Below are 58,669 nucleotides of genomic sequence, written 5' to 3' on the forward strand. Positions count from 1 at the left end.
GATGGGGGGGAAATAATGAGAGTGATGGGGGGGGGGAATAATGAGTGATGGGGGGGGGGGAATAATGAGTGATGGGGGGAATAATGAGTGATGGGGGGGGAATAATGAGTGAATGGGGGGGGGAATAATGAGTGAGGGGGGGGAATAATGAGTGATGGGGGGGGGAATAATGAGTGATGGGGGGGGGGAATAATGAGTGATGGGGGGGGGGAATAATGAGTGATGGGGGGGGAATAATGAGTGATGGGGGGGGGAATAATGAGTGATGGGGGGGAATAATGAGTGATGGGGGGGGGAATAATGAGTGATGGGGGGGGGGAATAATGAGTGATGGGGGGGGGGAATAATGAGTGATGGGGGGGGGAATAATGAGTGATGGGGGGGGGGAATAATGAGTGATGGGGGGGGGGGAATAATGAGTGATGGGGGGGGGGAATAATGAGTGATGGGGGGGGAAATAATGAGTGATGGGGGGGGAATAATGAGTGATGGGGGGGGGAAATAATGAGTGATGGGGGGGGAAATAATGAGTGATGGGGGGGGGAAATAATGAGTGATGGGGGGGGGAAATAATGAGTGATGGGGGGGGGAATAATGAGAGTGATGGGGGGGGGAATAATGAGAGTGATGGGGGGAATAATGAGAGTGATGGGGGGGGAATAATGAGCGTGACAAGGGAGGGCGGGTGGAAGGCCTCTTTCACACGACCGTTTTTTTTTCCGTTTTGCGGGCCGTTTTTTGCGGTCCGTATACGGTCCGTATACGGAACCATTCATTTCAATGGTTCCGCAAAAAAAACGGAATGTACTCCGTGTGCATTCCGTTTCCGTATTTCCGTTTTTCCGTTCCGTTTAAAGATAGAACATGTCCTATATTTGGCCGCAAATCACGTTCCGTGGCTCCATTAAAGTCTATGGGTCCGCAAAAAAAACGGAATGCATACGGAAATGCATCCGTATGCCTTCCGTATCCGTTCCGTTTTTTGCGGAACCATCTATTGAAAAAGTTATGCCCAGCCCAATTTTTTATATGAAATTACTGTATACTGTATTTGCCATACGGAAAAACGGAACGGAACAACGGAACGGAAACGGAACCACAACGGAAGCAAAAAACGGAACAACGGATCCGTGAAAAACGGACCGCAAAACACTGAAATGGACATACTGTCGTGTGAAAGAGGCCGAATAATGAGAGTGACAAGGGAGAGGGGGGATAATGAGAGTGACAAGGGAAGGGGGGGGGGGGAAAGAGTGACAAGAGAGGGAGGGGGGGGGGGGAAGAGAGTGACAATGGAGTCCCCAGAGCCAGACTGCAGCCAGAGTCCAGATCATCTAATTGTCCTGGCGGTAAGTAGACAATGCAATATGTTTATTATTTAATTGTTTAGTTATTAATACTACATTGGAAACGAATTTTCTCAGCTGGACACCGGCCGACACTGCGCATGCGCTGGGAGCCTCACCAGCGGTTAGGGTAGGGAAAAAGCACTGGCCCGTACGTAATTTTTCCCTTCCCTAACCGCTGGTGAGGCTCCCGATGCATGCGCAGTGTCGGCCGGTGTTCAGCTGAGAACATCCATCCGATCACTGCGCCTGCGCATTGGCCCATAGTTTTTCCCTACCCTAACCGCCGGCGAGGCTCCTGGCGCATGCGCACTCTGCTGTGAAATTTCCCTAACCTGTCGTTGTGCGCCTGCGCGGCACACCTCCTCACGTCATGTCCGGTGCGACCGGAAGTGACGAGGGTAGGGAAATCTCACGAACTAGGGAAGTATAACATTACACCGGCCTTTGGGGTGTGAGGGCTGGTAACTACTTGGTTGGATAGTCAGCCAGCCTATGCCATGATGCCAGCAACAAGCAGTGTTTTTTTTTTTTTGGGGGGGGGGGCGCCACAAGGTTATCTCGCACAGGGCGCCTGAACACCTAAGGCCGGCCCTGCTCTCGCCTGAAGGTAACTCTGCAGTAGCAGTGCAGTCACCACAAGGCCTGGGGGGCAGTAGAGAGCAGCAGGACTGTGGACTCTCGCCTGAAGGCAGCAGTGCAGCAGAGAGCTCACAGGTCATGGCTCAGCAGGACTGTCGGGGCTCTGTAGAGCAGGATCATACTGCCAGTGACTGCATTGATATGACTGCATGTGATGTTACTGATGATGTTTCTGCAGAGGGGAGCACTTCACAGTCTGTGTGGGATTTGGGGTCATCTCTAGACTCGGGTCCACCATTGGGTCAGCCTTCAGAGGCTTGTGACCCGCAGAGTATTAAGGATGATGGTGGGGAGGGGGCTGTACAGTCTGATGCACAGCACTTCCCCCCTTTAGTTACACCAGAAGTGTCAGACCCCCATAGTGCAGGCGGTCAGCAGCCACCACAGCGCCCCCAAGTACAGCAGGAGGGTGGAACTGGTGGTGTCTCCTCTGGTAATGCCTGGAGTCGTGGGTCACCATCCTTCACATCTAATGTGAACTATACAGGTCAGGCTTTTAAAAGGAGGAAAGTGGTCAGGTTCAGACATAGAGGGGCCAAGGAGGAGTTGCCTGACAGGAGGTTTGTGGTCCGTGAACTTCTGTGCCACCAAATGGGTTTCCTGCCATCTAACATCCTGGCAGTGATAAACCTTCCTGACAGGCAGGGGTATGACGTTAGTTTTAAACTCATGTCTGACCTGGACCGCTTCTGGGCTCATTTCTCCCGGGTGAGAGATGCTGATGGCTGGAATAAGTTCAGCCTCATCCCCATCTCTAGACCAGACACAGCAAGCGTCACCATAATATTCTGGAACGAGTCGGTGCCATACCAGGATATTGTTGTATGGCTAAAAAGACACTGTGACCTAATGTCAGATCTCACCAAGACCAGGGACGAGGATGGCATATGGACTGGGGGGTGGAAGGTCCTGGTAAAGTTACGGCAGGTTAACAACATTACCCAACATCTGCCCAACTCATTCTTTATCGGCCGGGAGAAAGGGGTATGCTTCTATGCGGGTCAGCCTAGAAAATGTTTTAAATGCGGAAAGGCCGGTCATATTGCGAGTGTGTGCACCCTGGTAAAATGTAACTTATGCGGGGAGATCGGCCATGTCAGCGCCACCTGCCAGAACATCCGGTGCAACCTCTGTGGTAGGATCGGTCACTCCCACAGGGACTGTCCAGACGCCTGGCATAATGTTTGTAAGGACTTCCCTGATGAGGACTTGCTGGAAGGGGCAGATGACCTAGAGGAGGAGATGTTGTTGTCAGGGTCAGCAGTGACACCGCCCGAGCCTCAGCACAATATGGGTGACAATATAGGTGACATAGTGCCTGACCAGTCCCAGCCAGGAGCCACTGAGGGGAACGGGGAGGTCACTGAGCAGGTTGTGGGCACGTCGTCTTCTGCCCCAGCATCAATAAATCCACAGAAAAGACGGAAGAAGGACAAAACCAGCCGTAAGCCTGAGGGGGAATGGACCACTGTCCAAAAACCTTCCAAAAAGAAAGTAGACCCCGGGTCAGGTGTCATGACCATAACAAATAGGTACGGTGTCCTATCAGAGTCAGACGCTGAGGAAGAGATGGAGAGAGAGTTAAAGAGAGTGGTAGATGAATTTAATGAGGACCAAGAGGGCGACCCCCCCCCACAAAAAGGAAACCCCCGCGAGCTAAACGTCTGTCCGAATCAGACATGGAGACAGGTGGTCGGCAGGTGGGCTCAGACTCAGATCTATGATGATGGGGGTAATATCTCTGCTACTTGTGCTTGCTTGCTTTGATGGCTGACTTCAACCTTAAAGTGTTCTCCAGTAATGTGAACAGTGTCAGAGTGAGGAGGACCAGGCATGCGGTTTATGAACATCTAAGGTCTCTTGATGCTGATATATTCTTCCTACAAGAGACACGTTTAAATACGTTAGGACTCTTACGGGAAGCCGAGCGTGAATGGCGGTCTGGTCCATCCTTTTGGTCACTGGCTGTAGAACCAAGTGCCGGGGTCTCTATCCTCTTTAACACCAATGATGTAACTATACATAGGTTGACAGAGGTATTGATGGGAAGGTGCCTAATTCTGGAAGTTACTATTCGGGGTAGGAGGCTCCGTCTCATCAATATCTATGGTTCGCAGACAGTGACTGAAAGGATTAACCTTTATAATGAAGTGAAGCCATATCTCTTCACATCTATCCCTATCATCATGGCTGGAGATTTTAATGCCGCCAGGGCATCTAGTGACAGGACCTCTAATAGGCCTCTTACCAGAGACTCCAAGGTTCTAAACAGAATCATTCAACAGGCCGGGTTGTCAGATGTGTTTGTGCAGGGTGGTCGGAAACCAAAATTTACTTATTTTTGTGGTGAAAGAAGAAGTCGGATAGATTTAGCTCTGGTGAGTCCTACAGAGACCATTGGTGAGAAAGATGAGAAGATCGTCCCTTATTCAGACCATCTGGCCTTATATTTCTGTTTGGGTGTCACAAAGTGTTCTGGGACAGGTAGAGGGTTATGGAGACTTAATTCCAGTCTATTAGAAGACCCTTCGGTTCAGAGTCATGTTCACTCTCTTATACAGAGTCAGCTAGAGAGAGTGGACTTTTATGGCAATATGGCCGACTGGTGGGAGGATGTCAAGGATGAGATCAGATCCCTCTTAAAGAGACTGTCAGTTATAAAGGGGAAGAGTAAGTATGGCCAGTATCTCAAGCTGCGGAAAGAATTGGAGTCACTCTATTCGGCGGGAGGGGGTGACCAACAAAGGATTGACCGGCTGAAATCTGAGATGAGGCAGTATCAGTACAGCAGGTATACCTCCCTGGTTCTTGAACGGGATTATGGGACCTTAGGGTCTCCTGATCCCTTTGAGAATTGCCGGGAGCGAGTGGCAAATAAATCTGTCACCGGTCTCACTGACCCCCAGGGTGTTTTGCAAGAATCTCGGGAGGGTATCCTGGGGGTGGTGAGATCTTACTATGCTGACTTGTTTCAGAGGAAGGTTTTGGATAGTGACAAGATGACCCAATTCTTGGAGGCAACTCCGCTCCCTGATACTAATGATTTGGACTTTTCTCCTTTGACAGCAGATTTGACGGTGGCGGAGGTTAAAGAGGCCATTGATAAGTTACATCTGAAGAAGGCACCAGGTCCAGATGGGATAACAGCAGAATTCTATAAGACATTCAGAGACCTCTTGGCCCCAATCCTCGTGGATGTATATACAAATTGTCTAGAAAGTCACCTGATGCCTCCATCCATGAGAGTGTCCTCGCTGATTCTGCTGTCCAAAGGTAAAGAGCCGAGTGACATCAAGAACTGGAGGCCGATTGCCCTCTTGAATGTCGACAGAAAGATTCTGGCAAAAATTCTGTTTTCTAGATTAGTTTGTCTGTCCTCAGCACTGTTGTCAGGCTGTCAGTTTGGCACAGTAAAAGGGCGGAACATCTCTGGAGCAGTCCTCTCGATAAGGGAGATGTTTGAGAGATGTAAAGCTCTGAGGTGTGGGAGATATGTCGTGAGTCTTGACCAGGCTAAAGCCTTTGACAGAGTAGATCATGAGTATCTATGGGCCACTTTGTCAAAGTACGGTATTCCGGGGCAATTCATCGATTGGCTGAAGACTTTGTATTGCGAGGCTGAGAGCTTTCCTCTGGTCAATGGTTGGCAGGGTGATACCTTCAGGGTTGAGGCAGGGGTGAGACAAGGTTGCCCACTGAGTCCACTGCTGTATGTATTTGCCCTAGACCCATTCCTGAGGTCACTGCAGGAGTGTAGTTTTCAGGGGGTGCCGGTCCCCCATTGCCTGCCCCTGAGTGTTGTTGCCTATGCGGATGATGTGACTGTAGTGATATCTGAGCCTCGTGAGGTGGAGATGTTGTCTGCAGCCATCAGAAGTTACTCGGAGGCCTCAGGGTCTCTGGTCAACCTTGAGAAGAGTCAAGCTCTTTGGATATCAGACAGTGATCCAGATTTTGATCTGCCACAATTTGTGAGAGCCTCCACCTATATTAAAATCCTAGGGGTCAAATTTGGGAGGGATGATAACGGCAAACTAAATTGGGAAGAGAAGTTGGAAGCCGGAAATGCAAAGGTTCAGCGATGGAAGAACTGGAGGCTGACCTATAGAGAAAGGGTTAAAATGTTGAAGACTTACCTGGTCCCTGTCTTCTTGTATGTCTCTGTCGTTTTTCCTTTGCCGGAATCTTTCTCCGCTAGGCTCTTTAGCCTGTTCTTCCAACTGTTGTGGGGGAACAGGTTGAACCTGATAAAAAGAGGGATCACCTACCTACAGAGGAGAGAGGGTGGGTTGGATATGCTGAATCCAAGGGTGTTCTTTGACTCCATGTTTCTAAAAGTTAATTTTGGTTGCCTGGACTCAGAGAACAGCTCCCTGTGGGTGAACAGTGTCAGGGACTGGATATTGCCTTTTGCAGAATCTTGGGTGCGAGGCGGCAGTCTCAAGAGGGGTCGATGGACGAGTGACTACCTCCCCCAGTACCTGGACTATGGGCTGAAGTGTGTGAGAAGGTGGAAGATAGAGAAGTCCTACATTGAGGGTAAGCCAAGGAAAGATCTATATGTGAGGATCTGTAGGGCTTTCTTTTGTTCTCCACTAGTCTTGAGGGATTGTGTGACTAGCACTTTACAAGAAAGTCTGAAGCTCCTCAATGGGAAACGTCTCCCCGCCAAATTCTTTGACATAGCTTGGTTGTCATTACATGGAAAGCTATTTGTTAGGGGTAACCTAAAATTTTTAAGTGTTTCAGATAGGAACTGTCCTCTCGGTTGTCAGCAGGAGGAGACGATGGAGCACTTCATATCTGACTGCAGGGGTGGGAGGAGAATATGGGAAGAGGTGTCACAAAAGCTAAACATCCCATTACTGCAGTCCCTGACTTATCCTGACATCATCTATGCTGTTCCATCCAGAAATAGTAATGTAGACAGGGGGACAATGTACCTGATCATTTCTGTCATAAAATACTACCATTGGCACATGAGAACCCGCGTGTCTATACACAATGAGCCATTCCACCACACCACAGCCGTAAACCAAATAATGTCTGAGCTCCAGTGGGTTAAGTCATTAGAGATAAGGAGTAACCCGAATAATAGGAAATTATGGAGGAATGTGTCTTTGGTTTAAAACAGAAAATATGTTATTTTGTGTTTGTTTTGTTTTTTTGTTCCCCCCCCCCTCTTCTTTTTCCTCCCCAGCAAATGTGGACTTTATCAGTTTAATATAATTCTATAGGCATTCTAGCTGAGTAGTCATTGTGTGTACAATGCCTGTTATTTTTTGGGTTTTGTATTGTAAGAATGTATTTTTGTTTGTTTGTTTTCACAATAAAAATTGCCTCCTATGTACAAGAATATAACTACTATAATACTGCTCCTATGTACAAGAATATAACTACTATAATACTGCTCCTATGTACAAGAATATAACTACTATAATACTGCCTCCTATGTACAAGAATATAACTACTATAATACTGCTCCTATGTACAAGAATATAACTACTATAATACTGCTCCTATGTACAAGAATATAACTACTATAATACTGTCTCCTATGTACAAGAATATAACTGCTATAATACTGCCTCCTATGTACAAGAATATAACTACTATAATACTGCTCCTATGTACAAGAATATAACTACTATAATACTGCTCCTATGTACAAGAATATAACTACTATAATACTGCTCCTATGTACAAGAATATAACTACTATAATACTGCCTCCTATGTACAAGAATATAACTACTATAATACTGCTCCTATGTACAAGAATATAACTACTATAATACTGCTCCTATGTACAAGAATATAACTACTATAATACTGCTCCTATGTACAAGAATATAACTACTATAATACTGCTCCTATGTACAAGAATATAACTACTATAATACTGCTCCTATGTACAAGAATATAACTACTATAATACTGCTCCTATGTACAAGAATATAACTACTATAATACTGCTCCTATGTACAAGAATATAACTACTATAATACTGCTCCTATGTACAAGAATATAACTACTATAATACTGCCTCCTATGTACAAGAATATAACTACTATAATACTGCTCCTATGTACAAGAATATAACTACTATAATACTGCCTCCTATGTACAAGAATATAACTACTATAATACTGCTCCTATGTACAAGAATATAACTACTATAATACTGCCTCCTATGTACAAGAATATAACTACTATAATACTGCTCCTATGTACAAGAATATAACTACTATAATACTGCTCCTATGTACAAGAATATAACTACTATAATACTGCTCCTATGTACAAGAATATAACTACTATGATACTGCTCCTATGTACAAGAATATAACTACTATAATACTGCTCCTATGTACAAGAATATAACTACTATAATACAGCTCCTATGCACAAGAATATAACTACTATAATACTGCTCCTATGTACAAGAATATAACTACTATAACACTGCTCCTATGTACAAGAATATAACTACTATAATACTGCTCCTATGTACAAGAATATAACTAATATAATACTACCTCCTATGTACAAGAATATAACTACTATAATACTGCTCCTATGTACAAGAATATAACTACTAAAATACTGTTCCTATGTGCAAGAATATAACTACTATAATACTGTATCCTACGTACAAGAATATAACTACTATAATACTGCCTCCTATGTACAAGAATATAACTACTATAATACTGCCTCCTATGTACAAGAATATAACTACTATAATACTGCCTCCTATGTACAAGAATATAACTACTATAATACTGCTCCTATGTACAAGAATATAACTACTATAATACTGCCCCTATGTACAAGAATATAACTGCTATAATACTGCTCCTATGTACAAGAATATAGCTACTATAATACTGCTCCTATGTGCAAGAATATAACTACTATAATACTGCTCCTATGTACAAGAATATATCTACTATAATACTGCTCCTATGTACAAGAATATAACTACTATAATACTGCTCCTATGTACAAGAATATAACTACTATAATACTGCCCCTATGTACAAGAATATAACTGCTATAATACTGCTCCTATGTACAAGAATATAACTGCTATAATACTGCTCCTATGTACTATGCAATGATACTTAATGAGTTATATAATTTTCCCGTTTCCCTCTTGTATTCCATTCTGTGACAATATTGCGGTTATGTATCTGGAGACTGAGGATTTGGCGCTGTCCTGTGTACCCCCTTCTGTCTTGTTATGAGCCCACGTCTTGGTGTGACGTCAGCGCCCCATCTGGCTCCCTTTGCTCTTACATTATTGTCTTGGTTTTTGGCAGAATGTAAATCCCTGAACTTCTCCCAACAAATGGAATCCTATTCCTGGGGCTGATAATGACAGCTCCTAGGAGATTGTAGAAATGGGCGCTGATTTTGTTCCCCAGAAACAGCGCCACTCTTGTCAATGGTTATGTCTGGTATTGCAAGTCATACCTCTATATTCCCAAATATGCAATACTACTGTATATTAAAGGGGTTGTGTCATGAAAATATAATACACTTTTCAAGCCAGCGCCTGGATCTTAATACTTTTGTAATTGCATGTAATTAAAAATGTATTATAGCCACTGAGGTATTCAATAAAATGTATCTGTATAGCGCCATCTGCTGTTTGTTCTTTTCCTTATTTCTTTGTCCGGCTCACTGAGATGGTCGCACATGCTCAGTTCCATTGTTCAACATGAGATCCACTGGTGACTTAGAACCTACATATATTGAGTATAGAAGTACCCTTCACAGGGCCGTCAAGAGTTAAAGGGACCACATACCTGTCATCAGGAGCATTGAGGGGCCACATAGCTGTTATCAGGAGCTTAAATGGAGGGGCCACATAGCTGTCATCAGGAGCTTAAGTGGAGGGGCCACATAGCTGTCATCAGGAGCTTAAGTGGAGGGGCCACATAGCTGTCATCAGGAGCCTAAATGGAGGGGCCACATAGCTGTCATCAGGAGCTTAAGTGGAGGGGCCACATAGCTGTCATCAGGAGCTTAAATGGAGGGGCCACATAGCTGTCATCAGGAGCTTAAGTGGAGGGGCCACATAGCTGTCATCAGGAGCTTAAGTGGAGGGGCCACATAGCTGTCATCAGGAGCCTAAATGGAGGGGCCACATAGCTGTCATCAGGAGCTTAAATGGAGGGGCCACATAGCTGTCATCAGGAGCTTAAGTGGAGGGGCCACATAGCTGTCATCAGGAGCTTAAGTGGAGGGGCCACATAGCTGTCATCAGGAGCCTAAATGGAGGGGCCACATAGCTGTCATCAGGAGCTTAAATGGAGGGGCCACATAGCTGTCATCAGGAGCCTAAATGGAGGGGCTACATAGCTATCATCAGGAGTTAAAATTGAAGGGCCACATAGCTGTCATCAGGAGTTAAAATTGAGGGGCCACATAGCTGTCATCAGGAGTTAAAATTGAGGGGCCACATAGCTGTCATCAGGAGCTTAAATGGAGGGGCCACATAGCTGTCATCAGGAGCCTAAAAGGAGGGGCCACATAGCTGTCATCAGGAGTTAAAATTGAGGGGCCACATAGCTGTCATCAGGAGCTTAAATTGAGGGGCCACATAGCTGTCATCAGGAGCTTAAATGGAGGGGCCACATTCCTAAGGTCCACAGCATTGAAGATATGTAAAGTCATGATCATGGGAAGGGTGCAGACATTTTTAAGGCTTTTCTGTTTTGTTTTGTTTTTTTCACATTTAACATTATATGAGATGGCTGATACCAGGGAAAAAAGCTGCACGATCAGAAATGATAGTTGACGTGAGCTGCATTACCAGCAGTGGCCACCAGGAGGCGCGCGGGGGCGCGGCAGTGACAGCCGGGGTTGGTTTGTTGTGTTGGGTTTCCAAATCTCCAGGGAATCGGAGAGATGAAGGAGTAGCGGCCATCGCCTCCCGCCGCCGTGCGCTCAGACATGCGGGATTCCGCTGCGGCTTCAGGGGCTGCACAGGCGACTGCTCTGGACCTTGACATGGACGGATAAAGCCGCTGCGCCCTCCACATCCAGCCATGAAGGACGGAGGAGAGTCCAAGGACCAGCAGCTGACGGTATGTACTTACCGTATACCCTGTACACACTGTACATATACACACAGTATGAATGTATGATCATACACACACTACTATACATATATGTACACTGGTATACACCATACATACAGGACATATACACACACACAGTATGAATGTATGATCATACACACACTACTATACATATATGTACACTGGTATACACCATACATACAGGACATATACACACACACAGTATGAATGTATGATCATACACACACTTCTATACATATATGTACACTGGTATACACCATACATACAGGACGTACACACACTACTATACATACATGTACACTGGTATACACCATACATACAGGACATATACACACTACTATACTTATATGTACACTGGTATACACCATACATACAGGACATATACACACTACTATACATATATGTACACTGGTATACACCATACATACAGGACATATACACACTACTATCCATATATGTACACTGGTATACACCATACATACAGGACATATACACACACTACTATACATATATGTACACTGGTATACACCATACATACAGGACATATACACACTCCTATACATATATGTACACTGGTATACACCATACATACAGGACATATACACACTCCTATACATATATGTACACTGGTATACACCATACATACAGGACATATACACACTACTATCCATATATGTACACTGGTATACACCATACATACAGGACATATACACACTACTATACATATATGTACACTGGTATACACCATACATACAGGACATATACACACTACTATCCATATATGTACACTGGTATACACCATACATACAGGACATATACACACTATTATACATATATGTACACTGGTATACACCATACATACAGGACATATACACACTCCTATACATATATGTACACTGGTATACACCATACATACAGGACATATACACACTCCTATACATATATGTACACTGGTATACACCATACATACAGGACATATACACACTACTATCCATATATGTACACTGGTATACACCATACATACAGGACATATACACACTCCTATACATATATATACACTAGTATACACCATACATACAGGACATATACACACTACTATCCATATATGTACACTGGTATACACCATATATACAGGACATATACACACTACTATACATATATGTACTCTGGTATACACCATACATACAGGACATATACACACTACTATCCATATATGTACACTGGTATACACCATACATACAGGACATATACACACTCCTATACATATATGTACACTAGTATACACCATACATACAGGACATATACACACTCCTATACATATATGTACACTGGTATACACCATACATACAGGACATATACACACACACAGTATGAATGTATGATCATACACACACTTCTATACATATATGTACACTGGTATACACCATACATACAGGACGTACACACACTCCTATACATACATGTACACTGGTATACACCATACATACAGGACATATACACACTACTATACATATATGTACACTGGTATACACCATACATACAGGACATATACACACTACTATACATATATGTACACTGGTATACACCATACATACAGGACATATACACACTACTATCCATATATGTACACTGGTATACACCATATATACAGGACATATACACACACTACTATACATATATGTACTCTGGTATACACCATACATACAGGACATATACACACTCCTATACATATATGTACACTGGTATACACCATACATACAGGACATATACACACACTACTATACATATATGTACACTGGTATACACCATACATACAGGACATATACACACTCCTATACATATATGTACACTGGTATACACCATACATACAGGACATATACACACTCCTATACATATATGTACACTAGTATACACCATACATACAGGACATATACACACTCCTATACATATATGTACACTGGTATACACCATACATACAGGACATATACACACACACAGTATGAATGTATGATCATACACACACTTCTATACATATATGTACACTGGTATACACCATACATACAGGACGTACACACACTCCTATACATACATGTACACTGGTATACACCATACATACAGGACATATACACACTACTATACTTATATGTACACTGGTATACACCATACATACAGGACATATACACACTACTATACATATATGTACACTGGTATACACCATACATACAGGACATATACACACTACTATCCATATATGTACACTGGTATACACCATACATACAGGACATATACACACACTACTATACATATATGTACACTGGTATACACCATACATACAGGACATATACACACTCCTATACATATATGTACACTGGTATACACCATACATACAGGACATATACACACTCCTATACATATATGTACACTGGTATACACCATACATACAGGACATATACACACTACTATCCATATATGTACACTGGTATACACCATACATACAGGACATATACACACTCCTATACATATATATACACTAGTATACACCATACATACAGGACATATACACACTACTATCCATATATGTACACTGGTATACACCATATATACAGGACATATACACACTACTATACATATATGTACTCTGGTATACACCATACATACAGGACATATACACACTACTATCCATATATGTACACTGGTATACACCATACATACAGGACATATACACACTCCTATACATATATGTACACTAGTATACACCATACATACAGGACATATACACACTCCTATACATATATGTACACTGGTATACACCATACATACAGGACATATACACACACACAGTATGAATGTATGATCATACACACACTTCTATACATATATGTACACTGGTATACACCATACATACAGGACGTACACACACTCCTATACATACATGTACACTGGTATACACCATACATACAGGACATATACACACTACTATACATATATGTACACTGGTATACACCATACATACAGGACATATACACACTACTATACATATATGTACACTGGTATACACCATACATACAGGACATATACACACTACTATCCATATATGTACACTGGTATACACCATATATACAGGACATATACACACACTACTATACATATATGTACTCTGGTATACACCATACATACAGGACATATACACACTCCTATACATATATGTACACTGGTATACACCATACATACAGGACATATACACACACTACTATACATATATGTACACTGGTATACACCATACATACAGGACATATACACACTCCTATACATATATGTACACTGGTATACACCATACATACAGGACATATACACACTCCTATACATATATGTACACTAGTATACACCATACATACAGGACATATACACACTCCTATACATATATGTACACTGGTATACACCATACATACAGGACATATACACACACACAGTATGAATGTATGATCATACACACACTTCTATACATATATGTACACTGGTATACACCATACATACAGGACGTACACACACTCCTATACATACATGTACACTGGTATACACCATACATACAGGACATATACACACTACTATACTTATATGTACACTGGTATACACCATACATACAGGACATATACACACTACTATACATATATGTACACTGGTATACACCATACATACAGGACATATACACACTACTATCCATATATGTACACTGGTATACACCATACATACAGGACATATACACACACTACTATACATATATGTACACTGGTATACACCATACATACAGGACATATACACACTCCTATACATATATGTACACTGGTATACACCATACATACAGGACATATACACACTCCTATACATATATGTACACTGGTATACACCATACATACAGGACATATACACACTACTATCCATATATGTACACTGGTATACACCATACATACAGGACATATACACACTCCTATACATATATATACACTAGTATACACCATACATACAGGACATATACACACTACTATCCATATATGTACACTGGTATACACCATATATACAGGACATATACACACTACTATACATATATGTACTCTGGTATACACCATACATACAGGACATATACACACTACTATCCATATATGTACACTGGTATACACCATACATACAGGACATATACACACTCCTATACATATATGTACACTAGTATACACCATACATACAGGACATATACACACTCCTATACATATATGTACACTGGTATACACCATACATACAGGACATATACACACACACAGTATGAATGTATGATCATACACACACTTCTATACATATATGTACACTGGTATACACCATACATACAGGACGTACACACACTCCTATACATACATGTACACTGGTATACACCATACATACAGGACATATACACACTACTATACATATATGTACACTGGTATACACCATACATACAGGACATATACACACTACTATACATATATGTACACTGGTATACACCATACATACAGGACATATACACACTACTATCCATATATGTACACTGGTATACACCATACATACAGGACATATACACACTACTATACATATATGTACACTGGTATACACCATACATACAGGACATATACACACTCCTATACATATATGTACACTGGTATACACCATACATACAGGACACACACACACTCCTATACATATATGTACACTGGTATACACCATACATACAGGACATATACACACTACTATACATATATGTACACTGGTATACACCATACATACAGGACACACACACACTCCTATACATATATGTACACTGGTATACACCATACATACAGGACATATACACACTACTATCCATATATGTACACTGGTATACACCATACATACAGGACATATACATACACTCCTATACATATATGTACACTGGTATACACCATATATACAGGACATATACACACTACTATACATATATGTACACTGGTATACACCATACATACAGGACACACACACACACTCCTATACATATATATACACTGGTATACACCATACATACAGGACATATACATGCACTCCTGTACATATATGTACACTGGTATACACCATACATACAGGACATATACACACTACTATCCATATATGTACACTGGTATACACCATACATACAGGACATATACATACACTCCTATACATATATGTACACTGGTATACACCATATATACAGGACATATACACACTACTATACATATATGTACACTGGTATACACCATACATACAGGACACACACACACACTCCTATACATATATATACACTGGTATACACCATACATACAGGACATATACACACTACTATACATATATGTACACTGGTATACACCATACATACAGGACATATACACACTACTATCCATATATGTACACTGGTATACACCATACATACAGGACATATACACACTACTATACATATATGTACACTGGTATACACCATACATACAGGACATATACACACTCCTATACATATATGTACACTGGTATACACCATACATACAGGACACACACACACTCCTATACATATATGTACTCTGGTATACACCATACATACAGGACATATACACACTACTATACATATATGTACACTGGTATACACCATACATACAGGACACACACACACTCCTATACATATATGTACACTGGTATACACCATACATACAGGACATATACACACTACTATCCATATATGTACACTGGTATACACCATACATACAGGACATATACATACACTCCTATACATATATGTACACTGGTATACACCATATATACAGGACATATACACACTACTATACATATATGTACACTGGTATACACCATACATACAGGACACACACACACACTCCTATACATATATATACACTGGTATACACCATACATACAGGACACACACACACACTCCTATACATATATATACACTGGTATACACCATACATACAGGACACACACACACACTCCTATACATATATATACACTGGTATACACCATACATACAGGACATATACATGCACTCCTGTACATATATGTATGTAGAGTATAAAGGTACTTTCACACTTGCAGCAGAGGATTCCGGGAGGCAGTTCCGTCGCTGGAACTACCTGCCGGATACAGCAATCTGGACGCAAACGGATGCATTTGTGAGACGGTTGTCATCTGGAAAAACGGATACGTTCCCCCCCCCCCCCCCACAGATTTAAAGGTCTGCGCATGGCGGATGGAAAGAACGGATCCGTTTTGCCGAAACACTTGGGCCCGGATCTGGCATTAATGCATTTCAAAGGAAATTAATGCCGGCAGGTGTTCAGTATTTTTGGCTGGAGAGATAACTGCAGCATGCTGCGGTATTTTCTCCGTCCCAAAAAATGTAAGAGGGACTGAACTGATGCATCCTGATGCATCCTGAACGGATCGCTCTCCATTCAGAATGCATGGGGATAAAACTGGTCAGTTTTTTTCCGGTATTGAGCCCCTAGGACGGAACTCGGCGCCGGAAAAGAAAAACGCTACCCTTATAGAATTGTATTATGGTCATGTTTAGTGATTGGGTCATAATGGGGGTTGTAGTGTTCTATGTATAGAGTATAATAGAATTGTATTATGGTCATGTTGGGGGTTGTAGTGTTACATATATATATGGTATATAACAGAATTGTATTATGGTCACATTGGGGGTTGTAGTGTTCTGTGTATAGAATATAATAGAATTGTATTATGGTCATGTTGGGGGTTGTAGTGTTACATATATATATGGTATATAACAGAATTGTATTATGGTCACATTGGGGGTTGTAGTGTTCTGTGTATAGAATATAATAGAATTGTATTATGGTCATGTTGGGGGTTGTAGTGTTACATATATATATGGTATATAACAGAATTGTATTATGGTCACATTGGGGGTTGTAGTGTTCTGTGTATAGAATATAATAGAATTGTATTATGGTCATGTTGGGGGTTGTAGTGTTACATATATATATATGGTATATAACAGAATTGTATTATGGTCACATTGGGGGTTGTAGTGTTCTGTGTATAGAATATAATAGAATTGTATTATGGTCATGTTGGGGGTTGTAGCGTTCTATTTGTGGAGTATAACTGAATTGTATCATGGTCATGTTGTGGGTTGTAGTCTTCTGTGTATGGAGTATTCCAGTTGTATTATGGTCACGTTGGGGGTTGTAGTCTTCTGTGTATGGAGTATAACAGAACTGAGTTATGCTGTTGCCATTAATACTTGTCCTTTACAGGTCGCTCTCCGCATCCGTCCGATCAATGAGATGGAGCTGGTAGAAGGAGCCACCATCATCGCCCACAAGGTGGATGAACAGGTACGGTCTTTCTGATTCTGGATTATTCCTGGGTATATTGGGCGTAGTACGGCAGAGATACTAAAGCATTCAAGATTGCGATCAACGTCAAATGCTGAGGAACAATACTTATACCGGGGTAATTCCTGAAAGCAGCCGCCGCCCGGTGCACACCGCCAACAGACCAGTGCACCCCTCCAGTACTGTATTGATTTGGGGGCCATGGACTGTAACATGGATGCTGGAACCTGCACCAGTCACAGGCAGGCCCACAGACAGCACCCCATATCTCAGCTTCCTGAATCCTAATAGGTGTGACATGAGAAACCGGTTTCTTTGCAGTCATGCTGACCCAGTTTGCAGTATGGAATTGCACTATAGATGCATCCAACCACTGGACTTCTAGTCCTGATACAATACACTATGGGGGATAGAACCATGGCCGCCACGTAGAATAAATGTTTCATCGTCTTATTGAATTAAAGCCTAGATCTGATTTCCCTGCACAATGATGAGGGTGTGAGTAGATGCGTGCGGATCAGCCCTTCCTGCTGTCACCACGGGCATGCTCTAGTGCCCCCGCCACCCCTCCATAACATATGGCAGGTATAAGACCCTTGAGGTGTGAGACTCCAGACAAAGGATTACAGCAGAGCCCATGTAACAACCAGATGGCTTCTTGAGACATCTTAGAACTACAGCTCCTCGTGATCTGCTAAGGAGATAGCATCCTAAGTCTGGGCATGGAAACCCTGCACGTAAAGTGCACGGAATATAGCATGTGTATGGCGTATGGCTGCGCATACAGTGCGGATCATTAGGTTTGGCTTTTAACCCTTTTATTTCTGTAGGGTATTAGTTAGGGCCAGGGAATTAATAAAACAATTTTTTTATTAGTTAGTGTTGCCGGGCAATTAATAAAAAATAAAAAAACTCAAAAAACTAATTGCATCCTGATTAACCTGCGTAACCTTCGCCGTGTTGGTTATCTTGGTTCAGTTACGCCCAGCTCCGCTCTAATCCGCTCACTTCTACGCCATCACAAGGGAACCTCACAGGGTAAGTGGTTTGAACCACGCAAGCCCTGTGCGTGGTCAGAACGTTCCCCAGGAATTCGGCGGGGGGCACGCCTTTTAGTTCTGCTTCTAGTGCAGCGCCCCAGGATGAGCAGCAGAGCCTTATGGATGCTCTCGGATGTTCACCAAGTGATCGTTCAGGGGAGGCTGCTCGCCGTGCATGCTTGGTCTTCACATCACTCCCCGCAGTCGCCCGCCGGGGCACTCAGCAAGCCACGGACTGCGGTGGAGCTTCTCTGAGGTGGTGGAACGCTCCGTGCGTCAGGTCGGGTGCTTGTCCGGGAGCGTCGTCGTCAGCATTACCTGGGCAAGCCACATGGCAGGAGTACTGCTTGGGCTGAGTAGTACCCATGCCCGTCATACCAGCTTGGCGTGACCAACCCTGAAGCTCTATCATAAGAGTTCAGCTCTTAAATGTTCTTTTTATTGGAAACAACGTAATACAAATAGAGGCGCGACTAATAAAGGAGGATTACAGAGTTATTATGTATCATATACAATAGACGCACAGCAGAGTAAACAGCCAGTTCAGGGGAACAATCGTGAAATGCCTCGTGCTGGGCTGTCATCAAGTGCAGGTATTATGGCCTAAAGAGCATCTGTCAGCAGTTTTGTCCCTATGACACTGGCAGACCTGTTGAATGTGCGTTTGGCAGCTGAAGTCATCTGTGTTGGTCCCATGTTCATATCTGCCCGCATTGCAGAGAAAAATTATGTTTTAATATATGCAAATGAGCCTCTAGGAGCAACGGGGGCGTTACCATTACACTTAGAGGCTCTGCTCTCTCTGCAACTGCTGCGCCCTCTGCACTTTGATTGACAGGGCCGGAGATGTAAACTTGATAACTCCTGTTCCTGTCAATCAAAGTGCAGAGGGCGTAGCAGTTGCAGAGAGAGCAGAGCCTCTAGGTGTAACAGCAACGCCCCAGTTGCTCCTAAATATTCATTTGCATATATTAAATCATCATTTTTCTCAGCAATGCGGGCACATATGAACATGGGACCAACACAGATGTCTTCGGCTGCCAAGTGCACATTCAACAGGTCAGCTAGTTTCATAGGTACAAAACTGCTGACAGATGCTCTTTAACAAAAACATACAAAGGCTAGAGATGACAGGGGTGAGTGAGAGGAAGGGTGTTGCACTTGAGAAGTAAGAGATGGAAGAAAGCGGGTGAAAGGTTGGAGTACATGAAGCGGGTGGTAAGCTAGGTCAAGATGTAAGTCGAGCTTGCTAGGATTGTTATATGTGAATCAAGTTTTATGATAAACTTGCCATTAGATTAGAGAAAGCTGCTAGTTCTTCTACTGTGACACCGCTGGTCTATTTTGGGGAATAATAGGACAATTAGTGGACCCTCTACAATGGTGGAACGAGTAGTTTTGATCCTGCTAAGAAGGAGGAAAAGAAAATGTTATTGTCGGGAGTTATTGAAGCCGAGGACAGGTATATTAAGGAAGATGGTTGTTAGGGGTATTGGATCATGGATGGAGCACATAGGGGGTCGTTTACACCACCATAGAGTCCACCTAAGTTATGTAAAGGCTGGCACCTCTAGATAATTTAGGCAGATGAACGTCCAGTGCAGGGGAGACAGAGACCGGCGTCTAAATCACCGGTCTTCATAAATGTCCCCCATAGTTTTAATCAAAGATAAAACTTGGTCCCAGAAAGGTCTAAGTTGAGGGCACGACCACCATATGTGTAGATATGTTCCTCTTTCTCGGTGACATCTCCAACAAGTATCTGGGGTACCATAGATGGGTTTTTACTGGATTGTACTAGTGGGGGATTGTCTTATATGCGTTCACTTGGGCTCTACCACAGTGGGACCGGCCATGTGACTGTAAATCGATCTGTTTCACTTCAAAGAGTCTGTTAGAGTCAAATTAAGAAAATTGCGGGTCAATTTCCGCTGCATTTTGTTTCAGCAGCACGCGGAAGTTGAAAATACACTGTCATATACTGTAGATTTTCCGGTTTGTAGATTGGTGTTGGATGAAGGTTAGGGTTAGATGTGGACCCTTTGTGTCTCTATCGGGTTGGTGTTGGATGCAGACCCTTGATGTGACCTGTGTGTGTTCCTCACCTTTTTCTGCCACAAAGGGGCATAGACGTGTCAGTCAGTGCCCCCTGTTGCCTCTTAAAGAGTTGTCCTCTATAAGTAGTGACAGCTGACAGAGGTGCAGATTATAGTGTTAAGTCAGAGGGTCTTCGTTGGCTGCAATCTCTTCTTGGTGGGTGATGTTTGATCAAGGTGTGATGAAGGCTGAAGTCAGCGCTTGTGGAGCTTGGATAGGTCTGTGCACAGCAGAGACCGAGGGAGCTGAATATCAGAAGTGGAATCAGAAAATGACAGGATAATATATTTCCATCACTTTCAATATTAAATCCATCCATGCTCTGAGCTACTAAGTCCATGCTCTATGCTGCTAGGTCCATGGTCTGAGCTGCTTGGTCCATGCTCTGAGCTGCTTGGTCCATGCTCTGAGCAGCTTGGTCCATGCTCTGAGCTACTAGGTCCATGCTCTGAGCTACTAGGTCCATGCTCTGAGCTGCTTGGTCCGTGCCCTGAGCTGCTTGGTCCATGCTCTGAGCTGCTTGGTCCATGTTCTGAGCTACTAGGTCCATGCTCTGAGCTGCTAAGTCTATTCTCTGAGCTGCTAGGTCCATGGTCTGAGCTGCTAGGTCCATGGTCTGAGCTGCTAGGTCCATGGTCTGAGCTGCTAGGTCCATGGTCTGAGCTGCTAGGTCCATGGTCTGAGCTGCTTGGTCCATGCTCTGAGCTGCTTGGTCCATGTCCTGAGCTGCTTGGTCCATGCTCTGAGCTGCTTGGTCTATGCTCTGAGCTGCTAGGTCCATGCTCTGAGCTGCTTGGTCTATGCTCTGAGCTGCTTGGTCTATGCTCTGAGCTGCTAGGTCCATGGTCTGAGCTGCTAGGTCCATGGTCTGAGCTGCTAGGTCCATGCTCTGAGCTGCTTGGTCCATGTCCTGAGCTGCTTGGTCCATGCTCTGAGCTGCTTGGTCTATGCTCTGAGCTGCTAGGTCCATGCTCTGAGCTGCTTGGTCTATGCTCTGAGCTGCTTGGTCTATGCTCTGAGCTGCTAGGTCCATGGTCTGAGCTGCTAGGTCCATGGTCTGAGCTGCTAGGTCCATGGTCTGAGCTGCTAGGTCCATGGTCTGAGCTGCTAGGTCCATGGTCTGAGCTGCTAGGTCCATGGTCTGAGCTGCTAGGTCCATGGTCTGAGCTGCTAGGTCCATGGTCTGAGCTGCTTGGTCCATGGTCTGAGCTGCTAGGTCCATGGTCTGAGCTGCTAGGTCCATGGTCTGAGCTGCTTGGTCCATGCTCTGAGCTGCTTGGTCTATGCTCTGAGCTGCTAGGTCCATGCTCTGAGCTGCTTGGTCTATGCTCTGAGCTGCTTGGTCTATGCTCTGAGCTGCTAGGTCCATGCTCTGAGCTGCTAAGTCTATTCTCTGAGCTGCTAGGTCCATGGTCTGAGCTGCTAGGTCCATGGTCTGAGCTGCTAGGTCCATGGTCTGAGCTGCTAGGTCCATGGTCTGAGCTGCTAGGTCCATGGTCTGAGCTGCTTGGTCCATGGTCTGAGCTGCTAGGTCCATGGTCTGAGCTGCTTGGTCCATGCTCTGAGCTGCTTGGTCCATGTCCTGAGCTGCTAGGTCCATGCTCTGAGCTGCTTGGTCTATGCTCTGAGCTGCTTGGTCTATGCTCTGAGCTGCTAGGTCCATGGTCTGAGCTGCTAGGTCCATGGTCTGAGCTGCTAGGTCCATGGTCTGAGCTGCTTGGTCCATGCTCTGAGCTGCTTGGTCCATGTCCTGAGCTGCTTGGTCCATGCTCTGAGCTTCGTTGTCCATGCCCTAAGCTGCTAGGTCCATGCTCTGAGCTGCTTGGTCCATGCTCTGAGGTTCTATGTCCATGCTCTGAGCTGCTTGGTCTATGCTCTGAGCTGCTTGGTCTATGCTCTGAGCTTCTAGGTCCATGCTCTGAGCTGCTAGGTCCATGCTCTGAGCTGCTAGGTCCATGCTGCTAAGTCCACCCTAATAGGCCCATATTCCATGCTAATAAACTTATTCTCCACTTTAATAAGTTCATACTCTGGGCTAATAAGTACATACTTTGAAGTTTGAACTAATACATCAGTACTTGGAGCTAATAAGTCAGTGCCAGAATCTTATGAATTATTAACCAAAACAAAGAAGTCATTATCTAAAGCTAATAATTCCATATCCAGAGCCAATAAGTCAGTGCCTACAACCAATAAGCCATATCTAGAAATAATAGATGAGTGTATTAAGCTAATAAGCCATGGACATAGAGCTAATAAGTCCATACCCAGAGCTAATAGCTACATATTTGGAGATAATTAAGCTGTTCATAGCTGGAGCTGTTAAGTCAGTGGCCACAGCTAGTAAGTCCTTACCTAAAACTAATAATTCAGTGCCTACAGCCAGTGAATCCATAGCTAGCAGTAATAGATCACTGTATCGGGTTAATAAGCGATTGATCTAAAGATAGTAAGTCGATAACACTATACTGGGAGCTAATAATATGTTAGTTCCTTGAGCTGTCCACAGCTAATATGTCTATACTAGTAGTAAGTCAGTGCCTAGTACTAATAAATGAGGCCTCTGAGGTAATCATTTAGAACTCTGAGATACAGTAACTCTGATTCAGACCTTATTCCTGACCCTGGCATCTGCCTACCAGTAGTCTACCTTCCTACCTCTGTGGTTGCACTTTTAACATGATTTGGCCAGAATACCAGTTATAATAGAGAAAATCTCCTAAAATTCCTCTCTGTATCTTCTCCGTGAACAACTGGGACTGGCTGAGTTAAATAGTTGCCTTTGTTCCAGGTTGCGCTGAGGTAACACCATCTGGTCATGGAGTGAAGGTGGCCATTGTATGACCTGTGCTCAGATGAACCAGGTTTGAGTCTGGCACAGAATCCCGTCTGTACAACCTGGCGTCATTTCTGAAATAATCCCTTATCCGATTTAGAAGAATTGAGAGACAATGCTTTCCTAATGCCATCTGCCCACTCATCTGCTGACATGGGGCTTTTCTCAGAATATTTGATGTTTTTGGTCTGAAGAACATTTGTCAAGGAGCAAACTGTAGAATATTGGGGATACGAAAAGATGGACTATCTTCTATGGAGGTCCACCTCAACTGTTAAGGGATCCTTATTGATAGATGAGGAGCAAGAAATTCTGCTGGAGAAAGGAGAAAAGGGACTAAAGGGGACAGTGTGAAGACCGTAACCTTTCCATTTACTGAGATGACCTGCTGCTAGTGGTGGCCATGATTAGTTAGGACGGTATTAAAGAAGACTAATTCTTAGAGAGGGTGAAACTCAGGGGCATTTGTCACTGCAATTTGGGCAAACTGGTGAGACAAGTTGACTACTGTGTATGGAGTTGTCCCAACTCTCCCCTGATAAAGGATTAGGCATGTTGGTTTTCAGAATCCCTGATTGTTTGTTCCTATGGGAGATAAGAGTGCGATGGAAGAGTTGGGAGGACTAGCTGTTGCTTGGCCAGACAGCTAGTTAAAGGCAACTCCTCCTCCCAATATTTAAGCTCCGTAGGCCACCTATACCTCCTATTGTGACCCCATGATGTCCTCCAACAGATCTGCTGATCAAGGTAAACCTATCCTGATTTCAAAAATAAAAATCTGTGCCAGGGGGGGAAGGCATGGTTGGCCCATCATTTGAGGCCCATAATAGTGGCTTCAACACACCAGTAAGTATAGTATATGCAGTGATCATCATAAGGGTTCCCTTAATGCAGTTGTTCAGTGTTCTAAAACTATTTAATGACTTCTTGCAGATGGTGGTCCTTATGGATCCAATGGAAGACCCAGATGACATTCTGAGAGCCAATCGTTCCAGGGAGAAGTCCTACATGTTTGACGTGGCGTTTGACTACTCGGCAACCCAGGTAGGGTGCTTACGTTTCTATAATGGAGGTCCAGGAGATATGTCCATGTAGCAAATTTGCTTCTAAGTATCACCAGTATAGTGAGAAACAAGTGATAGGGGTCTATTGCCATCCAGTAGGCATCTTCCAAATGAGGATCATCCAAATCGCTAAGCTGTTTTTTGAAGTCCCTTTGGTCGATTTTCAATTTTGTCTTTGTGACTTCAGAACTGAATATCTTTAGCCCTGCCAGGACATTATGGTGAACATGGAACATAGGAGGTCCCACATCTATCTTCAAAATGGGCGATACATCATGGGGCCAATTTTTGCCACTTAGGACTGTTATGACCACCGGGCCAACTCCATCTGATGGCAATGTCTGAGCACACCCCTCGCTCTTCACACAGTACTGTTGATGGTGAGGAGAGATTTTCCCGAGAGATGTGCTGGGTGCTACCTCAGAGGGAAATTGGAACACGAGGGAATTGGGACCTGAGTGTGACCTCCAGGTGACACAATAGACCCAGTGGATGCTGGGAGTCCAGAGGCTGATCAGGCAGAAGCGTAGTCAGGGTACGAAGGCAGCAATCAGGCAAAGTCCATAAAACGTAGTCCAAAGTCTGGTACACAGAATGACAAGAATCAGCAGAACACCATAGCTCAAACAGAAAACTAGACTAGCTACGAACCTAATTGCTCAGACACCTCCCTGCTGAAGGAGGTGCCTTTAAATACACATTGCAGACCAGCCATAGTCTGGGGAAGACACAGGACATGCGCATGCTGCCTCACAAAAGGAGGAGAGCACGCCTGCGCATGCCCTAACAAACAGTAGAGGACTCTGAGCCGGAGCGCAACTGGAACTTGAAGGAGGATGGCCGAGACTACATAGCTGCACCTGTGCCAGCAAGGATAAGGAAGCATCGGCACAGGGAGTATACAACAGTTAATCTACCCGCTGCTTTCACCTATGACATTTTCTTCCCGTTGCTCGCCCCTTATTGCTAAAAATGCAGTTCCTCTGGAGAGTCCTGCGCATGTTCCCACCACCCAATAGCAGAGAGGTGGGACCTACCAGGGTAAGGCTGGGCCCTATCTATCTCTCTCTCCAGTGGTCCCAAAGCAGCCTTGTAGTCTGCCTCTATTCTTGCGTCTAAATGTGTTAGTGGTAATGATGGTGAATCTCTCAGAAGGCCTTCTGCGTCCACATCCACTGCAGCAGGTCACTTCTAGACTCTTCAGTTGACATTGCAAATGATTGCGAAGGCACCAAACCTTCCTTTGCTGCATACTGTAATGTGTCTATAGAGAGCATGGTGCTCAGGTGGCATCTATAGAGACTAGGCACATTAGATGTTTCTTTCAGGAATGATTCCTCGGATGCTGAGTCCCTGGTGTCTTCACAGCGACTAATTATTTTTAACTGTTTCATGGCTTGTATTGAACTAGTATGTCTGCCAAGCCTATAATATCTACATGCATGTAGGGATAGTATTATAGTAGTTATATTCTTGTACATAGAGGCAGTATTATAGTAGTTATATTCTTGTACATATGAGCAGTGTTATAGTAGTTCTATTCTTGTACATAGGAGCAGTATTATAGTAGTTATATTCTTGTACATCGGAGCAGTATTATAGTAGTTATATTCTTGTACATAGGAGCAGTATTATAGTAGCTATATTCTTGTACATAGGAGGCAGTATTATAGTAGTTATATTCTTGTACATATGAGCAGTGTTATAGTAGTTCTATTCTTGTACATAGGAGCAGTATTATAGTAGTTATATTCTTGTACATAGGAGGCAGTATTATAGTAGTTATATTCCTGTACATAGGGGCAGTATTATAGTAGTTATATTCTTGTACATCGGAGCAGTATTATAGTAGTTATATTCTTGTACATAGGAGCAGTATTATAGTAGTTATATACTTGTACATAGGAGCAGTATTATAGTAGTTATATTCTTGTACATAGGAGGCACTATTATAGTAGTTATATTATTGTACATAGGAGCAGTATTATAGTAGTTATATTCTTGTACATAGGAGCAGTATTATAGTAGTTATATTCTTGTACATAGGAGTAGTACTATAGTAGTTATATTCTTGTACATAGGAGCAGTATTATAGTAGTTATATTCTTGTACATAGGAGCAGTATTATAGTAGTTATATTCTTGTACATAGGAGGCAGTATTATAGTAGTTATATTATTGTACATAGGAGCAGTATTATAGTAGTTATATTCTTGTACATAGGAGCAGTATTATAGTAGTTATATTCTTGTACATAGGAGCAGTATTATAGTAGTTATATTCTTGTACATAGGGGCAGTATTATAGTAGTTATATTATTGTACATAGGAGCAGTATTATAGTAGTTATATTCTTGTACAAAGGAGCAGTATTATAGTAGTTATAGTCTTGTACATAGGAGGCAGTATTATAGTAGTTATATTCTTGTACATAGGAGCAGTATTATAGTAGTTATATTCTTGTACATAGGAGGCAGTATTATAGTAGTTCTATTCTTGTACATAGGAGCAGTATTATAGTAGTTATATTCTTGTACATATGAGCAGTATTATAGTAGTTATATTCTTGTACATAGGAGCAGTATTATAGTAGTTCTATTCTTGTACATAGGAGCAGTATTATAGTAGTTATATTCTTGTACATAGGAGCAGTATTATAGTAGTTATATTCTTGTACATAGGAGCAGTATTATAGTAGTTATATTCTTGTACATAGGAGGCAGTATTATAGTAGTTCTATTCTTGTACATAGGAGCAGTATTATAGTAGTTATATTCTTGTACATCGGAGTAGTATTATAGTAGTTATATTCTTGTACATAGGAGCAGTATTATAGTAGTTATATTCTTGTACATAGGAGCAGTATTATAGTAGTTATATTCTTGTACATAGGAGGCAGTATTATAGTAGTTATATTCTTGTACATAGGAGCAGTATTATAGTAGTTATATTCTTGTACATAGGAGCAGTATTATAGTAGTTATATTCTTGTACATAGGAGGCAGTATTATAGTAGTTATATTCTTGTACATAGAAGGCAGTATTATAGTAGTTATATTCTTGTACATCGGAGCAGTATTATAGTAGTTATATTCTTGTAAATCGGAGCAGTATCACAGTAGTTATATACTTGTACACCGGAAGTAGTATTATAATATAACATTAGTATTATTATAGTAGTTTATTCTGGTGTACTGTTAAATTAGTGTCCATAGTGACAACCACTTCTCTGGGACAGAAATGTGCTCTGAGCTGTTGTCAGTCCTTCTCCCGATCCTCCTGGTAGGTAAAACTATGTAGAGTGAATACACAAGTACACAATTTTGCACTATAAGAAAGATCCTTGTGTCCCTCATGACAACTCCTTTTTTTAAGCTGTCCAAGCAATAGGTCTAGCTTCTGGAATCCCGGAAAACATGAGGCCTCCGAAGCCGACTTTCCTGTGACTGTGGTCAGTGTGTCACTAATTGGACATTTATGTCCGTCTACTTTGCCATCAATATCTTACAGTCGATTTCAACATCTGGTTACCATGTACAGTGAAGCTTTTCTAAATTTTGTGGTTAATGTCTTGTATTCTCTAGTCTTCTTGTTTCTCCTGAGCCTCAATACGTTTAGATTGTAACATTAAAGGGAACCTGTCACCTCCCAAAACCATCCCAAGCCGCTAGCAGTACCTGCGTGTCGCCAGCAGTGTGTTTCTGATGATGCCTTTCTTCCTGGAGGCAGATGCAGCAAAAGTACTGAAAACGTTGTTTTGTCCCCTGCGCGGCGCGCTTCTCCACACATGCTTAAAGTCAAGGGGGGCAGCGGCCTCCTTGCTTCAAGTCACGGTAACCACGCCCCCTTCCCTGCCCCTTCGCTATGACTGACAGCTGACAGTTTGGCTGGCTTTTCCGAAACTCTCTGCATAAGTGCTTCTATTGTTTTCTTCCTTTTCTCTGGGGATAGGATCACTTGAGTGATGCTTAGCAATAGTGGATTAGAAAGGCTTTGGGTATGGCTATGATTAGGCATGTTAGAAGTGCAAGGACTTGAAGACATATCACCAACCATTTTTGTTTGTGAAATATCTGCCTGATAACGACCACCATAAGAACTTTAACCCATAGAGGATCCGCACGGTACATGTACGGCACTGGTGGACGTTATTTAAGGACCAGCGGCGTACATGTACGGCGGGCTGATTGGGCGGGTGCTGTAGGAAAAAAAAAAAAAACTGTGCTAAAACAATCTTTTTTTTGTCACCTTACATCACAAAAAGTGCAACACCAAGTGATAAAAAAAGGCGTAAAATATCACATGAACTAACCCCTCAGGTGGACACCGTAAAAAAAAATAATAATAAAAACTATTTAAAAAAAGCCATTTTTTTTCACCTTACAAGTGATACCAAGCGGTCAAAAAGTCATATGCACCCTAAAATAGTACCAATCAAACCGTCATCTTATCCCCCCAAAAATTAGCCCCTACATAAGACAGTCGCCCAAAAAATAAAGAAAACTATAGCTTTCAGAATATGGAGACGCTAAAAGAATCATTTTAAAAAAAAAAATGCTTTATTATGTAGTCATATTTGGTATTGTCGCGTTCGTAACAACCTGTTCTATAAAAATACCACATGATCTAACCTGTCAGATGAACATTGTAAATAGCAAAAAATAAAAACGGTGCCAAAACAGCAATTTTTTATTACCTTGCCTCACAAAAAGTGTAAAATAGAGCAACCAAAAATCATATTTACCCTAAAATAGTACCAACAAAACTGCCACCTTATCCTGTAGTTTCCAAAATGGGGTCACTTTTTGGGCGTTTCTACTCTATGGGTGCATCAGGGGGTCTTCAAATGTGACATGGCAATAGGGCTGAAACGATTACCCGATTGAATCGAGTAAATCCTTGATGTAAATCACCCGCCGGCCCGCACCGCGCTGCACTTTATCCTGACACGTAAGCGCGCACTATGACCCGACGCTGTCAGACGTCAGGACAACAGTGCAGCGCGCGGAGAAGAAGATGAAGGAGCTGTTGAGCGGTGCCCCTACAGCAGAGATAAGTATTTTATTTCACTGGCTAGGAGAGGCAGCTGATGGTACTGGGGGGCAAGCTGGTGGCACAGCTGATGGCACTAGTGGGACAGCTGTGGCTTTGGGGGGGCAAGCTGGTGGCACTAGAGGGCAAGCTGTCGGCATTGGGGGGCAGCCTAATGGCACACCTTATGGCACTGGGAGGCAAGCTGGTGGCATTGGGGGGCAGCCTGATGGCACACCTTATGACATTGGGAGGCAAGCTGGTGGCACTGGGGGGAAAGCTGGTGGCACTGGGGGACTGCTGATGGCACTGGGGGGAGCCTGATGGCATGGGGGGCAGCTGATGGCACGGGGGCAGATGAGTTTTTATTAAGAAAAACATTCTTTTAATTTGTTTTTGGTTATTAGAGTACTCTATTAATCGTTGGATTAATCAATACAATACTCGATTACAAAAATAGTCGATAGCTGCAGCCCTACATGGCAACTTAAAATTATTCCAGTGAAATCTGCTCTCCAAAAACCATATGGAGTTCCTTTCCTTCTGTGCCCGTACAGCAGTTTACGACCACATATGGGGTGTTTCTGTAAACTACAGATTCAGGGTAATAAGTATTGAGTTTTGTTCAGCTGTTAACCCTTGCTTTATTACTGGAAAAAATTGATTACAATGGAAATCCTGCCAAAAAAGTGAAATTCTGAAATTCCATCTACATTTTCATTTAATTCTTTTGGAACACCTAAAGGGTTAACAAAGTTTTTAAACTCAGTTTTGAATACCTTGAGGGGTGTAGTTTCTAAATTAGGGCAATTTTATGGGTGGTTTCTGATATGTAAGCCCCACAAAGTGACTTCAGACCTGAACTGGTCCTTAAAAAGTGGGTTTTGGAAATTTTCTGAAAAATGTTAAGATTTTCTTCTAAACTTCTAAGCCTTCTAACGTCCCCAAAAATAAAATGTAATTCGCAAAATGATCCAAACATAAAGTAGACATATGGGGAATGTAAAGTAATAACTATTATATGAGGTATCGCTATTTGTTTTTAAAGCAGAGAAATAAAAATTTGGAAAGTTGAGAATGTTTCCAATTTTTGGGGTAAATTTAGACTTAAAAAAAATAAATAAAATGAAAAATATTGACTGAAATTTACCACTATAATGAAGTACAATGTGTCACGAGAAAACAATCTCAGAATGGCTTGGATAAGTAAAAGCGTTCCAAAGTTATTACCACATAAAGTGACACATGTCAAATTTCCAAAAAACGGTCTGGTCCTTAAGGTGAAAAATGGCAGAGTCCTGAAGGGGTTAATCTCAGGTTCCTCATGATGTCATAACTTGCATCTATCGGGAATAATCGAGTCCAGTCATGGTGATGGCTTCCATTTTGTGTTGGTAATAGGTGGACCATACCATTGAATGTTAGAGTGGTCATTATCAGGTGGATGTCTCACCAGCTATGATGGTTGGTGACATGTCTGCATGTTCTCAAACCCTCCAGCAGAGAAATTACTTCTCAACCCAAGGTCTGAGACCCAGGGTTGTCTCCTTGTGGCCTTAGCATAAACCAGTCTCCAGATAATCTTATAACTGATCACAATGAGCAGATTTGCCTTTTAGGCACACAATTAGCATTAAATACAGATTACTATGTAAATTAGCAATTATTGGATTAATTTTGTAGCCAGACTGACATGTTTCTGTCAGGTGTGACCATTAGAATAAAAATTTAAATCCCCCCAAAATCCCTACTTAAATTGCTGGTGGCCACTAGTAGACTTTCATAACTTGAATTCATTTTAAAGGAAAGTGCACAGCCACCCAACATTGAGGGTATTACATCAAAGCCCCAGAGTTTAGTGAAAGTTGAAGAGGCTTGATCACCACCACATCTTATTAACGCACCTGGAAACCAATTCAAAGCATAAATAACCACTGGAAGAACCCATACCAGTATTTTCTATACAGCTACTCTCAACTTTTTGGGCCACAGCAATCTAAATCAGACAAACAGATCTTTTGGGTCGTCCACCGAACGTATGCTTAGAAAATGTTTTGACTACAACTATGTAGTTGATCCTTTAGGAACTTTTGATTATTCCTGCCCAAATCACCTCCAATACTCTAGTGAATAATTGGAGGTGTGAAGTATCTCCATAGAGGCTCTCCAGAGGCAATGTCCTGCTCGCAATCTCAAGGTTGCATTTGTTTTTCTATGAGTTCATTCATGTGTGGAGGTGACCTCTTGATTTACAGGTTTGCTGTCTGTTGTCTTCTGTCCAGAGTTACACATTCCCTTAGCACCCCCCTGGTCGGTCATTGTCCTTCTCTTTCTTTATTGCCCGGCTTGTACAGGTTGTACAGGCTCGCCCTTCTTTCCTTCATTCCTGTTTACTCTCATTATTAGTCTTCACTTCCTATTCCATTACACTTTTACTTTCCATGCCTTCTTCTCGTGACGGTTTTGCCCTGATAACAAGGACAGAGGAAACATAAGACTGCTCGGAGATAATGTTACCTCCTTGGGATCATGTTACCTCTTTGTTCCTTGGATTTTGTTATCTCTAAAACCACGTCTTGATGTATGTGTGACTCTTGAGGTTGTCATTGGGTATTACTGGTCTACGGTGAATGCAAACAAATCTGTTCCGCCTAAAGATTACTGCTGTGGCATTATTAAATTTGCAGCTTCCTCCAAGCAAGCAACCAGTAGGTATAACAGAGACACGTAGGCCAACCAAGAAATATCACCTCAGTAGCATGGGTAGATTCCAGTGCTCCTGCTATGAAGGGCAACTTTCCATCTCACCACCAATCATGGCATGGACATCTTGCCAAGTCTGAATTTTAACATATGAAAAATGGGTAAATGGTAGAGGTTCCTTCAAAAATATGGCCAAGGGAATCCATAGATCCTGATCTAAGGCAGCGGCTTATCTACCGAGAACAGAAGCTTGGACATGTTGAAATCCAACAGCCTGATCCTTATCTCCCCTGACATCTGCTATTGGGGGAGACAGGGACGGACCGGGTACTTAAAGTGGCCCTGGAAAAAAAAACTAAAATTGCCCACATGTTGTAGGCGGGTCCAAATTAAATTAAGGTGGGGCAACTGAAGCAAGCGGGACAACAGAAGTAGGTTGGGCCAGGAATGCCAACACAAAATACCACCCCAGCAAAATTAAATATCAACTTTTCCCCCCAAAAAAAGAGATATAGTGCCCACCCCCAAAAGGATTATAGTGCTCAACAGATAGTGCCAACCTTTAAAACCTGAATGAGTGCCCCCCAAAGGGGTATAGTGCCATAAAATAGTGTCCCCAGAAAGGATATAGTATCCAAGTCCAAAAGATAGTGCCTCCAAAAGTTATATAGTGCCCAACTGATAGTTAAGGGATACAGTGCCCCCCAAAAGGGACATGGTGTTCAATAGATAGTGCCCATCTTCTCCAACATCTGCCATTGACAGGGACGAACTGGGAGCTTAAAGTAGCCGTGAAAAAAAAAAAAGTGGCCAGGTCCAAATTGAAAGCAGGTGGGGCAGCAGAAGCAGGCGGAGACAACAGAAGTAGGTGGGGCTAGGAATACTGTAGTGCAGCGCAAAATACCGCCCCTGCAGAACCAAATATCACAGTGCAGCACAAAATACTGCCACCCCCGCTGCAGTATTCAGCTGTCTCACCGTCCTAAAGACAGTTGAATTCAGGAGGCTAATTGACTTTCTTCAAAGATTTAATCAATTGGATTTAAAACAATTAGGATCATCATATTACCAATTAAGGGGCTTGTCTAGGACTACCCATGGGTTGTTTGTATTGCAGCTTAGCTTCATTGAAGTGAATGGGCTTGAGCTATAATACCACACACAACCTGAAGACAAGTGTTGTGCTGTTTTTGGAAGAAAGCAGTCATCTTTCTTTAGTCCTCGACAGCCCCTTGAATGGGCGACTGCCCCACTTCAGAGAGATTGAAAGTTGTATTTACTTCATGGCCTCCATGGAAAGGGTTTTACACATGTTCGCCCTCTAGTGGCCAAATTTGCATGACGGAGGAAAAATCATGAAAAATACCTTTATTTACATTTTGTTTTAAGAGATAACAAAATACATAGATTCACGTCAGCTGTATGATCTTGTAAAACACCATTCCTGCACTGTTGTAATTGGAAAGCCCTAGTAAATATCACTTAGGGAGGCTCCAGTGAGCATTAATGGCCCTCACATACTAAACTGGTTAAGCTGTGATAACATCTTAAGCACATAATTACTGAGATTGCTTCCTTGTGCCGTATGCCTGAAGTGTAATCATTACATTAAAGATGGACGGGATGTGCCGCTGGTACTTGATGTGATGCCAAGATGCTCTATGAAAGAGGCGTCTTTTCTGATGAAAAGTAACATGGCTGCCAAGAGCATTGCTAGGGTCTTAAAAGATTATGGACAGTGGTCCCAAAGCTCTTGTAGTGTTACCAAAAGCGATACAGTGCCCCAAAAAGGTGTATAGTGCACCAGAGAGGGATATAGTGCCCTCAAAAGGTAAATAGGGACATAAAGATCAAGTCCCCAGAAAAAAGATATCATACCCACCAGATAGTGCCCCCCTAAGGGGACAGTGCACAACAGATAGTGCCCCCCTAAGGGGACAGTGCACAACAGATAGTGCCCCCCTAAGGGGACAGTGCACAACAGATAGTGCCCCCCTAAGGGGACAGTGCACAACAGATAGTGCCCCCCTAAGGGGACAGTGCACAACAGATAGTGCCCCCCTAAGGGGACAGTGCACAACAGATAGTGCCCCCCTAAGGGGACAGTGCACAACAGATAGTGCCCCCCCCCCCCCCAAGGGGACAGAGTGCACAGCCGATAGTGCCCTCCCAAGGGGACAGAGTGCACAACAGATAGTGCCCCCAAAAGGGAAATAGGGCCATAAAGATAAGGTCCTCCAAAAACTATATGAGGCCACATTATCTGTGGGGCATAATATATTTTTCTGTGGACCTTATCTTTATGCCCTTATTTCCCTTATGGGGGCACCATCTGTGGGGCACCGTAGCCCTTTGGGGGGGGGGGCACTATCTGTTGTACACTATAACCTCTTAGGTGGGCACTATCTGTTGTACACTAAGTCCTCTTGAGGTGCACTATCTGTTATACTCTATGTCCTTTTAGGAGGCACTATGTATTGTGCATTCTCTTTTTAGGGGGCACTATCTGTTGTGCATTATGTCCTTTTAGGGGGGAACAATCTGTTAGGCATAATATCTTTTTCTGAGGACCTTATCTTTATGCCTCTATTTCTACTGTCTTTGGACTCTATATTTCTTTTGGGAGTATAACTGGTGCCCCCAAAAGAGATCTAGGGGCAACAGATAGTGCCCCCTAAAATGGATATAGTGTCAAACAGATAGTGCCCATCAAAAGGGTATAGCATCCATCAGATGCTACCCTGCAAAAATGGTGTAGTGGCCAACAGATGGTGTCCCCTAAAAGGGATATAGTCCCCGGATCCAATAGATCATGCCTCCTCAAAAAAGGGATATAGTGCCCACCCTCAAAAGGGTTATTCATAGTGCCCACCTATAAAAACAAATATAGTGCCACCAAAAGAGTTATAGTGCCCACTCCTAAAAAGGGAAATTATGCCCCCAAAGGGTATAGGGCCCATCAAATAGTGCTCCAAAAAGGATATGGAATCCAAGTCCAACAGATAGTGCCTCCAAAAAATAGTTAATGCCCACATCCAAAAGGGATATAGTACCCACCCCCTAAAAAGGGATATAGTGCACCCCAAAAGGAACATGGTGTCCAACAGATAGTCCCCACCCCAAAAAAGTGATATACCGCCCAACAGATGATGCTGTCACGATTAGGCATTTGAGTGAACTGAGCAAACTGAGCGACTACACTACGGGAGTCGTAATGGCCGCCATTCCTGTCTTTACTTTTGAAAAACTTCAGGAGGAAATGGGTGAACAGAATTTTTAACAACCCGACAGAAGAGAAGGATTGGGGGACTCCCGTTTACTGAGTGTGTTTTTTTATTTAAGGCGGACACACATTTTAATTGGGTTATGCCCGGCCATTAATCTGTAGTTTTTTTTCTCTCCTATAGGACACGGTGTACCGTCTCACCACCAAAGGTTTGATTGAAGGGGTCATCTCGGGCTATAACGCCACAGTGTTTGCCTATGGCCCCACCGGTGAGTTTTGTTAATTAAAGGGATTGTGTCACATAACATATTCTACATTATTATTACTTTTGTATAAAAAATTTAGTATAGCCAGTGATTTTGTAAATAAAATGTAGCTGTATAGCGCCACCTGCTGTTTGCTCTTTTCTTTATTTTTTGTCTGTCTCACTGAGCTGGTCGCACGCGCTAAGTTTAAATCCTCAACTGCTACGAGCCATATGTTATGTTAGAAGCTGTGGCAGTTACAGGGAGAGAAGAAAGGACACACCCCATAGGTGCCAGGCCGACCATAATCTAGCAGAGCAATTGCAGCACTCAATGTGGAGATCTCTGGATCCATGTGAGGTACAGGGCTGGTTCTAGCTTTGTTAGAAAGAGATTGTCATGTGCTATATGATGTCTGATTTTCATTTTTTTACATCAATCATGGGATAACCCCTTTAAGTGCTTGAATTTGCTATGATATGCTGAGGCACCCCTGTACCACGTGCCTCACAAGGGATTTGTGCTACATTTGGGCCTCAGTGAGGGTACACCGGCTGGTGGCGGCTCGGCTGGCACGGACGAGGTTGAAGGGATGCTTATTCATGTGTGAACAGGTTGTTTTCTGCCTGAGATTACCTGCATCTCCTGTTACTAAGGCAACAAGGCCGACGAGTCCTGAGGAATCCTTATTTTTCCAAAAAATTTCCTACTCATACAAACGTCCATTTATCGCTGTTGTCAGATATTCTAGCATGCAACGAAAAAGGACATTACTATTTAAAGGGACCGCTCCAAACCCTTACAGACCACCGCCACACACCTTTCCTGAGAACAAAAGGCATTTTTCTAATGTGTATGGCCAATTTAACTCTGGGTTGTCCGTTTACTCTGTTATTCCTTTTAGAAATGTATGAAAAAATTGGATGTTACCATTCCCCTTGTCAGAGGGGTGTGTCCCTGCACAGCCTGACACTCTCAGCACTGATTGGACATGTCAGACTGCGAGGGAACACAAACCCCAACTGATAAAAACCCAGTTGTCAATTCATTGATATATTTCTAGGAGGAATAACAGAGGAACGGCATAAATGATGCTCCAGGATTGTTATGTTATTGGGGATACAAGCATTTACTGAAACAGACATGTCGGGGGAAGTGACAGGTCCCCTTTAAATGTCCCTTTAAGTAGACATTTATGACCTAGGGACTTACACTGAGGAGTTAAGGCCTGTAGGACCCCCACCTAAGGGAGTCACTGTCTGAGCTATCCCCATAACTCCCATAGATTTCAGTAGATAGGGGTACGCAAATACACGGCCACATCTTCTATATATGACTGCTATAGGAGTGAGATGGGGGCCCTTCACTGTCCATTAAAGGGCACCTGTCTGCAGATTTGCGGCTGACCTGTTACATGTGCACTTGGCAGCTGAAGTCATCTGTGTTGGTCCCATGTTCATATGTGTCCACATTACTGAGAAAAATGATGTTTTAATATATACAAATGAGCCTCTAGGAGCAACGGGGGCGTTGCCCTTGCACCTAGAGGCTCTGCTCTCTCTGCAACTGCCCCGCCCTCTGCACTTTAATTGACAGGGCCAGACAGTAAAAAAGGTGATCAAACCTGGCCCTGTCAAAGTGCAGAGAGAGCAGAACTTCTAGGTGCAATGGTAACGCCCCGTTGCTCCTAGATGCTCATTTGCATATATTAAAACATAATTTTTCTCAGCAATGCGGGCACGTGGGAACATGGGACCAACGCAGATGCCTTCAGCTGCCAAGTGCACATGTAACAGGTCAGCCAGTGTCATAGGTACAAAACCGCTGACAGATGGACTTTAACAGCAGCAAATTCAATATCCAGTTAGTGAAGGGCACAGCATGTGGTGGCCTCCTCTCTTCTGTCCTCTGCTGAAGGGTTGGATGACCCATGGGTTGGTTCCTTCTTCCATACCTGTATTATGGTGGTGCTTCGTATTCCTGGCGTACGTTGCTCCCAGTTAGTGCTCACTGTTCAATTACTGTCTCCTAAGGATGTGGCAAGACCTACACGATGCTTGGCACAGACCGAGAGCCTGGGATATATATCAGGACCTTAAATGATCTCTTTAAAGCCATTGAGGAGACCAGCGATGACATGGAGTATGAAGTCATCATGTCCTACTTGGAGGTTAGTGGTGGAAACGATTAAATAATTGCAATAAATTAAAAAGTTGGCAAAATATATCAATGGAAAAGGCTGAGGATGCCTGTAGACACAACGTGACCTGATCGCCATGCTGCATGATTGTATGGTGGTCAACTATGGTCAGCCCAAGAGAACAACTGGTCAGCCCATCACTATTACCCCGTCTGAGATAACCCATATAATACTACCTTTCAACCCCCAAATATTCCCTTAAAGAGCCCACATTATACCAGCATATAGTGACACGGTACTATTAACATATACAACACCCTTAAAACCACAATATAGTATCTAAGTAAAACTCCCTTAAAAAACCCACATAATAGTGCCATATAGTGCAAAGATATTCCTGACATATAGTTTACAAATAAGAGGCCACATAATACTGCCATATACTGACACAGTACTATTAATATATACAGCCCAGATAATACCACTATATAGTATCTAAATCCCTTAAAAAGCCCACGCAATACTGGCATATTGTGCCTTGATACCACTATTGTTAACAGTCCACATAGTACCACCATGTAGTAGCAAGATACTACTAACATATTCAACCCACATAGTACCTTTTTATAGTGCCCAAAATAATACCCGCTCAAAAGTCCCCGTAATACTGCCATATAGGGCCAAAAGGCTACTAACATTTGCAACACACATAACTATATAGTACTTCAATACCCCCTCAAAAGTCCCCACGATGTTGCCATATAGTGCCAAGATACTACTACCATAAAATACACATAATACCACTATATAGTGGCTAAATAATTCCCCCTTAAAAGTCCATGTAATACTGCCATATAGTGCCCAGATACTACTAACATGTACAGCCCACATAATACCACTATATAGTGTCATATATAGTTTATATAATACTGCCATATGTTGTGTCAAGATAGTAGGATATAGAAATCCATAATACCACCATATCGACCACATAATACTATCATATAGCGTCCAAATAATACTCCCTTTAAAGGCCCACGTAATACCACTGTACGGTTCTTGAGTAATACTACAAATAGTACATTACTGGGTGGTTTTAGTTTGTTCCTGGGGTCCCCATATCTGTAATTTTAGGGTGTCCTGGTGTAACTCCAGACTCGGCGCCTGCTGTATCAGGACGTATGCCGTGTACATAACGTCATGTACGGCAGTACGAAGGACACTGCGTTCACATGGAGAGCGCTGGGGATCAGATTTACTAGATAAACAGGCATTTCCATGGCATGTGCAGCCGCTATCTGCCTCCTTCCTGTGCCCGCTCCCGCTCTTATTTCACCAGCAGCGCTGATAACATTTACTGCGTGTTTGGCTGCATCCTTCATGTGAGCAGGACAGATAATTCCCATGGTGACGGATGGGCCTCGCATGTGAGCTCCATCTCATGTGGCCGCGATGACTTTATGGCCCGCACACTATTTGCACAACCCAGAAGACAAACAGGGAGCCAGGAAACCGCAAGAAAGTCGTGTAAAGTGAGAAGAGAATCACTTAGATGGCGGATCGTGTTACCGCAGGTATAAGGATGCCAGGCGGGAGCTGAAGACGTAGATGTCTCCAGGAGGTTATGATGGGATCTGCCTCTGCTGAAATATCACCCATAGGGGCACAGACCACAGTGTTACGTAAATTAGACCCTTAGCTGAAAAACTATGCCGCGACTCCGCATATATATCTATACATATACACAATCATACTCCACATATATATCTATACATACATATACAGTACAGACCAAAAGTTTGGACACACCTTCTCATTCAAAGAGTTTTCTTTATTTTCATGACTATGAAAATTGTAGATTCGCACTGAAGGCATCAAAACTATGAATTAACACATGTGGAATTAGATACATAACAAGAAAGTGTGAAACAACTGAAAATATGTCATATTCTAGGTTCTTCAAAGTAGCCACCTTTTGCTTTGATTACTGCTTTGCACACTCTTGGCATTCTCTTGATGAGCTCAGAGACAGGACTGTGTGGAGGCACAGGTCTAGAGAAGGGGACAAAAACATTTTTTGCAGCACTGAAAATTGCCAAGATCCTCCATAATTCTTAAATGGAAGAAGTTTGGAGCAACCTGGATTATTCTTAGAGCTGCTAAACCAGGAACCCAATGGTCACTGAAGCACCAATCTGGGCCAGAAAGCATCTTCTCCTCAGTAAAAGACACAAGTACCTGAAGGACTCTGTGAGAAACAAAATTCTCTGGTCTGATGAAATCAAGATTGAACTTTTTTGCCTCAATTCTAAGCCTCCTATTTGGAGTAAACCAGGCACTGCCCAATACCATCCCTACAGTGAAGTATGGTCATGGCAACATCATACTGAGGGGGAGGGGGGGGGGGGTTGAATGGCAGGGACAGGAAGACTGGTCAGAGATGAGGGAAAGCAGAATGGAAAAAAGGACTGAGATATTCTTAATGAAAACCTAACCCAGACTGGGCTGAAATTTCACCTTCCAACAAGACAATAGCCCTAAGCACACGGCCAGGACAACACAGGAGCAGTTTAGGGACAACTCTGTGAATGTCCTTGAGTGAACCAGCCAGAGCCCTGACTTGAACCAAATCGAACATCTCTGGAGAGACCTGAAAATGTCTGTCCGTCACCGGTCCCCATCCAACCTGAGCTTGAGAGGATCTGCAGAGAAGAATGGCAGAAAATCCCCAAATCCAGATGAGCAAACCTTGTGGCATCATCCCCAAGAAGACTGAAGGTTGTAATCTCTGCCAAAGGGGCTCCAACTAAGTCCCGAGTTAAGGGTCTGAATACTTATGTCAATACAATATTTTAGTTTTTCCTTGAGTGCAGAATGATGGGGAAAAGTTTAACTTTTTTTAAATTTATTTTAGAACAAGGCCGCAACATGACATAATGTGAAAAAAAGTGAAAGGGTCTGAGGACTTTCTGAATGCACTGTACTCATCAGATACATATACATGTCCATACCTACACATATCATCATTTCTAGTCAGGTCAATCTATCTTGTTCTCTTTACAGATCTACAATGAAATGATCCGAGACTTACTGAATCCGGCCCTGGGCTACCTGGATCTACGGGAGGACTCGAAGGGAGTAATTCAAGTAGCTGGGATAACCGAGGTGTCCACCATTAACGCCAAAGAGGTGCCAGAATGATGCTTTTACATAGATGATAGTGTTGCATATTCATATTTATGACTTACAGGGGGCGCAGAGACCATAACTTGCATCAACCGTACTTTTTCACTTAAATATTGCACCCCCAACCCCACTTTATTGCTATCACTCACCTCCCTTCTCATCTAGATCATATTTATGTCACGAAAGGCAGATAACTAGATATGTGCGTTATACATTTTAGGGAAATTATTATACGGGTGGTATGAGCAGGACCTGACTTAGGTCTCTGGGGGTCTGTAGGCAAAATATTTTAAGGGGGTCCGGCTGACCATATAGCACACAAATTATATATGCCCTGTAGTGCCATACAACACATGTAATGCAATACCGCCACACAGTGCCCATATAATAATACCATATAGAACGTGGTCAGGAGGCTCCAGAGACCTATAATTCTTTCCTGATGAGTCAGTCTTCGTGGTCCATTGGTATTAGGGCCCGCCCTGCCCGCTATACCAACTATGCTTGCCATACTGTATAATCGAAGGAAGTCCTTGCCAGGACTTACATCTTCTTGCGCTTTTAGATCATGCAGCTGCTAATGAAAGGAAACAAGCAAAGGACCCAGGAACCCACCGCGGCCAATAAAACCTCGTCCCGCTCTCATGCCATCCTCCAGGTCACGGTGCGGCAGAAGAACCGTATCAAAAACATCACGCAGGAGGTCCGCGTGGGACGTCTCTTCATGATTGACCTGGCCGGGTCGGAAAGGGCTTCTCAGGTAACGAGAGGAACCCAAGGCTCTAAGGAATGTAATAAAAGCATAAACAATCATGTACAGACGTGGACAAAATTGTTGGTACCCTTTGGTCAATGAAAGAAAAAGTCACAATGGTCACAGAAATAACTTTAATCTGACAAAAGTAATAATAAATTAAAATTCTATAAATGTTAACCAATGAAAGTCAGACATTGTTTTTCAACCATGCTTCAACAGAATTATGTAAAAAAATAAACTCATGAAACAGGCATGGACAAAAATGATGGTACCCCTAACTTAATATTTTGTTGCGCAACCTTTTGAGGCAATCACTGCAATCAAACGCTTCCTGTAACTGTCAATGAGACATCTGCACCTCTCAGCAGGTATTTTGGCCCACTCCTCATGAGCAAACTGCTCCAGTTGTGTCCGGTTTGAAGGGTGCCTTTTCCAGACTGCATGTTTCAGCTCCTTCCAAAGATGCTCAATAGGATTGAGGTCAGGGCTCATAGAAGGCCACTTTAGAATAGTCCATTTTTTTCCTCTTAGCCATTCTTGGGTGTTTTTAGCGGTGTGTTTTGGGTCATTGTCCTGTTGCAAGACCCATGACCTGCGACTGAGACCAAGCTTTCTGACACTGGCTAGTACATTTCTCTCTAGAATTCCTTGATAGTCTTGAGATTTCATTGTACCCTGCACAGATTCAAGACACCCTGTGCCAGACGCAGCAAAGCAGCCCCAGAACATAACAGAGCCTCCTCCATGTTTCACAGTAGGGACAGTGTTCTTTTCTTGATATGCTTCATTTTTTCGTCTGTGAACATACAGCTGATGTGCCTTGGCAAAAACTTCGATTTTTGTCTCATCTGTCCACAGGACATTCTCCCAGAAGCTTTGTGGCTTGTCAACATGTAGTTTGGCATATTCCAGTCTTGCTTTTTTATGATTCGTTTTCAACAATGGTGTCCTCCTTGGTCGTCTCCCATGTAGTCCACTTTGGCTCAAACAACGACGGATGGTGCGATCTGACACTGATGTTCCTTGAGCATGAAGTTCACCTTGAATCTCTTTAGAAGTCTTTCTAGGCTCTTTTGTTACCATTCGGATTATCCGTCTCTTAGATTTGTCATCAATTTTCCTCCTGCGGCCACGTCCAGGGAGGTTGGCTACAGTCCCATGGATCTTAAACTTATGAATAATATGTGCAACTGTACTCACAGGAACATCTAGTTGCTTGGAGATGGTCTTATAGCCTTTACCTTTAACATGCTTGTCTATAATTTTCTTTCTGATCTCTTGAGACAGCTCTTTCCTTTGCTTCCTCTGGTCCATGTCGAGTGTGGTACACACCATATCACCAAACAACACAGTGATTACCTGGAGCCATATATATAGGCCCAATGGCTGATTACAAGGTTGTAGACACCTGTGATGCTAATTAGTGGACACACCTTGAATTAACATGTCCCTTTGGTCACATTATGTTCTGTGTTTTCTAGGGGTACCATCATTTTTGTCCATGCCTGTTTCATGAGTTTATTTTTTTACATAATTCTGTTGAAGCATGGTTGAAAAACAATGTCTGACTTTCATTGGTTAACATTTATAGAATTTTAATTTATTATTACTTTTGTCAGATTAAAGTTATTTCTGTGACCATTGTGACTTTTTCTTTCATTGACCAAAGGGTACCAACAATTTTGTCCACGTCTGTATATGGTATAACAAGCAGCATATCCCATACACCCCAAAGGAAGCATATCCTCAACCAAGGGCCCACATAGCCTGATCTACTCATTTATCGACTGATTTTACATAGGTACATATGTGTATTATATGGGTACAGAGGAGAGCGTGCCTTCTATTCAAATTGTTGCACTGCATCCCTGACCGACAAAAGGCTATAGAGAATTCTCCTTCTTCGAAGCTTTTAATGAGTGTGCCCTTTTATTTGAAACCTGACACTTTGCTGAGGACAAAGACTCTCTCTCTGGCCGGTGTAATCCTGGCCATAGTGATGGGACTTACACTGCTAAACAGCGCCACCTGCTGGGTCTAAGCAGTATTCTTATGAGCTGCATGAGTTTGTAATAATACCGTATATACCGCTACACCATGCACAGAGCGTGACCGTTTACATTGGTTCTCGTCAACACTATGGCCCTGATGACTGCACTTGCACGAGGGCTCATGCCACCTGCACCACGATAAATAATTTAGTGCCATGGGGCCCCTGTAAAGGTTTGGCCATATGGGATGGATATGCTGCAGAGGGTAAAATCTGTCAAATCTGTATGTACACTACAAATTCATCCAAATATGGATTTTCTGCTATGTAGCGGGCCCTCCGATGTGATGTACCCTGATAGTGCCGGTCATAATGGCCCCATAAGTGACTCTGCCTTCAAGAATTGCACCAGCCACAGTGCCCCCATAAGTAATAATTCACCTACAAGAACAATGTCTTCTACAGTGCCCCAATAAAGGAGTGGGCCATAGATTACCCATAACATAACTAGCCCCAGTGCCGCTGTAGCAGAGCCAGCCTTAGTGCCCACATGTAGAGCTAATGCCGCTATAACAGAGCCAACGCAGTGCCGCTATAACTGCCAAACACAGTGCTCCCGTAACAGTGGCAACAGCGCCAGTAGCAGTGCCCATCATCATTGCTAGCCACAGTGACCCCATAACAGCCCCATAATTGCACTTTTTTAAAAGTACCCGGACAGTAGAAATAGAGACATTCCCCCCATGACAGTGCCGCAGCCATAGGGCCCCTACACAGTGCCCCCAGAATTCAGCCAGATACTGTGTAATGCTGCGTTATCAGTGGCAGCCAAAGTACCCCCCATAACGGACAACGTTAAAATGTCTTATTATTTTCCTTGCTGCAGACCCAGAACCGAGGTCAGCGGATGAAGGAAGGGGCTCACATCAACCGCTCCCTGCTGGCGCTGGGCAACTGTATCAACGCCCTCAGTGACCGAGGGGGCAATAAATACGTCAACTACAGAGACAGCAAGCTGACCAGACTCCTGAAGGTACAGTGTCTTCTCCTTCATCTTAAGACTGTCAGCTCTGTGGTCCATCATTGCACCCTTTTACTTTCCTTCGTTTTCGTCATCAGGACTCTTTGGGTGGGAATAGCCGCACTGTGATGATCGCTCACATAAGTCCGGCCAGCAGTGCCTTCGAAGAATCCCGGAACACTCTTGCCTATGCTGACCGTGCCAAAAATATCAAGACCCGGGTATGTATAGGTGCCCTTACTTAAAGGGAAGTTCTGCCTTAGAGAAGTGTTGATTATTTTTTTTTCATTATCACTACCTATAAGGGTCCATTTTCACATCCGTATGTGTTTTGCGGCTCCGTGGATCCACAAAACACGGACACCGGCAATGTGCGTTCTGCACTTTGCGGACCGCACATCGCTGGCACTAAAATAGAATATGCCTAATCTTGTCCGCAATTGAGGACAAGAATAGAACATGTTCTATTTTTTTCGGGAACGGAAATGCAGACCCATACAAATGAATGGGTCCGCAATTCCGTTCCGCAAAATGCAGAACGGAATTGTGGACGTGTAAGTAAATGGACCCTTACTATAATGATCTGCAGGACAAGTTCTGCAAGATCTTGCCTGCCCATACAGACTCTCCATGGGTGGGTACAGAGACTGAAGCAATAGGACTATATGCCAGGTGCCAATGAAAATCTGTAGGCTTGAGGCAGACAAGTAAACATTCTATGACTGGTGAGATGTGACGGCTGGAATGTCTACTTGTCTGCCTCAGAATGGCCCTCTAGAGTGGCACTGCCAGATTTCTGTGGCATATTACATGTAGAGTAGAAATAAGTTCAGCAAAATATGGTAGACAGCAGCAGATAACACTCACGTAGTGGCAACCTATACTAGCCCAAGAGTGGAGACCGCTGAAGCAGTGTGTGTATTAGACAGTGGCACTCACAGAGTAGTGAGGCATATTATTGGAGGGTAAAGAAAACTGGAACAGAGTATGGTAGACTTCAGGAGCATGAAGACAACTAGAGCAGAGTGTGGTAGACATAGTGGTTGGCACTGTTGAGGTGTATGTGGTGGAGCAAAGTATGGTAGATAATAGTGGTGGCACTGGAGCTGCACTGATGGAGTGGTGAGGTGCAACAGCTGGAGCAGAGTATGGTTGACAGCATTGGCACTCATAGACTAGTGAGGTATATCAGCGGGAGCGTAGAGGCATCTGGAGCAGAGAAACAGAGACATGGTGGTTGGCACTGTGGAGTAGCATTCATAGACTGGTGAGATGTATGAGCTAGAGCAAAGAATGGTAGAGAGCAGTATTAGCACTCTGGGGTGATATTCCTAAACTGGTGAGTTGTATCAGATGGTAGTCAGAAGAATCTGGCACTAAAATGTGCTGCATCTCCCTGGTCCCAGAGGACATCATCCTTGACCTCCTGTAACCTGTTCTGAGTCAGTCTGGGTCTGAACCATGTAGATCAGGGACAGATAAGTATCATTACAGTCATAGTGACAGCTTTTGCACTTCCAAGGAACCTCCTACCAATTTCCAAGGAACCCCAACTAGGAAACACAGACTTTAGGAATATCCCATAATGTAATATAAATAGATAGTATTCCTTCGAATCATACTGGTTCTTCTTCTGTCCACCAGGTAAAGCGGAACCTCCTCAATGTCTCCTATCACATTGCCCAGTACACTAGCATCATAGCAGACCTGAGACATGAGATCCAAAGACTCAAGGAGAAGATTGATGAGCAGGGCTTGAAGCAGATAAGGAATGAGAAGAGCGACATTCGCAACATCCAAGGTAATTCTTGGCATCTTTTAATAGGTACATCCCATAAAGTCCAAGCAGTAAATACCCTAACATCTTTGATTTGATGCCCATCAGCTGAGGTTCAGCTCCATACATTACCCTATGACAGACGGGAGATGGACCAGCTCAGGGAGCAGCTCATAAGGGCTTTTAGGGAACAGATGGACATCCGCAAACAGCTTATGGACCTGGAGAACAACAACATGGAGTTACAGATGGAGACTTCACGTCACTTCCTCATCATTGCCGAGTAGGTGTAGAATTTTAGCTTTTGTAGGATGCCCTTTGTACCCTCTTGCCATTTTGTATACATCACAAAGAGGTCCCTTGCCCTAAACCGGACATATAATTTTATCTGTTTGCCGAAGGGTCTAATAGGGAATTCCCTACAGGCCACAAGCAATCAGTTTGTCTTATATTATGGTTACAGCTGGGAGCAAGAAAAAACACGTCGTGTCCGCAAGTGGCGAGAAGAAGTGAGGAGGGAATCTTTTGGCAAAGATGACAGTGAGAAGGACTCAGACACCGGAGATGACCAGTCTGATATCATGGAGCCGCAAGAGGTGATGGTGGCCAGAGAGAACGTTCACGCACTGGTAGTTGATCAAAGCAAGCTACGTCGCCAAAAGGTATCAGTAGGAAGATCGGTTTAGTAGCTCTAGTCACATCTGCAGATATCTTGCGAATTCTGTTGATTTCCACCTTATAGGGTTTGTAAGTTGTATTGAATCATGGAGATAGAAATAGATCTGTGTAGATTTTGAATTTTTTGTTAAAACATTTGAACCACTGCAAAAATAAAATTGGTTTCAGGAGACAACCCCTATCATATGCATGTGGGCATAGCCATCAGCAGATCACTGCCAGTCTGGCTCCCATGAAGTAAAGCCACGGTCAATTAGACATTTCCCATGCATCAGCCGCTGCAGGAAAAATTTAGAAACACACGCCATTCAGATGATGTAGAATGAAGTCAGCTATTGTCAGATTGAGTCTGTTCTTCAATTTGTATCATGTTTTCTTCAGATGGAGTTGGAGAAGCGATTTAAAGAAATCCGGCAACGAGCAAGAAGACTAGAAGAAATTTTACCCAAAAGGATCAGCTCGGAGGAACAGAGGGAGGTCTTAAGCCTTTTGTGTAAAGTCCATGAACTGGAGATTGAAAATACAGAGATGCAGTCCCACGCATTGCTCAAAGACAACATGATCCGGCAGAAGAACTACATGGTGCAGAAATTCGAGCAACATCGGTGCCTGTGTGATGAGATCATCAAGCAGCAGAGACGCATCATCACTGGTGAGGATTACCATCAGGCTTTGAATGCGATTGAAGAACCGTTCCCTCAATGTGTTGGTTCTCTTTTGGTCAACCACAGCAAAATGGGGACTATTACGGACAATTTGTGGTGGGTGGATCTTCTGTTTAGGCTGAACAGTCTCAAGTGACAGAAGTGGAAATGGATCCAATTGCCTCAAAAGTAGAAATTGTGAGCACTTTCAAGTGGTTGACTAAGGGTACTTTCACACTAGCGTTTTTCTTTTCCGGCATAGAGTTCCGTCACAGGGGCTCTATACCGGAAAAGAACTGATCAGGCATATCCCTGTGCATTCTGAATGGAGAGTAATCCGTTCAGGATGCATCAGGATGTCTTCAGTTCAGTCATTTTGACTGATCAGGCAAAAGAGAAAACCGTAGCATGCTACTGTTTTATCTCCGGCGGAAAAAACTGAAGACTTGCCTGAATGCCGGCATTTTTCCCCATAGGAATATATTAGTGCTGGATCCGGCATTCAAAATACCGGATTGCCAGATCCGTCCTTCCGGTCTGCGCATGCGCAAACCGGTAAAGATGTGAAAAAAGATACAAGACAGATCCGTCTGTCCGCATGACAAGCGGAGAGAGATGGATCTGTTCTTGCAATGCATTTGTGAGACGGATCCGCATCCGGATGCATCTTACAAATGCTTTCAGTCATATCCAAATCGGCGGATCCGGCAAGCAGTTCCGACGATGGAACTGCTTGCCGGATCACACTGCCGCAAGTGTGAAAGTAGCCTAAATTCATTTTTCTATAAGTTTCAAAAAGGATACTTTTTTGGGGTCATTTTTTGGTTGGTGGTTTTTCCTAAATAGTTCTTCTATTTGTAGAGCACAACCTGACTGTTCCTCATCGCCTGGAGGATTTGTATGAGCTCTATCTTCGAGAGCTGGAAGACGGCACATTAGATCGAATAGCCATAATAGACAGAGCTTCTGTTCTGGCCCTAAAAGTAAGTAAAGCTAAGACATGGTACCGTAAATCAGATCTGAGCCTGCAGCTCTTTCTTCTACCTAATTAGAAGATCTGAAGTCCCTTCTTCTACAGCATCTTCTAATGTCGACTTTTTTGCAGGACAGCCAGAACTCTTTGCCGAAAATTCCTCAGATCACAGCAGAAGAGACATCTCAGGAACCAGACTCAGACCAAGAGAGTGTTCGGACATTTGGATCAGACAGCAGGAATCTGAATCAAAGAGAGACCTACAGAAGAATACTTCCTCGACTACTGTCTGAGACAGAAAGGTTGGAGACCCAATAGGTTCCTTAATTTTCAATAGATTTTCATAAGATTTTAATTTTAAGGTAGTCCAGCATTGACTAAGTGACCAGGAACTAAGGCCTTTCTCCTCATGCAGGAGATGGAGAAAAGTAATGAGACTGTTTGAAATTCTCATTTGATGCTTAGCTGGTCAATTGCCTGAGTAGCACCCAGTGGCAGCCTGGCCATCAGCTTTTTTTAGATGCCAAAAAATTAACCGAGCCTTGAAGGATGAGATGAAGTCCATGAATACCTCTCCTTACTTTTTAAAGGGGTTGTTGGTATAAGAAAAACCTGGCTGCTTTAGTCTAGAAACAGCGCCTCACCTGTCCGTGGGTTGTGTCGGGTAATGCACCTCATCTCCATGCAAGTCAATGAAGCAGAGCTGCAATGCCAAACACAACCAGGAAGGAAGTAATAACCAGGAACAACCCCCTGTTCGAATAGGACCAGTCATTGACAGTCACTGATATATATGTGCAAAATCGTACATAACGTTTCTTCCATTGACCAAGTTTTTGGGAGACTGGTTACCGGCATCTTCTAGTGATTCTTGTTGTTGTGAAAAGGTTGAACCTTTTATTTCATGTCTTCTCTTTCTCACCAGTGATGCAAACAAAGTGTTTAAAACAAGTCCCCGAGCCCGACACATTAAAAACTCCACGGTGGTGACTCCACCTCCGATACATGTGAATGGGATGGTCAGCAAAGAGGTAGGTAGGGGGATTTTACTTTTGTGGATGTATGATGTGGAGACCTCAAAATGTATTATCATAGTTAGCCATGGACATTGAATGACTACTGGTCTGGTTTAAGCCAATACCCTGCACATATCGCTCAGGGAACCTATTTCAAAATAAGTTAATAAGCACCTCATCACCACCTCTGATTATGGAATTACACAATGATCAGGCAGCCATTCAAATGATGGTCCGCCATCTAAAACATAGACCAGGTCTGTCAGTATGAGAGCTGCTCTTATTTAGTAGCTTTCTGCCCCCTCTGTAAAATAAAGACATGGGTTGTCTCATCGGGGGTAACTGAATACCATAATTTTATTTCTACTTTTTCTAATTCTAGGGTTTTTAGGCCAATAGAGGGAGGTGGTGACAGTAAATAGGAAACAATTCTTCCAAGGATAAAAAAGACATAATTCACCATGAACCATGATGGATGGAGATTCAGGATTAAAAAAATGGGAATATCTTGATTAAAATTTTAAGTTAGTAGAGGGGTCCCATATCTCAAAGCCAGAGTGGAGAGTAGCTACAAATAGTGTCTGGAGGCCTCATCACATCAGTGCCATGTAATACTTAATTTCCCCTCTGGAGGCACTGCAGAGAAAATGAACACTTGCTGCCAGGTCCTGCTACAATCAGCTGATCACTGGAGGTCTCTTCAGTATAATCATCTTATTGTTGAAAAGCCCTTTTAAGAAAAAAAAAGGATTGTCCATAACGCACAACCCCTTTAACCTCCTAACTGTCACATTAAAATTGGAATAACCCTACCAAAAATGTCGCTTTTCTATTGTAGATTTTTAATGTGAGTCTGCAGTAAATCTTGTTGGCACACAACTCAGGGGACACAATTGCATTTTTAACCCTTTATTGACTTAATTAGTTTTAGCCTTAAGGACCAATAATACTTTTTCCCTTTGAGTTCCAGCAGTCATAACTTGTAAATTTTTTCTTCTAAATTTTGTCTTATTTTGCTGGATGATTTTTTTTTTTAGGAACCATTTTGGGGTATATATATATATATATATATATATATATATATATATATATATATTTATATTATATATATATATAGAGAGAGAGAGAGAATGAATTAAATAACTTTTATTATTTTATTTTAAGGGGGAAAGATTAAAAAAACTAATTTTTACATTATTTTGTGGAATTTATTTATGGTCTTCACTGTGTGGTATAACAATTTTATTATGTGGGTCCGTACAATGATGATAACGCCACATTTCTATATATTTTTACTATTTTTCCTATCCTCCCGCAGGCTTTCAGCTCTGCAACTGCTCCCCCTGCTCCTCCAGACTGAAGGGGAGGCTGATTTAGATTCTCATATCTCTGGTTTGGTAGCAGCTAGAGATATGGGCTTGTATTGTATTCTTTTGAGAGCTGTCATTCCAAGCTTTCAAACAAAACCAGAATGACAGCATTATCTCCAGTACATGGGAAGATATTGCTGTTAGAAATCGGGATGCAGTGAATACAGCTGAAAGTGAAAGTAAAATAATGTTTTACTCGCAATTATACCCAACTTGATTTCTAACAGTGATATATCCTATTGAGCTTGGACTAATGCTGTCTTTGCCTTGCCTGGAATGTCAGCTTTTAAACAAGACCAGTTCCATGCTTCTAGCTGCTACCATTCAGGATAGCTGAGCTCTGGCAGAACAGTTAGGTGGTTAAGGTCTATTTCTGTGATCTGATGATAAGACTTTGTTTGAACTTATTAATATAATAATTCTCGTTTTTTTTTTTAGTCTTTTCCACGTGACAGTCTAGTGAGAAGCACCCACATCAACTCCTCTCCTGACAGCAGTGACAAGGTGGCATTAACCCGGAAAGGTAAGAAACATCAGATGGGGGATTTAAGGGGCTCTGCTTTAGTAATCTTTGCCGCAACTATTTGATACCGTATCATTCCTATGGCAACCAGGTGGAAGTGATGTATGCATGCCTCTGACATGCCAAACTACTACATACAAGTCTACCTCCCGGTATTAAAATTTTCAGCCATGAGCACTTTAATTGCCCAAGTAGGCAATAAAACCTTACTCCTTAGTGCAAGACCTAGAAGGTAAATACAAGGAAGTCTCATGATCGTTCTAGACCACGTGACTCCGGATATAGAATTCAATTGGGTCCATTTTCTGATAAAATATGGCAAACTCTGGAACATATGTGGCACCAGGCAAAAAAACAAACAAACAAGGACTTGTTCCTCTGTGGTCAATAATCATCTAAGGATGTAACCTCCTATGGTGTTGTACTGACAACTGCTGTGTCGGGTCCAGGTCATAGTCTAGGCCCACATGCAAGACAAATAGGTGGAGAAGGTGCTGCCAGAACTTTTTTGCTCCCCACATAATGATGCCAGTGTAACTATGGAGGCAGAAGACACCATAGACTAGAGTTGTTGCGATACCAAATTTTTGATTCGGTTTCGATACCATAAAAAAGTATTGTGATACTCGATACCATTCGATACCACTCGATACCACGTGAAAAAATAAGCAAAAAAAGCCACGTGCATTCCGCATTTTAAAAAATGTCGAGTCGCACAGTTTTTATTTATTTTTTCTGTTTCGGCGTTCACCGCATAGATTTTTTTTATATTTTAATAGTTTTGACTTTTCTGACATGGCGATATGTAATATGTTTATTTATTGTTTATACATTTTATATGTGAAATTGGGAAAGGGGGTGATTCATACTTAATATTTTGTTGTTGTTTAAAAAAAAAAAAAAATTAACACTTTTTATTTAATAACTATTTCCCCCCTTAGGGGCTAGAACCTGGGATTTTTTTCATCCCTTGTCCTATTCACCCTGATAGAGCTATATTACAGTGAATAGGACTTCACACTGTCCCTGCTGCCCTGTGCTCTGTGCACACATCATCAGGGATGTTACCATGGCAGCCATGGCTTCAGTAGCGTCCTGGCTGCCATGGTAACTGATCGGACCCCCAGGATTACACTGCTGGGGCTCCGATCAGAAGCTGCCACTGCCACCAATGAAGAGGAGGGTTGAGGGGGGGAGGGAACACTGTGCCACCAATGATAATTACCCCTTAATACAGGAGGCGGGTACTGGCAGCAGATCAGCGGCAGTTAACCCCTCAGGTGCCGCACCTAAGGGGTTAACTGCTGCTGATCGCAGCTCCCTGTCAGGGGCAGGGTGCCGGCAATGCGATTCTGCTGCCGGCACCCGCCTCCTGTATTATGTGTATTAGGCTACACAGAGCGGCGCCCAGAGATGTCCCAGCACTTACCATTATTCCTGGGCTCCGCTCCGTTTGCCCGAAGTGCCCCCATTACGGTCTCCTGCTCCATATGCTAATTACTATCGGAGCAATGGGGAGGAGACATCAGCTTCTCTAGTGGGCGTTCCTTCTCCCTGTCTGTAGCACTGTCCAATCGCAGCACAGGGAGAAGGAACGCCCACTAGAGAGGCCGATGTCTCCTCCCCATTGCTCCGATAGTAATTAGCATACGGAGCAGGAGACAGTAATGGGGCACTGCGGGGCGAACGGAGCGGCGCCCAGGAATAATGGTAAGTGCAGTGCGCCCGCCCCGCCTCTGCCCCTCTCTCCGTTCATTGGTGGCAGCAGCGGCACACGGGGAGGGAGACACTGATTCCTTCTCCCCTGTGCTGCTGAGGGAACATGAGCGCGGTGACAGCAGCACGCTCATGTTCAGAGATACTAGACTGCGCAGCAGCGCAGACCAGTATCGAAAAAATGGAAATCCCGGTATCGTATCGATACCGGGACAAAAGTATTGATTGGGTATCGAAATTTCGATACCCGCAACAACCCTACCATAGACAGAATCGTGGGTCTCACAGGACCTGGTTTTTAAAGTGATGCTGTAGGACATTTGGTAGTGACCTGTTGAGGAAATGTCCCTATTTTTTTTCCACCCAGAGAAAAAAGAAATTCTGAGCAGCATTAAAAGTATTTCGGTAAAGGCAGCACGGAGACGTTCCCGAGCTATAGATGGTGACCGCCTACAACTACTTCAACCGATGAAAGAGAGGAGTAACCTGTCGGTTCATTCTCTGAGCGAGAGTGAGGACAATCCTTTCAGAGATCAGCCAATACCAAGCTCTCCCCTCCATCATGCAGCCAGTGAAGACAACCTCTCCACCAGCACTGGTGAGATGGTGGCAGCCCTAGGAAGAGGAGGCCACCAACGGAGAGATTCCCCAGGAGTTTGGAACCAAGCACAAAAGAAAGGAGCCCAGAAGCTAGAGAAAAGGGAGGAGTCTTTAGAGGTTAAGCGCAGAAAGAAGAGGTCAAGGTCATTTGAGGTCACTGGACAAGGGGTAAGTGCTTACAAAATATTGTTGAATGTATGGATAATGAGGTCCTGTCCAGAAAGCAAAGAAGGGCCCCCCAGTCAACATTTTAAACAGTTTTTCTCGTAATTTCAAAATCTATGGTGGTCCAAGTTAGAGACGGGTTTGGTGGTCTAGGTCAGTAAAAGGGTTTTATGGTAAGTCTGCTCTTGGGAGGAGGATATGGGGAGTCTGGGCAGCAGCCTAGTAGATATTCAGCTTAATTAAAGTTAGAACTAGAATTAAAACTTCCTAGCAGGGAGGGGGTATTGAAAATGACTCTTTTATTTATTATCTCTTTTTGTTTTTGCAGCTGGTGCGACCAAAGAACCATCCTTCTCGAAATAGAGCCCTTGAAAGCAACTCGGACCACAAGATCCAGAGTAACATTCCTCAGATCAACAGCCGTGGGAAAATCGTGCTACCTATAGCACAGGTCAAACTTCCTCAGAACCAATCTGGTGGGTGTTACATAAAGCCCAGGTACATATGCACAGCCCAGTTGTGGCATATGGACATCATAAAGTGAGTTCCACACTCTACGTCTTTGCCATGCTTGGGATCAGTGGAGGTCCAGCTGTTTGTCCCCCATTGATCAGACATTTATAGCACGTACAATCACAACGCCTTATGTACACATAGTGTAGACCCTCTGTAAAATTGTTTTTTATCTACACAGGCAACATGGCTAAAGGTGTAGACCATCAAGGAGCAGGATTCCAACACAACCAACCAGGCAATGCCAAGAAGCAAATTTCCACCAATCAGCGGCCACGATTCAATTACAACACTGGAAACGCCGGTGGCATCAGCGGGAAGGAGATTCGGGTACGGAAATATTAATAGGATTGGGACGTACCTATGAGTCCAATACAATGACATCTCTGGAACCTTTTGACCAGTGAACTTTTTGCGGAAGGTGAAAGTGACCGGAAAGCCTTTTGTCACCAGTGTGAACATTGTATTTCAGAAGGTAGTTTCACAACTTGCTACCCTGACAGAACTGTATTATGTCTCTTACCTTGTGCTATGGGGACACCAATTAACGACATACCCGAATCCCACTTTGGTACTAGTGGAGACTCATACTTGCTGCTATGTAGACCTTCTGTTCCATAGAGTGCCTGCTTCTCATTGGATATCACAGTAATTTTCAGGCAAAGTGAATAATTTATACAAACACCTCAAATTTATCAAATTCTTGTTCTTTGTAGATTTATTGTAAAATTTGTGTGTTTTTATTTTATTATCTCTGGATTATTCTACATGGAGTGCTGTATTCTGCCAGCTCAGAACGCACCAGGACAAAGGCGTTGACCTTCGTTATTGGGCACAATGGGCATTATGGTATTTCCACAAGCAGCAACTTTCTCCTGCTGTGAGTCTCCATGTTTGGGAGAGCACACGATCCAAGATGATGCCATTGAGCATTTCATATATGCAATGGACTAAGGAGAAGACGATTGAACTACTGGGCATAGTGCGGACAACCATTTGCTGAATACCTCTGTAGGGTCTAGGAAACCTTGGTACTATGCAAATTTACTAGAACTTTGCTATGAAACGTCTACTTTTTTGGTCAAAGTTGATATCGAAGAGAGTGAATAATAATAATCGGCTGGTCTGATATAGGTTTACGTGAATTCTGACCCAATTTAATCATGTTTGTGGTTTTTGGCCCAAAAGAAGGGGCCAAATCTCATAGAAGGGCAGCATGTACTACAGTGGGGATGGTTTGGCAATAAGGATATTACAGTCACTGGATGGATCTGGTCCAGTGTATCTCTGTAACATCATTTGCTGCTAGTAAAGATGACATGGACATTGTTAGGCCCAGACAACTAGAGCCTTTACCTGACCAAAACCACCCTAGGCCACCAGGGATATTAATATCACTCTGTAAACTACCCTACACCACCAGGGATATTTTGGATTAACTCCTTAACCAACCTATACCAAAAATGCCTAGGTATTGTCTTGGTATAAATGTATTTACTGGAGGTCTGGCAAATATAGGCCTGGGAAGAAGTAAGGTATGGTGATAGTATGGTGATATGTACTGCAGTTGATATGGTTTAACAATACTTACAATACAAATTGTTATGGTCCAAAATTCAACATGTGACTTATATTTCCATCCCAAATGAGCAGGAAATTTCCAAGTATACCACAAGGGATTTACTGAATTAGAGCATAAACCACCCTATACCACCAGGGAATTTCTGGAGTAAACCCCACCAAACGTATTAACATTAACACTTATACCACCCTATACCACCAGGGCCTTTGATGGTAACATTAATCTTAACATCTAAACCACCCTATACCACCTGGACCTTTAATGTTAACACCTAAACCACCCTATATCACCAGGGATTTTCTGGATTAGTCTCTGAACCACACTGTACCACCAGAAGTATTAATAAACTTCACTAAATATCTAGGGACAATATGGATTAGACCCTAAATCACACTAGACCTGCTGCTTGAAAACCCCTCATCCAGTCCTCAGTGAAGTATTACATTGCACCCATTAAAATCAATAAACCGGCCATGTCATACATGAGTGGAGTGGTTTCTCTGTCAGCAGTTTTGTACCTATGAAACTGGCTGACCTGCTACATGTGCGCTTGGCAGCTGAAGGTCTCTGTGTTGGTACCATGTTCATATGTGAGAAAAATCATGTATTAATATAATATATGAAAATGAGCCTCTAGGGGCAACGGGGGCGTTACCATTACACCTAGAGGTTTTACTCACTCTGCAATTGCTGCGCCCTCTGCACTTTCACTGACAGGACCAGGTGTGATCACGTTTATGTGGGGAGCACGCAGTTGAGGACGCCTCTAGGTGTAACGGCTCATTTGCATATATCAAAACATTTTTCTCAGCAATGAGGGCACATATGAACATGGGACCAACACAGATGCCTTCAGATGCCAAGCGCACATGTAACGGGTCAGCCAGTGTCATAGGGACAAAGCTGCTGACAGATGGACTTTAAAGAGTAATTTTTTAACCAGAAAACCCCTTTAAAATAACCCTCTTCACCACAAGAAACCATCAGTGCTATTAATACAGACCTGAAAGCCCCACTAGTCCACCAGGGATATTATTTATTAAAATATCACTCCTTTAGTACTTTATGTTAAAGAATTTCACACCCTTGTAAACCAATGTGTTTTATTATAAACTAAAAAAAAAACATAATCAGGATCTAAATTCCCCAAGATTGAACATCCTTACCGTGCTAGCACTTTTACTATCCTCCCCGGTCTGATAGTTTTTATCTTCAGTGTCTGGATCACAACTTTGTATTCTTTGTACTGATTTTTTTTGTTGACTGTCTTTT

The 58,669-nt window shown here is 43.0% G+C and overlaps 1 protein-coding gene across 1 annotated transcript; it reads left to right on the forward strand.

Annotated features, from left to right (window-relative positions):
* Positions 1-10,924: 10,924 nt before the first annotated feature.
* Positions 10,925-57,960, forward strand: KIF19 (kinesin family member 19). Its single transcript, XM_044298362.1, has 20 exons — positions 10,925-11,085; positions 18,426-18,506; positions 25,413-25,523; positions 36,683-36,770; positions 38,780-38,916; positions 41,950-42,075; positions 42,638-42,832; positions 45,706-45,852; positions 45,939-46,061; positions 47,485-47,641; positions 47,726-47,900; positions 48,081-48,279; positions 48,677-48,947; positions 49,801-49,922; positions 50,045-50,214; positions 50,838-50,943; positions 52,737-52,821; positions 54,905-55,305; positions 55,631-55,778; positions 55,997-57,960. The coding sequence occupies exons 1-20, from the start codon at positions 11,047-11,049 to the stop codon at positions 56,158-56,160; spliced, it is 3,045 nt and encodes a 1,014-aa protein (XP_044154297.1). The 5' UTR covers positions 10,925-11,046; the 3' UTR covers positions 56,161-57,960.
* Positions 57,961-58,669: the final 709 nt, after the last annotated feature.

This window comes from Bufo gargarizans, chromosome 6 (genome assembly GCF_014858855.1).
Source record: "Bufo gargarizans isolate SCDJY-AF-19 chromosome 6, ASM1485885v1, whole genome shotgun sequence".
Lineage (NCBI taxonomy): Eukaryota > Metazoa > Chordata > Amphibia > Anura > Bufonidae > Bufo > Bufo gargarizans.

Excerpts from the sequence above, each read along its gene's own strand:
- KIF19 (XM_044298362.1), top strand. The coding sequence starts at position 11,047 with ATGAAGGACGGAGGAGAGTCCAAGGACCAGCAGCTGACG. Across the intron at positions 46,062-47,484 it reads CCAAAAATATCAAGACCCGG|GTAAAGCGGAACCTCCTCAA; the intron begins GTATGTATAGGT and ends TCTGTCCACCAG. Across the intron at positions 49,923-50,044 it reads CTTCTGTTCTGGCCCTAAAA|GACAGCCAGAACTCTTTGCC; the intron begins GTAAGTAAAGCT and ends ACTTTTTTGCAG.